Consider the following 72,089-nt stretch of genomic DNA (forward strand, 5'->3'; position numbering starts at 1 on the left):
TAAATAACTGTAAAATTGTTAGTTAATGAAATTTGAAATTGTTAACTTTTAATATTTGGTAAAAATGATTAAAAAGTACCCGTGTGAGGTATCAAAATAAAGCTCTTTTCATAAGAAACACGTTCCAATTGTTAAAAATGCTCTAACTCGATTATTGTTAGTAAATGAAATTTGGAATTTCGAGAGCGCTGAGTGATGACTCATCGGGCGCTCGGGCTCCGTGAGGCAGGTCAGTTGCGCGCGGGGCTTGCTAGTCTACATACTATAGCGTTTACTGAACTATAGCGCTCCTTAAAAGTTATTTTCGCTTTTCCATGTTGGTCACTATTATTTCGAATAATAAATTTTATTTTTTAAGCGGGAATTTTAAATATATTTTCTTTATGTTACAGATACTGTGACGTGACATTTCTGCCCCGCCACTCGTACGCTCTGTGTCGATCAGTGGACCGGGTTTACGGTCCATTTTTGGGACGCCCCTCGAGACTCACTGGCAATGTTCGGAACAAGACTCAGCGTCACGTAATTTTAAGTATTAGTTTATTAACCCGTGTATTACCTTGCTAGCGAAATTTACCTGTTTTACCTTCTGTTACCTCCGCGTGCAGAGAAGAGGGAGAGAGAATTTTAGTTCGCCTGTTTTAAGTTCTAATGACGTGTATTTTGACAGCTTCGAACGATATTGGAGCGATTTGGCGTTGCCACCCGCCGGGGCCCCCTCTCCCCCCATCAGTATTATTTTGGGTAAGGCTCTCCGATTGTTTGAGCCGATCTCGCTTATAAGGATCACCCCTCTCACACCGTCACCGAGCATCGAATAACACTCTCGACTTGCGGGCGGCCGAAGGAGCACGCTGGCATAGGCCATAGTTTGAACGCCGCCCGTGTCTTTCCCGCTGTAGCAACCCAGAGTTGCACCGCCCGCACTACCGTGGATTCGGGTGTCACAGTCCGTGTGAACCGGCGCCTCGTCAGGTGGGATCTGGGGGAGTTTTTCTGGAGGCGAGGTGCTGTTGTACCTGGTGGTTTATTTTGTGGGCCCACCACGTCTCCGAGACGTCCGGAGTCGTGAGGGAGGCCTCCCCTCGTCCTTCCGGAGCTGCCCGCCGGATCCCCAAGAGGAAAGACACCCGGATCACGCCTATCAAGTCGAGAGGAGTGTTCCGAGTGAGCGGGGAAGGTGAGGACAAGAGGTGAGTTGTTATTAATCCGTTCAGGCAAAAGGCGTAACCACAATTACGTTCATTGCGCGCTCCTCATTTGAAAATCCCGCGCGAAAGCGCGAGCCAAGAGTCCGCGCTCGGGCTCGCGCCCAGCGTGAGAGCGCTGCCGTACCGGGGCCCGGTGGTGGGGACAACGCCGAATCGCGAGGACCTCTCGCACGCACAATTAGTCGAGTTCCGAACATCATTCCGGTGAGTCAGAGTCCAGTCGAGTCCAACGACCACCCCTTTGTGCAGCGAGCGTTCCTCGGTAAGTCCAACTCGTTATCTCCACCGAATTCACTGATCTAGTCGAGCCCTTTTCTTTTCTCTTATTGTTTCGGAATATAGTTCCGGTTTTTATAGTTTCTGTTGCGTTTTAGTGGGGCATGAGGGCGAGGTATCGAGCGAGATTGCGGCCGATACTTCCCGTGTTTCCCCGTCTTTTGATATTGTCGTTTTGAAGGGCTCAGCTTGATCAGTTTTTCGTCATTAATTTGGTCTCAGTCATTTCTTTAAAGTTTCGCGCTAAAGTAGAGTCAATCATAGAATTCGAGTCTTTGTGAAATTGCGTCGTACGCGCTGGAATATTCCACGCGGCGACGCCTCTCTATCTCTCTCTCCCTGCACGCGCCGAGGCTCTAGCGAGCACGTTACCTCGCGTTTGTTTGCGCTCTGTCTCTCTCGCTCGCGCTGGCGAGCATCGTTTATACGGCGTTATATGTTGTCTTTCGTATCGAATCTTTTTCAACCGTTATTTTTACCTTCGCCTATATTGTTCTTTCTCTATTTCGTGTGACGCTTACCGTCTTTTCTGTTACCTTTTTCTGCGAGCATTATTACCTTGTATTATTGCATCATCTCTGTTATCTTCGCCAATATTAATCCGACGCTCATTATCCCTATTTTATCGCATTCTTTATTCGTGTCAGCTCGTATTACCTCCACTGAACGCGCGGGAACTTCGGCGTTACCTCGCGCTTGGCCGAAGTTCGTCCCGTTGTTACCTTCGGTTACCTTTCGTCGCGTATCGCCGGATTCCTCGTGATCGAACGGGTGCCAATTACCTTTTACCTTGGATTACCTAGGGCGCCGGCGGTGCTGGCGTTGCTTACCTTTTACCTTTTACCTAGAGCATCCGCCTGGCGGACGGCTGATTACCTGTTACCTGCACGCCAGAGCATCGGTTGTCGATTACCTACGGCACCCGGGAGACCACGAGACGAATCGTTAATCACGTTATTACTCGATGAATTCGGGCGCGCCCCGCGCGAAGTCCCTCGTTACTGCGCGAGCGGTCAAAGTTTTGCGACCTGATGCCCCCCCGAATTAATTTCACTCAAACTTTATTTTGTATCGAGTCCAACCCGGTTATAATTTATCTCTGTTGCTGTATTCGAACTTATTCGGTCACTTTGAATAAAGCCTGAAATGTCCAGAATTCTGCTTTGTCTTGGCTTATTTTTTTTGCGTTGCGAATTGCTACCTTTTCCCCAAGGATCCCCCCCTCTACCTTTCAGTATCTCAGATGAGCTGAGTAGCCGGACCGTCCTCAGTCACGCGTGTCTCTCGTTCCCTCTGTGTCGTACATTATATTATTTGACGTTACCATCGTTGAGAGTGAATGAATCAAAAGTCGAGTAATCGGCGGTACTTCGTACCTGGCGCCCAATTCACTCTCATGGCCGGAGAGTGGTGCGAGAGGACGAGACGGGTGAGCTGAGAAGGGACGTGATCGTACCCCTCGCGGGGAAAGTTGCGTTACAATACATACCAGCCAACACGATGGTGGAGACCCTAGGACGTAACACCTCCCCGGAGAAGTTCGAAGCCGATGGTTTACTTAGGCTGAGAACCGGCTGTAAGACGACCCAAAAGTACAGGGTCTACGCCAGAAAGTCTTCTTTTCGATGGAGACGGTTTAGGCTCCTATGAGACGACCTCCGAAAGTTCTGTTTCACGCGGGATCTCATATGAATTTTCCCGTTGGCTGTTTTTCTTGTAGTGACGAGTGATTAAAAGATAAGTTATAGAATTCCAAATTGCGCCAATTAATGCGACGCTCCAACCGTAGAGAGAATGAAGGGTGTAACCCTGTATGATGATGTCTATTGCTGCTTTTACGATGCTGAAGATAAACGCTATGGCGAAGAACCCGGAACTTACTATTCCGAATTTTTCCAAACCATGCCAAATTTTGTTAATTGTACCTTCCGCGAGTTGTTCGATTGCTTCGGTACTTAATAAATTTTGTATTGCAATTGTTCCTCCTGCCACTGGGTAACCGGCAGAACCGCGAGCGATAGTGTTGAGGAGAGCGGCTCTTTCCGCTGGAAACATGATGCGATCTCTTAATTGATTGATTTCTTCTACTGTGTATATTCCAGAAACTGCTAAGTCTCCGATCGGATTGTAATTCCACGATGGGTGTGCAGTCGGATGAAGTTCTTGAGGGGTTTGAGCTGGGACTCCTTGCGGGCTGAACCGATACCAGTTATTATCGATGTTGTACAATGCTGGAAGAAGTGGATCGCACTCGATTTGGGTCCCTGCTTTGAGAAGAACCTTCGAAATTGGCGACAAATAACGGGACTCGTTCCGATACGTTACTGGAAGTTCGTTGTAACATTCCTTGGTCCGGCGGATGCTACAGTCGACAGGTGTACATTTTATAATGTGGGCAACTTCTCCCAATACTACGGCCATATATCCGTGAGCCTTCATTATTGTTGTGGCAAATTTTTCCGGGAACAAAGGAGCTGTGTTTAATGCGTTTTGGAATACCTGACGCTCGAGATTACACCTCTGTAGTACGACGTCTCTGTAAAGATTTTGTATCTGTGTACGGATGTGTTTTTCAACGTAAATAAATTTTGAATTCATGTATGAAAAAATATCGAGATTGTTGACGGGAATTTGTTTTTTCTGCGCGAACGTCCTTCCCTTTTGTGTTTCCAGAATGTAAAGTTTTGGGTGCTCCGTACGGACGAGATTGTAACCGCAGATATGCTTCATTGATTTGGCTGCTAACGCGAACGTCGTTTCATGCGTTGTTAGTGAGAATACGTCAGGATTGTTGGTCGCTGAGTCTGGATTTTGTTGTTTATGGGCGATGCCTTCGAAGAGGACACCGTATCGGTTGAACTGACATGAGTCTGCTGGTTCGGTTATCCAAAAGGCTGAATTCCCTTCGACGTCCAAACAAGTACCATCGGAAAGATAGCACTGCGTTCCTGACTGAAGGATAATTATATTACTGACCAGGTTCACTTCGGCCATGTAGTTTGTCAGCGTGATTTTTACTGTTGCTTGGATTACGACCCCGTTCCAGTTCCCAAACGCGTCGCTGTACTGCGTCCCTTAGCAGCTTCCACTGTTGGTGAGGGAACCGCCTAATAAAATAGCGCGATCGGTCGTGCTGTTCTTCCTTAACCCGGTTATGATGCTGGATGGGCTGAGTTGTAGTATCCCAGTTTCTTGGAGTTTTCGACACCCACGTTCGTCGAGTTCGTGGAGGTAAATTTGGCGTCCGTTCTGAACCACCGAAACGTGCGAACTCATCCCACAGTAGTAAATGGTGCGGTCTATTTCCACGCGGCACTGCACGACTTCGGCGTGCGAGAAGTCTGATAATTGGAGGAGTTGAATATATGTCTCCTTGGGAATAGGCGCGTTGATCGGAACATTGCATTCTCCTACGTTGTTAAGCGAAATGGTTGTAATGTTGAGGTTTGGCCCCGCACAGTCGTATCCCAACAGCGCGGAAGCCTCTTGCAAGAGAAGGAAGCCAAGTAGTAATCGTACCATGGTCTTCCTGAAAGTGAGAGGATACCCGATTATTAATCAAGTGGGAGGCGGGTACCTCTAAGTTTATTCGCGTGAACGATTCGCGATTTCCCTTTATACAAGATTTTTAAATTTCCCCCGGAAAGAATTTCAATAATTTCACAGGGTTCCGTGTACTGGTCACTGAATTTCCCTTTACTCGGTTCCTTCAGCATTAGAACGACGTCACCAACGTCAAACTGTTGTGGGTTGATTTTTCGATCGTAATATTGTTTTGATCTCTCTTTCGCCGCGATTAGATTTTCGCGGGCAAGGTTTTGAAGCTGATCGATCGTGATAAACAGATTTTCGAGGTATTCCGCGTACGTCGGATCCAGGTCCTCTTCGATGTGTTGATGAGCCGATGGGAGCCTAGCCAGGTGTCCGTAAACTAATTCGAAGGGGGTGTATTTCGTCCCCTCGTGTTGGCTAGTATTATATGAAAACATACATCTACGGAGTAACTTGTCCCATTCATTATTTTTGTCGATATATTGTTTTATATATACCGCTAATACGTGATGCGATCGCTCGATCGATCCGTTACTTTGCGGATGGAAGGCGGTTGTCTGGTATAATTTGATCCGCCAGATTTTTGCGATTGCCCTTATTAAACTCGAGAGAAAATTTCGCCCCTGATCTGTGAGAATTGCCTTCGGAGCACTAAATTGACAGACAAAATGTTCTATAAACGCGTCGGCGATGTCGACGGCCGTCGTCCTAGCCAGCGGGACAGCGATTGACCACTTTGTTAATAGGTCTTGCATAGTCAAGATATACGAATTTCCGCTACTGGTGGTAGGAAGGGGGCCGACGACGTCCATCGAAATCTTGTCGAAAGATCGCCCTGGCGTGTCGGTTATAACCATGGGCTGCTTAGTCTTGACCCGAACTAATTTTTTTAATTGGCAATTTCTGCATCTCGCTATATAATCTTGAATGTGGGTCTTCATATTTTCCCAGAAAAAATGTTCTCTGATCCGCTTGTAAGTTTTATTTACGCCCTTATGGCCACCGACCGCGGAGGCGTGCTTCTCGGCAATAATTTCGAGGCGCTCTTGCTCCGTCGGGAAACGAATCAGCTGTTGACAGATGGTGAGAGCGATCATTTGATCCTTCAGAATTTGTATTAAAAGGTTTTTAATTTCGGCCCAATTCAGACCTCCGATTGAATTTGTCTTAGCGATACTAATTGAGGTGATATTTTCCTCACGAATAACATCTCTTAACGACTCGAACGTGTCCCCTAGATCGTCCAAGGAAATATTCTCTCTCAGATGAAAAACGACTGGTAGTGCTATCATTGCACATCCCTTTTCCCTGGCAACTTTGGCCCTAAAAATATAAATATTCTCATATTGAGGCATCCTTTTGAGAGTATCTAGTTCCTTGGCTCCGTCGTCGAGGGGTAGCCCTTGTCTTGTAATAAAAATAATTTTCGCTCCCTTTTGCATTGACAAATTATCGCGAACTTCTCGTATCGATAAAGCACCTTCGATTGAATAAGCTGGATCGTTTGAGGGACCTCTACCGCGTTCCCCAGGGTCCAACAAAAGATCCGTTTCCTCTTCAGACTCGTTTTCGTCCGACAATGTAGTTTCCTCCAACAAATTATTTTCTTCCATATTCGCCTCGTAGCCCTCAAAGAAATCGTCGAATTCGAGGGGCGGGTTATCATTTAAGATATCGATTGGCAGATCTGGCTCAACGCTGATGTCTTCGGGTCTTTCACCGTATATGTTGACATCAACGCGATTACCAGGAGCATTAATTTCGACCCGTGATCCCTGTGGTTCAACTAAATTTTCACAAAATAATCGTCCGTCACTCGGAACGTTTATTCGCCGGGGGCCCCAGGGTCGAAGGGCAAACTTCCCAACATCGACTCGTCGATAGGGTCGTCTTGTGACCCTTCTTCGCCTGGAGAAATTCCGGTCTTTCTTTTCCTTTTACGAGTTTGTGTCTCCTCGTTTATGTTACTTGAGCCTTTTTGCTCTATATTTTTCATTTTAAAGTGGGCTGGCGGACTAAAAATATTTTCTGTGGAGTCGGATTCTGTCCGTGAATCGGGTGTATTTGGTGCCGTCACTGGAACAGGAGCTGAAGTAGGATTAGGATTTTCGGTGCGTCTCCTGTATTGGCTAGCAGGACTAAAAATTCGTTCGTTAGGCGTTGTATCGGATGATGGCTCTTCATCAGATTCGTCGGAATGATCGTCGTTGGATTGGCCAGGTAAGTTCAATTTTCTTTTCTTTTTTGGATTATGCGTTAGTATAAGGATGTTTTTACTTTCAGGTGGATTTCGCGAGAGAGCGTCAGCGTTATTGTTCGCGCTCCCAGGTTTATACTGGATTTTATATTCATAATTAGATAGACTCAAACGCCAGTGTACCAGACGATAAGCGGGGTCTTTTACGGAATTCAGCCACACTAATGGCTGATGATCGGTAAGGAGATTGAACTTCCTGCCATAGATATAGGGTCTGAAATGGTTCACGCAATAAATTATGGCGAGGCATTCTTTCTCTATGACGGAGTAGTTTAACTCGTGTTTATTTAGTATTCTAGATGCATACGCGATTGGCTTATCTTTGCCTATGTCGCCTTGAGAAAGAACGCCCCCAATCGCATAATTTGATGCGTCGGTTGTGATGTTAAACGGTTGTGTAATGTCGGGATATTGTAGAACAGGTTCTTTACACAGGGCCTCCCTCAATATATCGAACGCTTGCTGTTGAGAGTCGGTCCACTTGAATGGGATTTTTCAGCAAATTCGTGAGGGGTTTTGATATGCCCGAAAAATTTTCTATAAAACGCCGATAATACCCGGCTAGTCCGAGAAACTGCTTGATTTTTTTCTGATTTGTAGGAGCAGGGTAGTTCTGTAGGGCCTCGATCTTCTTCGGGTCTGGTTTTACTCCCGGGTCACTAATTACGTGTCCTAAATAACCTACTTCGCGGCGAAGGAACTCGCACTTGTCTGGTTGTAGGTGCATATTGGCTCTTCGTAACCGAGAGGCCAATTTGTCGAACTTAATTTTGTGCTCGTGTAAAGATTTGGCGTAAATCACGATATCGTCTAAGTAGACGAAGAGCTCGACCCCTTGAAGTCCCACTAGTACTCGGTCCATAAGCCTTTGGAAAGTAGCGGGTGCGTTTTTCAACCCGAAGGGCATGCGATTAAACTCATAATGACCGAAAGGGGTGGAAAACGCGGTTTTATGTTTATCCTTCGGATCTACTTTGATTTGGTGGAAACCGCTGGCAAGGTCGAATACGGAGAAATATTTCGCGCTTCCAAGCTGGTCCAAAATTTCGTTAATCTGGGGGAGAGGATAAGCATCTCCGATAGTCTTCTCGTTGAGATTGCGGTAATCGATAACCATTCTCCAACGTTTATTGCCCTGGGAGTCCGCTTTCTTCGGCACAATCCACAGGTGTGAGCTATACGGGGAGAGAGAAGGCGAGATGATATTATTTTTTAACCTTTTAAGCGGCAATGACGCCATATGGCGCACATTTTTTCTGGGCCCAAAGCGGCAATGACGCCATATGGCGCACATCGATTATCTCGTGATTAAGTCAATCAATTATCACCAAATTTGATACTCGGGGGTTTCTGGGGACGCTGATTACGAATCCGCTCTCAAAATTTCGAAATTCGAAATGGCGGATCCAATATGGCGGCCGAAAATGCAAAAATTCATTCGAATCGGATAAAAATTGGTACTCGGGGGTTTTCGGGGTCGCTGATTACGAATCCGCTCTCAAAATTTTGAAATTCAAAATGGCGGATCCAATATGGCGGCCGAAAATTAAAAATTCATTTTAATCGGATAAAAATTGATACTCGGGGGTTTTTAGGGTCGCTGATTACGAATCCGCCCTCAAAATTTCGAAATTCAAAATGGCGGATCCAATATGGCAGCCGAAAATGCAAAAATTCATTCAAATCGGATAGGCATTGGCATTCAGGGGTTTTCGGGATCGCTGATTACGAATCCGCCTACGAAATTTCGAAATTCAAAATGGCGGATCCAATATGGTGGTCAAAAATCCGAAAATTTATTTGAATCGGTCGAAATTTAGTATTCTTCGGGGTCGCTGATTACGGAGTATATAAATTGAAAATAGAAGATTCTCTATGACACATATGAATTGATCATGTAAAATTTTTGCAATGGCACCTTTCTCTTCATATTGATTTTATATTAACCCTGAGTTTTTCAAGTTTTATATGTGAATAAATGTAACACAAATACTATTCAAAATTGCCCCGTGCATGGTCGGCATATGAGATATTGTTTTCGAATTATAAATTTTGAGGACGGATTCGTAATCAGTGACCCCGAAAACCCCCCGAGTACCAATTTTTATCCGATTCAAATGAATTTTTCATTTTCGTCCGCCATATTGGATCCGCCATTTTGAATTTTGAAATTTCGAGGGCGGATTCGTAATCGATGACCCCAAAAACCCCCGAGTACCAATTTTTATCCGATTCAAACGAATTTTTTATTTTCGGCCGCCATATTGAATCCGCCATTTTGAATTTCGAAATTTTGAGAGCGGATTCGTAATCAGCGACCCCAAAAACCTCCGAGTACTAAATTTCGTAACAATCTGAATACTTTTTTTTTCCCGCATTTTGGGCACTATGAGGCGAATTGGTTCTGCCGCTTAAAAGGTTAATAACTCCCCGACCTGTTTTGTAATTTCATCCTTATGGATCGGAGGGAATCTATATTGTCGAGTGAACACCGGTTGGTCGTCTACTGTTTCAATTTTATGATAAAAATCCGGTACAAAATCTAAGTTTTCGTTAGGAAGTTGAAAAAGGTCGGCATTATCCCGAATAATTGACTCAATACTGTCTTTTTCTTCTTGGTTAAGGTGGTCAAGTCGTAATAAGTCCTTTACCTTTCCGATTCTGTCGTCCTTCTGGATTCTTAGAACGTGTTTGATATATTCGCCGGGTTCTAACCTCCCGTCGCACAATTCTTCACACGTGTGACTGACGATTGCCTTCGGCTCGTACCCGTCCGGAAAAGCTTCATCGAAATCGGTTGCTTTGACAAGATATGCCTCGTCGACATCCTCGTACTCCTCGATTTCTATGGTCGGGACCTTTACGAGGACGTCTTCGAGGGTTGAATTGTGTATCACCAATTTAGTGATCCCGAATTCGGTTTGAGCTACTATTTGGCCGCAATAAATCCCGGCCCCGAGATCGAGGCGCGGAATGTAACCGCGTTTTACTTCGGGGTTTTTCACCCGACCGAAACCGATTGTCTTACTTCTCTTGGCGAGGAATATTGTGTCACAATCCATGAAAGGAAAAGCTTGCTCGTTCCAAGAGAGGAGCCGCTTTGACCAATCTAAAGATGCCTTGTTCTGGGAAAGAAATTCCGCTCCCAGAAGTGCATGCTGAGGAGTCGGGAAATCATCCCCTACAACGTGAAAGATGGTCGGCGTACCACAAACAAGGGCTGTTATCCAACCAAAGGTATCAACCGTTTTCCCAGCTATCCCGTTTAACTGAATTCTTTCTCGTTTATCGATTACCACGGAGCTAGAAACCATGTTTATTTTTGCGATGTTGACCTCCGCCCCGGAATCTATTAAAAATTCAGTAAGCCCGCCTAATTGAGGGCAATGGAGGGTGACGGAGGGAGAGCGCTGAAGCTCGTTCAGGCAGAGGTTGACGGCGCGGAGGGCACTGCCTCCGCTAGATTGACAGGGTGCGTCCGCGGGTCTCCCAACGAGCCCTGTTCCGTTGGGCGCGGAACCGCGTTTTTTGTACTATCATTTTGCTTGCGGAAGCATTTTTCTTCCGTATGACCGATTTTGTTGCAATCCGTGCAATGAGGTTTGTGACCGTTATTATAGTTATTATTATTACCGTTATTATAGTTATTATTGCCGTTACCGCGATTATAATGGCCGTTATTCCGATTATTGTCCCTTTTTGGCCTTTTTTCGGGGTATTTCAGCCAACAATTTTCTAGGTCATGCCCACCCCTGTTGCAGTGGGTGCACGGTGAATTATTCGTGAAAGCGACCTGAACATTCCGCGAAGGTTGCGGTTGGCTGTTTATTTTTGAAAATTTTTGATCCACCGCGACTTCCTTTTCGACCTTGATGGCCTTCGCGAAAAGCTCTTCCAAGGTTTGATAATATTCCAATCGTACGCGCATTCTAAGATCGGGCGGCAGGCCCTTGACGAAACTATCCATTGTATCGTTTTCACATTGCGCGCGATGTTCGCGAGAAAGAGGACCCCATGTTTCGGTGTCCATTTCGATAATCTCGAAGTGCAGATAATTGACGCGGCTGATATACTGAATCATATTTTCGGACGGCATTTTTGTTATCGTACCTAACTCGCCGCGGTATTCGTTGACCGATTTAGATGATCCAAACAATAATTTTAACCGTTCCACGAGTTCTTTGATAGTTCGAGAGTTATCGTCCTCGAAGGCGGTCTGTGCATGACTTTTTAATTTATTTTTAAGGAGCAGAACCAACGTGGGCTCGTGCTGAGGACTAAATAAACTTCGCACCTTTTGACAGGCACGAATGAATCGAAGGACTGGGAAATTATACCCAGTAAAAATCGGTACGGATTCGAGCGCGTCTTTGTATTTGACGCTCGGGAGGTTGATCGTACCCGGGGAATTTTGCGCGTGTCGGACATCGTTTTCGCGAGGGGTACTTGTTTTCGCCTGATTGTTGATCGAGTGATTCCCCACGTCGGGTTCACCCCAAACGTCGGTCGTGAACATAGCGGCCCGAGAGCTCGGCCTCTCGGTCTTTAAGCCTTTTATCTCACTCATTATTCTGTCGAGATTATTCTGTAAAGATTTGCTTGCATTTTGTTGATCATTAATTATATCAATTAAATGTTTTAACCGATCGTTTGATGATTTCTCTTGTTTATTGGCTTCACTCTTATCCGTTGCAGATTGGAGGGTTTCGAATTGTTTTGCAACCTCCAATCGCTCTTCGTCAAGAACTTCCTCCTGATGTTGTAACCTACGTTCTTTCTCTACCAATTCACGCTCTTTTAACAATAACTGATCGCGGAGCACTTGCAGCTCCTCTGACGTAAGGTCCTTCATTTTGATTTTGTTTGAAATTTACTACAGAACGAATAATACACGAAAACTTGTCCAAAAGTCGAGAAATGGGAACGTATAAAATTTTGTCCAAAATTGAAAATTTGAATTTTATTGAAAAGTTTTATTTAAAACGATTGGAAATTAATTGTATTTTGTATATAGTGGTATAGTAACGTTTGTTGTCTGGAAATCTGCAAGTAGGGGGAGTTTTCAAAAATTTGTCCAATTACGAAAATTGTATTTTATTGAAAAATATTGATGAAAAGTTTTTGAAATTGATCGTACTTTAAATGTAACGGCTTGGTTGCGTTTGTTATATGAAAATTGAGAACAGGGAAATTTTCGAAAAATTTGTCCAATTCCAAAAAAATATTAAAAATGGCAAAATTGAATGTTCAAACGATTGGAAACGAACTGTTCTCTGCTGTTTTCAATTCGGTATAGTTTGTCATTTGAATTGAACTCCGAAAAATTCAAATAAAAATGTTTAAGTCGAGAAAGTTGTCCAATTTTTCAAATACGATTTATTTCGAAAATCCCGAGTGTAGGCGTTTGGAACTTAATATTTTCCGAATATTAATACTTCTTGAAGTTAAAAATTGATTGTTAGCGTATAGAAGAGATGATATTTTGAAATTGCAAAATTTGTCCATTTTTACAAAATTTTTATATTACGGAAATGTTGCGTTAAATCGTTTGGAATATGATTTTTCTCCGTTTATTTATGTTCGGTACGGTTTGTTACTGAGATTTGGTAAGTAGAAATTCAAGAAATATTGATGAAGGAAAATTTGTCCAATTTTTAAATTGACGAGAAATGCTTTGGTATTCGAGTAACGAAGTCGATAATGGTTTGTTATACGAATAAATTTGAGAAATAACCAAATTTAGCTATCGTTAATTCGATTTTAATTTGAAATTCGACAGAATAGTGACGATAATCTCTGAAATTTGAATGAATTTATCACAATTGAGGTCACGAGTTTCCTCGCTTTAGTCGATTGCGAAAATTAAACAATGATAATTACAAAAAAAAAATTAAAAAGAAAGGTCACCAGTAATTTATTTCACGACGGTATCCCACCGCTGCCACCAAAAAATATATAAACCTGTTACGTCGTGTGGTTTAATGCCCGGATTTTTAGAGAGAGACAAATTATCTAACGAAATACTGACAATACGATTCACGGCTACGGACGGTAAGAGAGAAACTTTTTAGAGCAGCCCGCTTGGTATGACAGGGATTTACCCTGGTCGCGGTTGGTTAATTTACCGACTGCTGGAAATGTGGAACTCCACTTGACCGATTGAATTGATACAGATTGAATTACCGTCGGCAGTATGCTCGATAGTCGGTAACCGGAAGAATTTATTTGTCCAGAAAAATGATACACGGGGTACGACGCGTAGACTTATTTTAGATCTCGTATTTGAGAAGGTGAGATTTTCCCCCTCCGGACCGAAACCTATGCTCGTGAGATATTTGCCGGATGACCTTTTCAGAATAAAAATAAAATAAAACTCACTTACCGTTTAGTTATTCTTCGACGGATGAGTTAATCGATTGTTATTACTTCGATGTCGATTGGTGTTGATGGTCGGGAAACGGTCGATGCCTCCGAGATGTTTTCACAATCGGGATTGTACTCCTCTCGTTGAGTGAAGATCGATGAACCGACCAAACGTCCCAATGAGTATGGCGAATTAGCGTCGATAATGAAGATGGTCTTCCGAATGATAACGTCGGAAACGACGCGAATTTTACTCGGGCCCGATTTTAACACCAAATTATAAATAATATCGTTCGGATATTCGACACCAGGGTTTTCAGATAGCTGTGAGTGTTGAGTGGCTTTGCACAATGTTTTCACCCACGACTTATTATTACCGCGATTTAGAGCGGGTCTGTTACAGGCACGTGCGATAGCCCGGCGGATTTGAAATTTAACGCCTCCTCGACGTCTAGGCATAATAAGAGAATTTCATAATTGAATTTAAATTTCGATAATTAATTCAAGTTTATTTAGAGGACAGAAATGAGGAAGAAATCTCGTTGACGTGCCAAATTCTCCAGCACAGAACAATGAGAAGGAGAGAGAGAGATAGGAATCTCGTTGGCGTGCCAAATTCTCCAGCACAGAGCAACGAGAAAGAGAGAGAGATAGAAATATGTATCGGCGTGCCAAATTCTCCAGCACCGAACGATACAAATGAAGGAATTTAAAATACGATCTAACGTGCCTGAGTCTAGCACAAAAAGAATCGTATGGAAAAACTTGAATTAATTATTCAACTGCGAGATTGAATAAAAGAAATATGCCAGATTATAAAAGAAATTAATCCGCAGGTTTATCGCTGAATTAAAGCACGAGAATGAAATTAAATAATGCCACGTTTTAAAGAATTTACGATGTTAGATAAAAGAGAGAATGAAATTAATAAATTCGTTCAGTAATGAACACGAGTTTTGAAAAACATAAAATTGAGATTCTATATAATCTTGATGAAAATAACTCGTAAAAATTTATAATTCGAGAAAAATAATTAGACTCGATTTTATTGAATTAAGAAATATTAATTCTCGAGGAAAAATCACTCGAAGAAAATTGATGATAATAATTCGCGAGTTTCGGTGAAAAATACTCGAACGAAAGAAATGATTTCGAATTATCGCGAGTTTCGGTGGAAATTACTCAACGGAAATAAATTGTTAATTAATCGCGAGATTCGGTGGAAATTACTCAACTAGGGTTTTAAGGATGAGTTAAATAATTATTTTAAACACTTTTCACCCTTTTTACACTTATGTATTGTTACAAACTTTTAAGTTGCGATGTTACATAATTAAGATAAACTTGTACGATTAACTTGTACGAAAAAGAACTTTAAAAACTTATTAAAACTTTTCGATTTTCAGCTGCTCTGCGGGAGTATCCGTGCTCGCTCTCGGCCGGAGTTCGACTGGCTAACTGTGGAGAGATTCGAGAACTGATGAGTGCGGCGCGCCTGCGCTCTTAAATAGCAGCGTCCCGTTGAAGTATCGGTGAGGCCGGGCGTCTTGGTGTTGGTTGGCGCACACAAATAAAGTGAGTATCCGTGACTCTTATATACCGTTCTTATATACTTTACAATTTCGATTAACTCGTAATTATTGATTATTTAAAACCAGTTTAATTAATCATTAATTTTACATTTATTTTCAGCTATATTTTAAGGTGAGTACATTTTCATTATATTTTATTTATCAATAATTAATTAACTTCGGTTAAGTAATTATTGATTTTACATTATTATTTGCTACTTATTGTAAGATTGTTATCTCCTTATTCTTTTTAGGTTTTCTCTGGACACAACGGATGGGTAAGTATATTTATCCTTGTATAATATCCTTGTATAACAATTAATTAGTCGTTTATTAATTAATTACGAATCGACGTTTATTTTATTAATTAATTTCCGTTTTCCATTTTCAGGTTTTTCTGGATTCGACGGTGATAACATTTCGGGTTTGGTAAGTACAATTATTGTTTATTTAATTAATTATTTTATTATTTTATAAATATTATTTTGCTCGCAGGATCTCTACGGGTGTTTACGATGATTTGGACGAAGCGCAGCGAAGTTTTATCGGTAAGTGTACGTTTTCTACATACTTTCTTTTATTGTTTAACATTTAACAATTAATTTTTCTGTGCGTTTTTCAGGAAGTTTTGCACAGCGTTTCGACGAGGACTGTCACATCTGGCACGTGCGTGACTTCGCCTAAGAGACTCTTGAGAAGTTTTTTCTACAGTCCTTTCTTTTCGCTGGGAAAAACCCTTGAAAAAATTGGAAAGAAAGGGTCGTAAAAAAGGACTCGAGTGAAGGGTCAGGGCTGACCAGTGTCGACGTATGAATTTTGGTAAGTTTGGAAAGAATAATTATTTAGTTTTGTTTGTGCGTGAATCCGCGTAATTAATTCTTTTGGTAGGCTGTACTGTCGCGCTACGCCGGATGAAGATATCGGGTTTCACCTCGCGGATTTTCTGATGACAATAATCAATACGAGATTTATCCTCTGCGAGTGGGTGAGTTATTATTATTTTATTTGTGTAAAAATATACTTTCAGACCGGATATGCATTTGCAGTTTCTTTGTAAATAAGTGTTCCAGAGATTCGCCTATGTGAATTTATTTGTTAGCCTAAGCATTATATAAGGAGCGTTTTAGCGAGTCTACGTACATACACATCCTTACGTATCTACATATATTTTAACTTATGTATAAAGCTTATATACTCATATACCTCGATAGAAATAGCGAAATAAGCGTTTCTGTTCCCCATACACATATATTTGTGTTTCTTGATTGAAAATAAAGGTAATTTATTTGTAACGAAATTTGTTTATTTATTAACAATTGTTGTTTATATGCTTAAAAATGTGTGAATCGCTTTCGAACTGTGTCCTATGTCGCTTTGCTATGAAATCCCATTGATTTTCTGAGTTTTTGATGCATTTTGGGTGATCCGCGGTTTTCCGCTGTTTTTCGCGGTTAACCCGCGAATTGATATATCAGTGAAATATTTGTGAAAAGTGGTCGAGTTTGTAATCATTTTGAAGGGCGTTGAATTCCCTATCATTTGAGAGTAACAGAGACAATTTATCCACATAAGTGTTAATTAATGAAATTAAATATTGTTAAATTTTTATGTTTTGGAAAAGTTGTAAAAACCACTCAAGTTACTTGTTATAGTCTTTGCTACTGATTCTGATAGTTTGGAACTTGATTTTCGACGTTTTTGGACGATTTGCAGTAATTCGCGGTTTTTCGCGGTTTTTCCGCGAATTGATAACTCACAGAAGAATTATTGCAAAATGGTCGTGCGAGTATGCATTCGAAAGGGATTTTGATCCAGAACACGCTCGTAGCGTTAAAATTTAAATAACTGTAAAATTGTTAGTTAATGAAATTTGAAATTGTTAACTTTTAATATTTGGTAAAAATGATTAAAAAGTACCCGTGTGAGGTATCAAAATAAAGCTCTTTTCATAAGAAACACGTTCCAATTGTTAAAAATGCTCTAACTCGATTATTGTTAGTAAATGAAATTTGGAATTTCGAGAGCGCTGAGTGATGACTCATCGGGCGCTCGGGCTCCGTGAGGCAGGTCAGTTGCGCGCGGGGCTTGCTAGTCTGTAGACTAGCAAGCCCCGCGTTCGGAAACGACATCACTCGATTGTAAGGTATGATCTCGAATCGCACGTCAGAAAGCTGTTCAGTTCGAAATGTCAGTAAATCTTGTTAATTTTTATCGATTTACACAAAAGTTTATCGGTGATCACCAATTTTTACGTTTATCATGGTTCGTAAATGACATCACTCGATTGTAAGGTATGATCTTGAATCGCACGTCGGAAAGCTGTTCAGTTCGAAATGTCAGTGAAACTGGTTAATTTGTGTCGATCCACACAAAAGTTTATCGGTGATCACCAATTTTCACGTTTATGAACGTTCGGAAACGACATCACTCGATTGTAAGGTATGATCTCGAATCGCACGTCGGAAAGCTGTTCTGTTCGAAATGTCAGTGAATGTTGTTAAATTGTATCGATTCACACAAAAGTGTATCGGTGATCACGAATTTTCACGTTTATGAACGTTCGGAAACGACATCACTCGATTGTAACTTATGATCTCGAATCGCACGTTGGAAAGCTGTTCTGTTCGAAATATCAGCGAATGTTGATAAATTGTACCCTAGGAAAAAAAAGGTTGGGACAAGTACATTGATGGTCCCTCGTTTGCTGATAATTCCATCCATGAAAAAAACTTTAAAAATATTTTTTTTTTAAATTGTCAAAAAAATAATTTTATAAAAAAAAATACAGAACAATTCGAAACAATTTTCACAAATCTTGAAAAAACATTATCTGTAAAAAAAACTAATCTGTATCTATTTTTTAAAGTGTCAAAAGAATCAAATAACAAGTAAAAAATAAAAAACCGAAAAATCGGTCTTGAAATCATTTTGGAAACCGATGCCTCATTCTTCTTATTTGATTCGAACAGCTAAATCAATTGAAAAAAATTCCATCTAATTTACGTGCAGCATTAAAATTTATTATATCAATTCGAGGCCAAGTATTTTCTAATGAATTGAAAAAGTTACCAATTGAGTTACGTGCAGCACTAAAATTTATGATATCAATCGAAGGACAAGTAATTTATGAGTAACTCCAAATTTCAACATTATGGAATTGTTCTAAGAAGCTTTTAAATCCAAAAAAATCACATGCAAGCTAGTCATTTCTTACTTTATGGTGGCAAAGACTTATAAGAATATCGATTCTTTTCAGTCTTTCAGGAGCTTCTGAAATTATTCACAATATTCGACGTCGATTGGATCGATACAAATTATGTTTAAATATGAGTTAAAAGTACTTGTCCGGCCCATCACTATTCATTCAAATAAAAATCAATCATAAAAAAACGAAATTGTACGGCAGAATCCGGTTAAAAATTTATTGACATGCGATTTATTATTAGTTTAATGTTCTTAATAATAGTATAGGTTAGTTATACCGAATGAAATTCGTTCGCTGGAAAAAGTGAGAAGTAAAAATTGCCGTCATTCCAATACCAACTGGGGAGTTATTTTTGGAAGCTTGAACATATTTAATGTGCAAAATGTTTTTTATTTATCGATGCACAATAACACCCCTTGTATAGTACAGGACAATTCGTTTCCATTCCTATTCAATTAGTGCAATTAAGGGAATATTACTTGAAGATAACTCTCTAAATACGCTCTGCATGAATATTTGTGCTCGATCAGTTCTAGAGAAGCCCTGATTTTTATTTGAATTAACAATTTTAATGGAAAGTGATGAGCCGGACAAGTACTTTTAACTCATATTTAAACATAATTTGTATCGATCCAATCGACGTCGAATATTGTGAATAATTTCAGAAGCTCCTGAAAGACTGAAAAGAATCGATATTCTTATAAGTCTTTGCCACCATAAAGTAAGAAATGACTAGCTTGCATGTGATTTTTTTGGATTTAAAAGCTTCTTAGAACAATTCCATAATGTTGAAATTTGGAGTTACTCATAAATTACTTGTCCTTCGATTGATATCATAAATTTTAGTGCTGCACGTAACTCAATTGGTAACTTTTTCAATTCATTAGAAAATACTTGGCCTCGAATTGATATAATAAATTTTAATGCTGCACGTAAATTAGATGGAATTTTTTTCAATTGATTTAGCTGTTCGAATCAAATAAGAAGAATGAGGCATCGGTTTCCAAAATGATTTCAAGACCGATTTTTCGGTTTTTTATTTTTTACTTGTTATTTGATTCTTTTGACACTTTAAAAAATAGATACAGATTAGTTTTTTTTACAGATAATGTTTTTTCAAGATTTGTGAAAATTGTTTCGAATTGTTCTGTATTTTTTTTTATAAAATTATTTTTTTGACAATTTAAAAAAAAAATATTTTCAAAGTTTTTTTCATGGATGGAATTATCAGCAAACGAGGGACCATCAATGTACTTGTCCCAACCTTTTTTTTCCTAGAGGAAGTTTATGGTTTGATATCACATCTTTTTTCTGAAAAGTTCCTTATTTATGTTCAGTTGACTATAGGATTTTAGTTTAAATTTCTATGAATTATTTATGATTTTCGTCTTATAACGTTGGTTTTCACGAAAAAAGACCTATTTTTCGTCAAAATTGTACTGGACATATTTCGTCACAGGTCTGTCCTCGGACTTCGGCGATTTTTTCCCTTGTACTCTAATATGTTTTGTCAATTTGGAACCCAAGAGCACGGCCGCAAGCGGGTTGGAGGCCGGGATATGAATTTCGGTTTATAGCGTAGGTTTCCACGAAAAAAGACCTATTTTTCGTAAAAATTGAACTGGAAATATTTCGTCACAGGTCTGTTCTTGGACTTTGGCGATTTTTGTCCTTGTACTCTAATATGCTTTGTCAATTTGGAACCCAAGAGCACGGCCGCAAGCGGGTTGGAGGCCGGGATATGATTTTCGGCTTATAACGTAGGTTTCCACGAAAAAAGACCTATTTTTCGTAAAAATTGAACTGGAAATATTTCGTCACAGGTCTGTTCTTGGACTTTGGCGATTTTTTTCCTTGTACTCTAATATATTTTGTCAATCAGGAATACAAGAGGACGGCCGAAAGCGGGTTGGAGGCCGGGATATGATTTTCGGCTTATAACGTTGGGTTCCACTAAAAAAGACTTATTTTTCGTAAAAATTGAACTGGAAATATTTCGTCACAGGTTTGTTCTTGGACTTTGGCGATTTTTTTCCTTGTACCTTAATATGTTTTGTCAATTAGGAACCAAAGAGCACGATGAAAAGCGGGTTGGAGGCCGAGATATGATTTTCTGCTTATAACGTTGGTTTCTACGAAAAAAGACCTATTTTTCATCCAAATTGTACTGAAAATATTTCGTTACAGGTCTCTCCATGGACTTTGGCGATTTTTTTCCTTGTACTCTAACATGTTTTGTCAATTAGGAACCAAAGAGCACGGTGAAAAGCAGGTTGTAGGTCGTGATATGATTTTCGGCTTATAACGTTGGTTTCCACGAAAAAAGACCTAAATTTCGTCAAAATTGTACTGGAAATATTTCGATAGAGGTTTGTTCTTGGACTTTGGTGATTTTTCTCCTTATCTTCTAATATGTTTTGTCCATTGGGAACTCAAGAGCATGGAGCAATGCGTGTTGCGGGCCCAGATATGATTTTCGGCTGATAACGTTAGAAAAAAAAAGGAAAAGAGGAAAGATAGATCAAATTCAAGACATAACAAATCCAACAGAATTGGCCCTTTTTAAATGTTGCTTTTGCATTTTGAATCTAGACATTTTCGTGTCATCCAAAACATGCCCCCGATGAAATATATTTCCAAAGTTTGCAAGTGGCCGCGGAGATCCAATTATCTACAGTTTGATAGTTGCAGAAAAAAGGCACCCGGAAACATTTATTATGTCAGAATTCAAAGAAGTAAAAAAAACTGAGCGTACTTGATTCAACAGAGCAACGGAATTCAAAGACGTTTAAGGTACCTGCATTGCTTGTGGAGGAAAACAATTTCATTTCAGGATAATTTAGAAATAAATTAGGAAATTCGGAAATTTAGCATAGAATTTAGAAAAAGGAAAATTAAGATAATTAGTAAAGCTGAAAACTTTTGTGATGAATTTTTGAAATTACATGTTACGGTTGGAGTAAGAAATTTAAATAATTGGCACACATGCTGCGACACAAAAATATCAAAGTTTGAAGGTATTCGCTCCATACCGCAGTAATTCAAACTTTAATACTATTTGAAAAGAAATACTTTAAAACTTGCTGAACAAAGTTCCATTACATATTACCATAAAGATAGGGGGTGATACTTAGCACATATACTTATCCACAGAAATTTCCAAGTTCGCAGGTATCTGCTGCAATTCAATGTATCTGCGCAATGAGTTTGGAAAACAGCAATTTCAAATCCGTCCATAAATGAGCAACTGAAGACTTTTGTAATGAATTTTTCACTTCATATTTATGTTACGGTGCGAGTCAAAAAATAAAATGAATGGCACAGTACATAAATTTTATAGTTTGCAGATTTTTGCTGTATTTCAATGATCCAAATCTATAGCATTAGAGTGGAAAGTTGTTAGAAGTCGTGATGTTACATTAAAATGACATAGCGCACATAACATTCAGAAATTCTGTAGGTTTCCATGATGTTGGCAGGTATTATACTTAATCGCATCGAAAACTGAGCAACTGTACACTTATCGTAATGAATGTTTTCACCAATATAATTCCACATTTGCAGTTTGCAAAGTGGAAATACTCAACATACCTGTCATTCTATAAGTATTGTTGTCAATATTTGTGTTTGCCTACCGCATTCCGAAGATTCAACTTTTCATATTATCAGCAAAAAAAGCATCCAAAGACTTTTTGGAACAAGTTTCAAAATTTATTACTCGACAGACCAGGTGGAAAAAGAATAACTACACTTATATCAAGACCAGAAACTGTTTTGAGAATCTGTTGTACAAAATGTGCGATTGATGATCATAATTGGAAACCTCTTGAATCACGTTACCACAATCAGCATGAAGAAATAGTAGAAAATCATAGGACACATATTAGGCAACCAATTAATAATATGCATCGATCCGCTGCAAACCGATGGAGTCAAAACAAGGATCGGAAAGAGCAGAGCCATAGTTGAAAAGAAAAAAGACAGCGCAATTGAAAGAGAACAGAAATCAAAATTGTTTCATGTATCTGTGCATTAGTTTCTGAAAACAGTAATTTCAGATCTATTCAGATATAAGTAGGTGAAGACTTTAGTAATGAATATCTTCGTTAATATATTCCAGTCGGAACCAAAAAGCTAAAAGATTGGCATACCTGCTATTTCACAGAAATATCAAAGTTCATAGGTACTTGCTACGTACCAGTTATACAGACTTTGGTGCTATAGGGAAAAACACTTCAAAATTACATGAACCACATTTTTGAAACTTATTATGACACATTCAAAAAAAAAGTGACAGATACGATGCATGTTGAAGCAAGCAAAATGCTGTAATTTTGTATGTCTCCGTGGTTATCCGCAGACAAAATATTTGATCACATTCAAAAATGATCAGGTGTAGACTAACAGACATGAATTTTTCAACCCACAATGCCAATCGTAAACATGGTTTGGAAATATTCAATATACATGTCACGTCATCACTTTGTCGAACCTTAGAGGTGTTCATTGCATTTCGAAGATACAAATTTTGATATCATGAAAATTAAGCACCCAATGACTTATTGAAATAAATTTCCAAATTTATCATGTAACAACTCAAGTGAATGTATCTATGCATTTACATGGCCCAAAGATTTTTCAAAACTTGGGTGTATGAACAAGCAATCATGAAGGCTCTTTGTTATAAATATTTCAAATTATCTTGTTGAAATTAATATAAGAAAATTGAAATATGAATATCTCTCGTATTGTCTGGAGAACAAATAGAAATTGGTATGACAATACACTGTAAGCCGAGGAGGTGGAAAAAAGGGACCGGTGAACACAGCCAAACTAAATGAAAGAAATTATGACAACAATACATTGAATTACTTGACCAAAGTTTTTTAAAATTTATTTGAATTCGTTTACACACAACCATCCACCTCTTTCTTTAATGTAATTACACAACATAGAATTTCTGTTTGGAAAGAACGTTTTAGAGGTTATAATGAACGAACGTTTTTTTTCTCATTGTTATTATTATTATTATTCAACACTAATTAGTCACGTCATTAATAATATCGATTCCTTCCACTTTTCAATAACCACTTTTATTTTTCTACACTCTGCACGCAACAACACTCCGGCGGTCATAACCCCAAACGTCAGCATGACGCGAAAACTCGCAAATTTGCTATCTATGTATATATTACGATATCGAAGTAGAACAGATAATTCTTAATTTTCACAACACATATTATTCACGTTTTCACTTCTCAATATTTTACTCACTCTCAGTACACTGTATGAGATCAATTAATCCACTTTTGAGGTTTTATTTATTATAGATATTATTGTCGTGAATTGGGCTCGAAACTTATTGAAACTTCTTTTATGAAAAAAATAAAATTGATTATATCCACTGCTATTTCCAATAATGTTTTATTTATTTAAACGAAATTTGCAAATCTTGCACCGTTGATCCACGGGGCTACGATCGCAATCACTTTATAATAACAGAACAGACGATAACAGACGGTATACAAGAAAACATTGAGGACTATCAGAAACTTTCTCATCGGCGATTGGTCGAGACGGATAGATTCTCACCGGTGATTGGTTATGATGGGCATCAAGAAGCCCTTGTATGTATCGGTCTGAACCTATATACGGATACGTCAGCTGCGTAAATGTATTGGTACTTTTTGCATAATCTTGAGCCCGTGCAAAGTTTTTTCTCAGCAATTATGCCACCGATCATGCTGATTTTGGGCGCAATCGAAAGAGAATTTCTTAATTAGCTGAAAGTTCAATTTTCAAAGCCGTACATAACTCATGAGCTTCGCTATTAAAGAAAATCACATGCCAATTTTACCCCCACCACCGCGAATCGTTTTATTCAGAGATAATATAGTCTCAGCGAGAGCCTCGGGCCAGCAGACGACAGGGCTGTCAATGTACTTGTCCCGAGACTCTGCCGAGTCTCTTGATCGATTCACACAAAAGTGTATCGGTGATCACCAATTTTCACGTTTATGAACGTTCGGAAATGACATCACTCGATTGTAAGTTATGATCTCGGATCGCACGTCGGAAATCTGTTCTGTTCGAAATGTCAGTGAATCTTCTTGATTTGTTGCGATTCTCACAAAAGTGTATCGGTGAGCACCAAGTTTCTCGTTTATGAACGTTCGGAAATGACATCACTCGATGTAAGGTATGATCTCGATTCGCACATCGGAAAGCGATTCAGAACGAAATGTCACTGAATCTTGTTAATTTTTATCGATTTACACAAAAGTGTATCGGTGATCACCAATTTTCACGTTTATGGTGGTTCGGAAACGACATCACTCGATTGTAGTGTATGATCTCGAATCGCACGTCGGAAAGCTGTTCAGTTCGAAATGTCAGTGAATCTGGTTAATTTGTGTCGATCCACACAAAAGTTTATCGGTGATCACCAATTTTCACGTTTATGAACGTTCGGAAACGACATCACTCGATTGTAAGGTATGATCTCGAATCGCACGTCGGAAAGCTGTTCTGTTCGAAATGTCAGTGAATGTTGTTAAATTGTATCGATTCACACAAAAGTGTATCGGTGATCACCAATGTTCATGTTTATGAACGTTCGGAAATGACATCAATCGATTGTAATTTATGATCTCGAATCGAAATGTCATTGAATATTGTTAATTTGTCATGAATTGAACAAAAATTTTATTGGTGATCAACAATCTTCATGTTTATGAACGTTCGGAAACGTTTTCATCGCTCGATTGTCAGTTCAGATCTCAAATGGCCCTTCGGATTGCGATACTAAATGTCTGTAAAATTGTTGATATGTGACGTTTATCGGTGAACGTTTCCAATCTTTCATAAACATGAAAATCCACCATAAAAAAAATTATCCCACGAAAAAACTATTCAAAAAATTATAAAAAAATTATTCCACAAAACGAATTACCCATAAAAAAAATATGAAAAATATTATTAAAAAATCATAAAAATATCCATAAAGCAAATTAAAAACCTCCCGGAAAATTATTTCAACACAACAATTGAGAAAAAAATTCACAAATCAGGAAAAAACATTTATTATTTATTTAGATAAAAATCTAACCACCATAAAAAAAATTATCTCACAAAAAACTATTCAAAAAATTATAAAAAAATTATTCCACAAAATGAATTACCCATAAAAAAAATTATTAAAAAATCATAAAAATATCCATAAAATAAATTATAAACCTCCCGGAAAATTATTTCAACACAACAATTGAGAAAAAAATCCACAAATCAGGAAAAAACATTTATTATTTATTTAGATAAAAATCTAATCATTAAAAGGTAAAAATAATGCTATAAAAAAAAATATATAAACACTTCTCACACAACAATTGAGATATAGAAAAATTCAAATGGAACGTGAGAAAGTTTTAAATACGCAACTCAAAAACGTGATAAATTAAAAAAAAAAATTCTTTCTTGAAAACATTTCAAACACTGATCTCACATTAATCCCATCGTATTCTAAAAAAGGAACAACTAAATGAATTGAATAGGTCTCCATCTAAGTTACGTGCAGCATTAAAATTCATTATATCATTTCGAGGCCAAGTATTTATTGGTAATTCAGAATACTAATTCCTACGGAACACATCAGGAACGTATGAAAAATTTCGTGAGCAAAAAACTTTACGATCTAAGTTATGTACAGTTGTAAAATTTATGATATCAATGAGTGGACAAGTATTTCATTAGTAATTCGTAATTTAACGTTATAGTTAATATTCTAATTGTGTTTTGTAAGTGATAAGAATACTCGTCCAGCTCAAGATGTTTTATGGAAATGAGGAGAAAATGAGCAACTATAAAAAATCTCAAAATCCTGCTTTCTAACAATTAAAACGATGCTAACCCACTTTTTTTATGATCAGAACATATAAAAAATCAGAACATTATGAAATTGTGTTTGAATGTGAGTTGAGAATACTTTTCCAGCCCAAGCAACGGTGAAGTTAGAAGTTACTTTTCGACAGCAGAAACTTATAAAGAAACCGGAACCTTCATGCCCATGACTTTTTGGTAAAATCCAAAAAAATCACATCAAAGGTAAAGATATTTATTACTCTTTGGCAGTAGAGACTTCTAAGAAAACCGATTCTTCTCTGACTTTCAGGACCCCCTGGTATTATTCACAACATTTGACGTCGATTGGATCGGTACAAATTATGTTTAAATACATGTTAAAAGTACTTATCCGGCCCATCACTTTTCATTCAAATTGCTCATTCAAATAAAAATCAAAGAAGAGCAAAAACGCTGGAGTTGTGAGCTCGCTTCAGTTAAGACATATATCAGGTGCTCGATGGCAACGATTGACGGCAACGGGTAGAGGCTTCACATTTCGATTCATTGAAGTGTCTTTTCCAAGGAAGGATACTATGCACTTAAAATTCACTTTTCTCAAAGTTCTAGGGAATCCTTGTGGCGTACTTATCTTTTGACGTTAATTTTAACGAGTTAGAATTGTGTACGTGATAAGAAAATGAAATCTTATCACCCAATCCGCTTGAATATTTATTAAAATGCGATTTATTATCAGCGCTTTGTTCTCGGCTCTGGGTATAGGATAGTTCTTATACCGAATAGAATTTGATCGCTAAAAGGAAGGAGAAGTAAAAATTGTCGTCATTTCAAAATTAATTATTGGGGGGTTATCCTAGATATTCGAAAACTTTTGTTGTACAAAATGTATGATGAACACTAAATTTCCTTGAATATTACAGGAATTCCGTTTCCTTTACCTTTTAAATTAATGCTTTCAAGTTAAAATTATCTGAAGGTAATGTCATTTCTCTTTGAATGCATACTTGTGATCCATAATTTTTAGAGAAGCCCTGATTTTTATTTGAATGAGCAATTTGAATGAAAAGTGATGGGCCGGACAAGTACTTTTAACATGTATTTAAACATAATTTGTACCGATCCAATCGACGTCAAATGTTGTGAATAATACCGGGGGGTCCTGAAAGTCAGAGAAGAATCGGTTTTCTTAGAAGTCTCTACTGCCAAAGAGTAATAAATATCTTTACCTTTGATGTGATTTTTTTGGATTTTACCAAAAAGTCATGGGCATGAAGGTTCCGGTTTCCTTATAAGTTTCTGCTGTCGAAAAGTAACTTCTAACTTCACCGTTGCTTGGGCTGGAAGAGTATTCTCAACTCGCATTCAAACAGAATTTTATATGTTCTGATTATTAAAAAAAAAAATGGGTTGGCATCGTTCTAATTGTTAGAAAGCAGGATTTTGAGATTTAAATTTCTGCTGTTGGAAAATAACTTCTGACTTCACCGTTGCTTGGGCTGGAAAAGTATTCTCAACTCACATTCAAACACAATTTCATAATGTTCTGATTTTTTATATGTTCTGATCATAAAAAAAGTGGGTTAGCATCGTTTTAATTGTTAGAAAGCAGGATTTTGAGATTTTTTATAGTTGCTCATTTTCTCCTCATTTCCATAAAACATCTTGAGCTGGACGAGTATTCTTATCACTTACAAAACACAATTAGAATATTAACTATAACGTTAAATTACGAATTACTAATGAAATACTTGTCCACTCATTGATATCATAAATTTTACAACTGTACATAACTTAGATCGTAAAGTTTTTTGCTCACGAAATTTTTCATACGTTCCTGATGTGTTCCGTAGGAATTAGTATTCTGAATTACCAATAAATACTTGGCCTCGAAATGATATAATGAATTTTAATGCTGCACGTAACTTAGATGGAGACCTATTCAATTCATTTAGTTATTCCTTTTTTAGAATACGATGGGATTAATGTGAGATCAGTGTTTGAAATGTTTTCAAGAAAGAATTTTTTTTTTTAATTTATCACGTTTTTGAGTTGCGTATTTAAGACTTTCTCACGTTCCATTTGAATTTTTCTATATCTCAATTGTTGTGTGAGAAGTGTTTATATATTTTTTTTTATAGCATTATTTTTACCTTTTAATGATTAGATTTTTATCTAAATAAATAATAAATGTTTTTTCCTGATTTGTGGATTTTTTTCTCAATTGTTGTGTTGAAATAATTTTCCGGGAGGTTTATAATTTATTTTATGGATATTTTTATGATTTTTTAATAATTTTTTTTATGGGTAATTCATTTTGTGGAATAATTTTTTTATAATTTTTTGAATAGTTTTTTGTGGGATAATTTTTTTTATGGTGGTTAGATTTTTATCTAAATAAATAATAAATGTTTTTTCCTGATTTGTGAATTTTTTTCTCAATTGTTGTGTTGAAATAATTTTCCGGGAGGTTTTTAATTTGCTTTATGGATATTTTTATGATTTTTTAATAATATTTTTCATATTTTTTTTATGGGTAATTCGTTTTGTGGAATAATTTTTTTATAATTTTTTGAATAGTTTTTTCGTGGGATAATTTTTTTTATGGTGGAATTATCCGCAAAGAAGGAACCATCAATGTACTTGTCCCAACCTTTTTTTCCCTAGGGGAAGTTTATGGTTTGATATCATGTCTTTTTTTTCAAACGTTCCTCATTTATGTTCTGATGGCTATAGGATTTTAGTTTAAGTTTTTATGAATTATTTTCTTAAAATATTTTTCAAGATTCCATGCTCATACAAACAGGAGCATCGTTAAAATTTTATTCTGCGAACTCTTTTCCGCACCACCACAGGGGTAGAGTTCCTGGCGCGTTTTTTTTAAAGTGGTTTCCCCGAGAGGCCTAATCCACATCTCATCGCTTGTAAACTCGTTGCCTGTTCTACCGTAGTTGGACCATTTCTGCAAGTTGATACGAGTAACGACTATAGTTTTTGATAAAATTCGAGTTCACATGCTACAAAAAACAATGAAAACTTAAAATGATTTTTGATAGTGGCTTAAGTATCAAGGGTTTTCAAAAATCATATTTACCTAGCTACCACAGCTGTAATTGTATTTCATCATATGAGTGAGATGGTGAACTTTAAGCACAATTTATCATCCAACGAGAAACGTGGCTCTGCTATTCAAGGCTGAATTGGTCGGTGTCTTTTTTTTTTATCTCTGTACCAATCACTACATGTGATAAGTGTTCTAGTGAACTGAAAATATAAAAAAGAAACCCTGCGGAGTTCGAGGTGGTTATGCGATTTACAATGAAAATGTTGAACTTATATTTGTACGTAACATAAAAATAAAATTAAAACGTAATAGCGATTATTTTCCGAACAATATGTTCAATTTACTCTCTCAACAGAAAAAATATATAAGAATCTTTGGCATTAACAGGCCATGTTCTCTTTTCAATTATTGCATCATCAACGTTCATCCAAGATGAACGACCATGTCGGATCATGCAGGTATAATGGCCTGTGGTGACATATTCACCATAATGAAATATCGCGCTCGTAACTTTAAATATATGTCCGCATAGTTTTATCTTAGAGCTAGGCACAGCCTTGATTTTACACTGTTTTTTTCTTATTTTACCCGTTTTTTCATTAACTACCGGCAATGCTAATACGATTACCAATATCTTTGATACTGAGCTCAAAGTGTATCGTACATTCCTTGTCATTGCCGAACAATTATTGCAAGGAATATCAGCTGATTTCCATTTTGCTAAATTTCGATCAATTACTTCCTGGAGAGTTAATGTTGTTTTCGAATCAATAACGTCCATAGTTAAAAAATTTCTATATTCCTCCGTTAGAGTTGTCGTATATCTGCAGGCTTTGAAAAGAATTTTTCTCAAAAGTTTACATTGTACAAGGTTTTTGATCGATGGTACGACTTCACATACAGCATCAAAAAAATCTGATGCATCTTGTTGAATGGGTTGAACGAATTTATCGCCAATGAACTTTCGAACTTCATTTAAAGCAAATGGAGGGTTGTTCTTTGTTTTATTGATCTCCAATGCAATTGACAGAGGTCGACAATCGTTCGCTTTCTGAACCGATTTAACAATGGGGTCACAGCTAAAAATACATTGAATTACAGTATTAGCATAACAAGATATGCCATCAGAGTTCAAAAATCCGGTGATAGAAGAATTTTCCTGCCGATGATATGTTTCGCTGTCTTGTATTTGCACATCGGTCATTCCTTTAGGCACAGCCCAAATGACATCGCGTATTTTAGGTCCCCGAGTGTCTGGAATTTTTAGATCGCCAAGATCGGGTCGATACAAATTTCTTAATCTATTGTACTCATCAATACATAAACGATTAGCATGAACCGAATATGGGTCGAAATTTATTAAATGCAAGCCATTAAGAGACGTAACTCGCGACAAACCGACATAAATTTGGCCACAGCTAAATATGGTGTTCCCACAATCCATGACAACACATTTTAAACTCAATCCTTGACTTTTGTGGAACGAAATGGCATAACTAACACACAAAGGAAATTGTCTCCTGGTTACGTACACACCGTCAATAACTTCAAATTTAACGCTCACACGCTCTATATCGTACTGCGCACCATTTGCGAGTTTTATTGTGATTCTATCAATTGAACTTTTATCCAAAGATTCGGAGACTGAAACTACCTCGCCGATCGTTCCATTTACGAGCCCTATTGTGATATCGATATTCCGCCGAAGCATAACTTTGGCACCGATTTTTACGGGGATCATCCTAGCGAGTCCTGCAGTTTGACTTATGTCATCTTCCCACCGTTGTAAAATTTTTGTAACCCTAGTCTTGACTGACGGTTTATCAATTAAATCTTCAGCTATTAAGTGAATTTCTGTTGACGGAATCCGATCTAACATTGCCTCATTCAACACATCACACATTCGATTTGTAGGCATCAAGCAAACTACATCGGTTGCTAATGTATTTATACAGTCACACAATTTTCTAACTCTATCAGGAATATTTGAAGATAGTAATTCAATTTTTCTAGACTCCAACATTTGTATACTTTCGGTATCAATATAACCCAAACGTATTTTTGAGAGCGTTTCTCGATAAGATGAATCATTTTTTTGACGCATGTTGATTGATAGTTCGTCATATTTGAATAAATTACCCCACAAATTTGTGCTGCACAATGAACCAATTAATTTTTCAACTTTTTCTTCCGAAAGTTTCATGAACCCTGGTTCTTCTCGAACAGGTGGTAATTGTAAAAGATCGCCAAAAACTATGATATGTTTTTTACCGAACCAACCATCTTCAACATCAGTGGTGTTAAAAATTTCTGTTAGTCTAAGATGAATGTACATTAAAGTGATATTTGAGACCATGGATATTTCGTCAATAATTATAAGATCAACGTTCTTTAAATTAACTCTAATGACCTCTAAAGCTGCATCGGACAGCTCCTTATATTTTGGCGTTTTATTATGTTCAACGGGCAATTGAAACAACCTATGTAAAGTTAATCCATCTATGTTGAAAGCAGCAATCCCAGTGGGAGCGGTAACAACCGAATCCTTACCTTTTATTTGCTTGAGCCAACAAGTTATGGTTTTTATTAAGAAACTTTTCCCCGTTTCACCCTCTCCGCTCACGTACAAACGTAATATTTCATCAGAATCCATTGTGCTTGTAACCTTATCAAACACACGCTTCTGATCTCCATTTAATTCTGTAATCATTTCTGTAATATTGCGATCTTTATGAGCTTCATTCGCGCCTAAATTGACGAAATCTTTCATCGCTTCATCTGCTTCGATGGGATCACATCCTCGTGGAATATTATCTGAAACGGGATGATTTTCTTGGTCTTTTTCCATTTCATCAATTTTTTGCTGAATTAATTCTTTCATTTCTTTCGTGTCTTTGGCAATTTCCGCTAAACGCTCGTGATATTCTGCGGCCATTGGCAATTTAGCATGCACTAAACAATACGATGCAGTATATGTCTCTTCACCATTCTTAAGCTCGGTTACACATCGCCATGGCTGGAATAATACTAGCAACGAGTAAAAGTAATTTTCAGGCTTTGTTAAGGGATCATAATGATAATGATTAATCAAATATCCGCGTTCGCGTTTCCGTAGATACGAGCCTGGTTTAAGTTTATAAAATACAACGTCTTTTCGTTGAGGCATGACTTTTACAATGTCATACCACTTTGCATAATCGTAAAGACATACGTCGTTCAATTCAACTGGTCTCTTTGGATAACTTTCAATCAAGCCTTCGTAAAAAATATCCGTAGATTCTGCGTCCATTGTCTCTATTACTTTGCGGGGTTTCACCCGCCTACTTCTGACAATGTTAATATCAACCCACCTTATAACAGTTTCTCGATCCGTCATGAACAACGGATACCCCAATAATCTATCGGCTGCTTCGAGTGCACCACATTCTCGATGGTTCAATGCACGTATTCCAATATTCCATAGTCTACTGGCTACAGATTTTGTACTGTTAATTTGTTCAAAAGTTTCCCCGACATGCGTTCTTTCTGATTTCGCCATATACTTGGTAATATACCAAGCCAAAGACGATGATTTTTCTCCAACGAATGAGATGTCCATATTACCCTCCCATGCTGTCAATACAGCAGGATTGTAATTATTTATGTTTACTTCGTCAAGATTACGAGGATTATCATATAATTGACATTTTGATTTTAAATTTCGTCTTCCGGCAATAGAGGTTTGAACATCTCTGATGATCCATTCGGTTGTAACCGGTTTTGGAAATGCAAAACGGCAAACCTTACGAGTACCACCCTTACCTTTTACTCCTACCGATTTGCTACGCATACAGTAGGAATTGTGATGATGACATTGATGGGTAGTAACTCTACGATACAACATAGGTGAAACATCAGGATTCGGTATTTTACAAGTCACATACGTTTTGATGAAGTCAGCGACTTCTTCTTTCGAGTTTTTTCCGAGAACAGGGGCACCCTCTATCCATATAAGAAAATGAAAATGTATCATGCCTCTTCCCTGATATTCTCTCCTTATAACAAAATGTATAATTTTTCCGATAGGATGGTCACCTGATTCAAGGAATTTTACCATTGCTTTGAATTCATTATCAATGAATATTGCAGCTGATATGGGATCGGCAGCTATGAGTTCGCTCATGGATTTTACGCTTCCAACCAAGGGGTTCCTTTCTCGTAAAAATTCGGAAAGTCTATCCCATTGCCATTCACTCGGACTCAATGTAAAAAACCATGTTGGAGGTCCATAATAAAATAGCATGCAATTCAAATCACTACGCGGTTTTTTCCAATACTGTTCGGTATTCGGAAGTTTAGAAAATATTGTTGACAAATTTCCTTCTAGTTCTCCTTTTTTCAATTGATCCAAGTAAGAAGCAGTAGTATATCGCACGCGTCCATCGATAACGTTAAGTTTATGATATATGCCACTCGATAATTGTCTAATAGTTTGAGCATTCAAAAGGTAAAACAAGTATTGTTGATTCAACCGAAATTGATTGTTTCGTGACAAAATTCGGACTTTAGCATATTCAAATGAGGAAAGATGGACAGGCCTTTCTTCATATTCTCCATTAACACCATCAGGATATTCGCACGGGAAACATAATAAATCCAACAACTTATATCGGTTATCTAATGGTTCAGCGTGAACCTTCAACATCTGATAAAGTTCTGTGGCAGTTTTATTCTCCTTTGGAGCGTGCATTCTCTGAATAGTGTACTGTTCATAATAACAATCAGATGGTGTCATTTGCGTTAACAAAGCCGCTGTGCGGCCATCAATCTGCTTGTTTACACCTACTTTTTGAATACCGTCCCCTTGTTCGTTTTGTTTTTCTCGTCCAGCAAGCTTTATATCTGGGTCATCAACATCTTCGTCACTATCACATTCTTGAGATATTTGGAATTCAATTTCACGTAAATCCGTGTCCAGTAAATCCGAATATCGCTCTGGTAACTTTATTTCGCTGTATAGGATATTGCGTTCTTTCAAAGTCAAAAGGGCGCGAAATACTTTCTGTTTGTTCACAATTGATTCCCAAACTTTTTTACTTTTAGTTGGAACGCCACGTACTAACATATATAGTTCATGATCTGAATGAATTGCTTTTGTCGGAGGACAAATTTTTTCCAATGTTCTTTCTAACGGTAAAGGCAAGTGGAAAGCTCGCCCCTGAGCTTTAACTAACATTTTTCGGTGTGGTATATTTTTTTATGTACTGTACCCATCTTCACTACTGTTTGAAATACTTTTGCTCTCTGTATCAAAATTTTTTCAAATTCATTCAAATCTTTAAGTGGAGCAGGTGTAGGTCGAACGTATAAATTATTAAGAACGCAAGTGGGAGGTATAACACCAGAGCGGAGCTTGGTTAAACAATACTGACAAATATAATCTGAATCACAGTCTTTATGACTAGCAATGAAGAGTTTCAAATCTTCCCAAATCTTTCCAGCTGGAACGATGCGTAATTTATCAAGTTTCCTGACATCTGTCAAACAACAAAGCTTTTGACACGAAAGGCAAGGAAAACGTGGCAGTTTAAAAGCTTTTTCCTGAAAAGATTTGAATGCATTTGCATACTTGTGAAGTATGGCATCTTCGTCTAATAGTATTTCATCGATATGTTGGAAATGTGTTGCATTTCCTTTTGCTTCTTCTGCAAATTTTTGCAATTTTCTAACATCCGTCACATTCAAAGCAATATCAATTTCCACCACTTTTTGGAGCAATGCCGATACGGTATAAAATAATCGCTTCATCAGCCTTACTTGTGGAAAATGTGGTGCTAAGTATTCTAAAGATAACAACAATGATTCACAGAGAGAAGGCTGCATATAGCATGCTTGGCTATGACCCAACATATTATCGGTGTGTTTCATTGTACACTTGCGAATTTTAGGCAGGACTGTTTTCAATCTACGCATAGGAATATCACGCATGATGATCAGAAACTTCTCAAGCTTATTCAAAATAATATCGTCCGGAACTCTGCAATGCTCGGAACAATCCCATGCCTGATACCTACGGCGGGTCTTCTTTGTAACGATCAGCGGGAGCACATTTGTTGCTTTAGATTCGATATTCAAAGCAATAGGCTCGGTGAATTTTCGGGGATAAACGTAAGCGGTTTCCTCGTAGTAAGGTTCAGACCGTGCTGTATGCTTCCTGATCGAACCGCATAGAGCAACTATTCGACTATTAATATCAGAGTTTGATACGGCTGATTGAAGCGTTAAACAAATTTCAGTTCTACGTTTTAACTTTTGCAGCGCTAGCCTGAGAGCGAAAATCTTTTTACCTCTAAATCTTAAATTCCATTTAATGATACGCTCAGCTTCGAAAAGAGATTCATGGACCGAATGGGAACGTAATTTTTCCAACAATCGATTAACGTACTCTCTTCTATTATTCGACATTTTTATGGTATTATTGGTTTCACGAATTCGGTAATACTTCCGGGATAATTGTTTGGCTTTCTGTAATTTTATTTTAATATCGGTGCGATGTTGAATTACTCGGAGATATTCCTTATTTGCATGATACTTACATGAGACGAGTTTAGGGCGTTTTGGAATATACTTAAACGCCGCATCATTGCACATTGAAATTTTTCGTTTCTTACATTGATCTGTCAAAATATCTTGACGGTTCTCAACCACGACATTAATCGAAATCGGATTCTTATGCTCTTCCCTATCACCACAATCATTAGTAATCAATGAAAGAGCAGTGTTTTTTCCTACATTGATGATTGGACCTTTTTTGCGTCTCGTTTGATCAACGTTTCCATTTTTTCTTTTTTTTATATTTAGCGGAACGAATATGGCCTTTTCATTCGTATTATCACAAGAAATTACGTTATTTTTGGTCTTAACGAGAGTAATGACTTTAGGGGGTACACATTTTTCCTTGATTTGAATTTCTGTCACGACGGGAGTTTTAAAATTAGGTAATATAGCTGGTACATTTGACTCTGATATAGCGAGAACCGGAAGACTGTGATTGAAAGGCACTATTTCCGCCAACGCATTATGATAACTGGATACTGTGCAGTTTTTCACTATTTGCGAAGGATTAAGTTCGTGAGGAAGGTTATTTACGTCTATAACAGTCGGTTCTTGTTTTATTGCATTCCCGTTACCACAATTATGAGCTTTGGCTGTTTTAATGTCTAGAGAGTGTTTGTCGTTTTGACGCCGAAAATTCGTTCTCGATACCTTCTGTCTTCGAATTTTCAATTGCTGCAATGAGCATATTTTGATAGAATCTCCATCCTGAACTATCCGTGGGAAATGTCTAATAATCCCCGTGTCAAATATTTCCAATAAATGTTGACGCATATTCCTTACATCATAAACAACTTTTTCCGGCTTAACACTATAAAAAAGTGATACTGCAAAAGCAATAGCAAATACTCCGCAGTCACTCGAATTTGGTTGATTCGTCACCACTGGAAATTTAACGGGACGCTCATCGAATGAGTATGTTGGAAACAAACGTTGGAGATACAATTTGTGGTGTGGATGCAATTTTTTTAAGTTTAAAGAGTCAAATATGAAAATGGAGCGGGTGTCGTAATAAGCGCACACCCAATGCCCCCCTCTATTGTTGATTCCCTCTGAACTGTGCAAAATTTGAATGAATTTACGATCAGCTCTCTCTTTAGTAATATTATGGGGCAATTGTACCTTCCATGTTTCTTGCATCACAAATTCAGAATCAGAATGATCTGCTAAAAGCCGACCAAAGGCGTCAATGTGATCTCCAGTAAGCCACTCGCCTCTAGATATAATCATTCGATCTTCGTTTTTTAATTTCTTCGGATTCATATTTGGAATCATTGTTAATAGCTAATAGCTAAGAGAATCGTTGTTAATAGCTAATAACAAATTTCAATACAACACGAGTAAAAACTTTCGTTAGAGCGGACGGAGTAGCTTTTCTTATAGCGCACGAAGCAGCTTTAGTTGAAGTGCACAGAGCAGCTTATGATATAGCGCACGCAGCAGCTCTAGTTGTAGCGCACGTAGCAGCTTTTGATATATAGCGCACAGAGCAGCAATAAAAAAAAGTGGAGTGACAGGAAAGAGGAAAGGGAAAAGAAGAGAAAAAATCTCTCCAAGAAATGTCTCCAGACGCAGGGAAAACCTGTAAAGAAAAAAATCAAAGCTGTCAACAAAACGTAGAACACAGTGTTGTATTCTTGTTTTTGTTGAACTAAAATCGTGTCGTTTCACTACCACTATCTGTAAAAAATAAGCTAACTTGTCTCTGAGTCGTTTTCCTGGCACTATTTTAGCCGTAGTATACTCAAACGATTTTATAACTTCATTTGAAAGGAAGGAATTCTATTTTGATTTATTCATTGTTATACCATGATTCTTCATCATTATATAAAGTACTTTTAACTTAACCTTAAGTGGACCCGTAAAAACTTTTATAAAGTACTTTTAACTTAACCTTAAGTGGACCCGTAAAAACTTTATTGTGATATTTCAACAACACGTGAAGGTTTATTGTTCTTCATATAATTATCATGTAATTATATTTTTTTTAATACGCTTTCATTAGCTCCACCTGTATGTATATTAGAATGGCGCAAAAAAAATAGATATTTTTTCTCGGATCTCCAACGGAAATCGTTAGTACATCAAAAAAAAAGTAATTTTTCCAAAATTTCAGATTTTTCTCAAAAATCGCGGAGCATAATTTTTTTTTGCTCTCATAATAGAAATTAGTCCTTCATGGAATCATAAATCTAATAAAATTTTGTCAGTCTCAAAAAAATTTTAAGGCTACCTCGCATAATTTATTTCTTTTTTGCTTCCTCATAGAGGAAGCTATGTGATGACGAAATTTTTTTTTTCAGTTTTCAATGTCAATGTGCTCAAAATCTAGAAAAAATATCGGGATGTGTGTGCGCGCGCGCGCGTGTGTGTGTGTGTGTGTGTATGTGTCATGGCACTGCAAAATTCAAACGCTTATAACTCGAAAACGATTTGAGATACAGGGCTACCGTTTTGCACAGATGTTAATCTATACAAGCTCTTCATTCTCTGATAATTTTGTTAGAATTTGAAGAAAAATATGAATCCTACGACGTTTTGAAATTTTCAAAAAAAGGGTGTCGACGCTTTATCTTCCGAAAATTTTAAGATTTATTACTAATTTTTTTTTCATAAATAAATTATCATAATAGGCAGGTTGGTATTGAATTTGGGAAATATCGGTTGAGCGGTTTAAATTTTATGATTTTTAGAATTTTACGAAAATTCGAGTTTTTCGAAAAATCGTCTAACCACTTACGTTTTTTGAAATTTTGTAAGATATTATGTATAAGTCTATTGTGTTTAAGTAAAAAAAATGAAAAATATAGCACTTCATAGAGTAAGCTTTGAGCACCGTGCATCTTGACCATCTTGAGGAAACAATTTGGAAATTTTATTTTTCAGCATTGTTTCTGTATATTTAGCTATAAATTATAAGATTCAAAGACGTATGGCTACAAATAGCAGCTTTTGTCGTCCTTTCAAGAGTAAAGGTGAATGTACTTTACAAAAACATGGTTTTTCAAAATTACATGTTATAATAATGATTTTTGCGTTTTCTCAAGCGATTGATTTCAATTTTTCTGTATTTTTCATAGAGATAAATTTTTTTATACACGAACACTTGCTAGGGCATCGTACAAAAATCACAATGTGCCAAATAAAGCTGTGTTTTGCCAAATTCAAATTCTTTCTTTAAGGGGATGGATCAGTCGCTTCGAAATTTTGATTGCGAAATTCGTCCACACCGCTCATCTGATTTCGATAAAAATTGAACTGCGTATGCAGTGGAATAGTACAAATCTGCTGACAGAGCGATTTTTTGAATCCAAAAAAAATTTTTTTTTGTTACCATCGGAGTAATCTTACAATTACTCTGAAAATAATTGACATATCGAAAATCCGGCTAGTCAGCGGAAGCGCAAAATCAAAACGAATAGTTTGAGCCTTGTTGCATCGAAATCGATGCAAAATTGACAACGAATTTTGATTTTGAAATTGTCGTAAACAGAAGTTATCGTCAAGATATCGACCTCGTGAAATTTCAACTCCCCGAAATTCCGTCTGGCGCGATCATCGATTTCCAAACAACAGATTATTTTGTTTGTGTGAACTATAGGTCCCCGTGTCGGGATCATAAAAAATTCCGACAAACTGTCTCGGTTTTGTGAATTGTCAGTCTTTCTGAATTTTTATTCGAATTAAAAAAAATGTTAATAAATAGTTTTCACGTGTGACCCGTGAGTAAACACAAAAACTACTGCATGAAAAATAATGAAGACATCAACCGTATATTCAATGAGTCTTCGCACTACTACCATCGTTGAATACAGGGATTGACTGATTTTTCCGAATTTTTTTTTTTTTTAGAAAATAATAATGGTAAAAATTTTTAAAGTTCAAAATTTTTAAAGTTTCGAATAGTTTTCACATTATACTTCGAAAGGTATCGATAGTATTTCAGTGATGTTTCGTGCTTTCATGCTGCATACATCTAACCTCAATCTGTGATATCACCGAGAGGTTAGAGACGAGGTTACAGATGAAATGAAGTTTTCAATATTGTCATGATATCATTTCAGAAGTTTTTCGGTGATAATACTGAAGTTATACCTTACATATAACTTCAATCAGCAATGTGTGTGAGCGTTCAACCTTTGCCGTTAGTGCTGTTAGTATGCTCCGTTTTACCTGATATATGCTGTCAAGGACTCACTACTAAAGAGTTGGACAGCAGATCAAAGACAAATGTGAGTATCAAAAAACTTCTATCACTTTTATATAGTTTTGTCTTTTCACGAACATAAGTGCTGTTTCTATACCTGAAACTTTAATTGCTACTTGAAACCGTCAATGTAAATTTTGAGAAATTTGATATGAAACAGTGCTTATGTTGATGAAAAACTAAACAGCGACAGAGCTTTCTAACTTTTGAAGTAGCTGCGAAAATACTTGCAACATGGATTTTAGTACTCACACAGCAACACCAAAAGTTACAAAGCGATACAAAATTTCGAGAATCATTTCCAAGATACTGATCAGCCTCAAAGAATTGAGATGTTGCAACACTGTGTTTTTTATACTGTTGTTACAAAGCTCCTTTGCTTTCTCATAGTTACTAACCGGTGTCGCTCCAATATCAGTCAGAAAAATCATCAAACCATAACTCTACAGCAGCATTTTATAAATTATTCAATGCAACTGTGTAAGTAATGAAGTTTATATCAAAAGCGCTGCAAAGGCACTGTTATTTAGATGAGAAGTGCTTACGCAGCAGTATCAGAAGTTTCATAACTCTACTCGCTTTATGGTTTTGATGATTTTTCAAATCAATGATAAAACATCAGACTGTAACAAAGCAAGCGGTTTCTGTGACAACATTATATAAAAAGTGTTGTCTGACCTCAATTCTTTACCGCTAACTGGTACTTTAGGGAGAAGTTCTGAAAATAATTATGTCGCTTGATAATTTTCCATGTCACTGGATAAGCACTGATATTTAATTACAAGAGCTTTCGCAATACTATCAAATATTCCAAGGTGGCATTGTTGTGTAACTTTTCATAAACACGAATACTATCTCTGGACCTGAAATCTAAATGCTACTTGACAATGTCGCTGTGAATTCTGAAAAATTTTTCATGAAATAATGCTCATGATGAAAAATTAGACAGCGACAGAGTTATATAATGTTTGGAGTAGCTACGAAAGCACTTGCAATGTGGTTTTCAATACCCACACAGCAACACCTAAAGTTACAAAGCGATACACAATTTCCAGAATTATTTCAAACATACTGATCAGCCTCAAAGAATTGAGATGTTGTGATGGTATACAAAAGTATACTGTTGTTACAAAGTCCCTTTGCTTTCTCATAGTTACTAACCGGTGTCGCTTCAGCATCAATCAGAAAAATCAGCAAAACCATAACTTTGCAGCAGCGTTTTAAAAATTTTTCAATACGACTGTATAAGTACTGAAGTTCATATCAAAAGCGCTGCAAAGGCACTGTTATTTATATAAGAAATACTTACGCAGCAGCGCTAGAAGTTTTATAACTCTACTCACTTTATGGTTTTGATAATTTTTCAAATCGACGATAAAACACCATTGCTTGATAACTATAACAAAGCACTACTTTTCTATGACAACACTATATAAAAAGTGTTGTCTGCCCCCTCAATTCTTTACTACTACCTGGTATTTCAGGAAAAAAATCTGAACATTATTATGTTGTTTGGTAAATTTCAGTGTGACTGAATGAGCACTGATGTTTAATTATAAAAACTTTCGCAATGACATCGAAAATTCTGAGGTGTCATTGTATTTAATATGAAAAGTTTATGTAATAATAATTTTCTGTTCTTTTAATTTTTACAGAAGCCGTTAGCGCGAGGAGGATCATATCTTTTCATCGAAGGAAGTAATAAACGACCGGGAAATCAAGTCATAATTGGGAAATCGAAGAAAGAAATGCAGAGGCCGTACGATTCCAATTCTACAGTTCGATTTCAAATCAAAATCTTTAATGATGGATATCGTTTGGGACGAATGGAAAAACAATGGTTTTGTTTATAACTAAATTAAATTGTTTATTTATTTTGACCGCTTACCGAAGCGAGAACCCAGTGGTGGTTTTTCTACCGCTGGAGAGTTTGATTTCAAATCAAAATAGTTCATAATCAAAATTGTTGTAAATAATTAGAAAAACAATTTTTTTTCTTACAAATGGAGAAAATTGTTTGTACATGCTTATTTCTTGGACTCTATTTTTTATTAAGTATTCATTAATGGAGAGTGGTCGCACATAAAATGAAATACGATCAAGAATAGGGTTTTTGCATTTAAATATAACAACGTTTAAAAATAAACAACTGCTATCATTCACGATAATATTCGTTTTAAATAATCTAACTCTATGCATAAATAAAGAAATTTATTTCAACAAGTAACTTAAAAGCAATAAAATCTACTCTTTCATGAGATTGTTTACAAGAGGTCCCAAATCTCCACATGAAAACAATATTGTACTAATATGTCGTAGTCAAGAATGAGTTAGTGGATAACATTTGCATTATTAGAAAATGTATTAAGAGTATGGATCAGTCGACTAACCTCACTTGGAATTTTTGAAATTGAAATTCTCTGACACGGTTTGACCGATTAAAAAAAGGCTCTGTCAGCCTATGCAGAACGATGGCAAAAATCGACTGACAGAGGCTTTTTTTAATCGGTCAAACTGTGTCAAAGAATTTTGATTTCGAAATTTGCAGCTATCTCTCGCACTCACGGTTGCGATATACCGACTGATCCATCCTCTTAAAAAAAGTAAATTATTGCTCCCATTATTTCTATTTAATGCTTCTTCATTTAGTCTTCGTTTATGCAGGGTGATAATATGAATTGAACACATTTCTATATGAGAAAGATAAAATATTTGCATTTTTGATTGACAGAAAAAAGTAGTAATAGTATGATTTATGTATAGTGATAGAAATCCATTCCAACTAGTAACTTAAATGCAATATTCTACATTTTGATGAGATTGACAGAAGGTCACAAATCACCATATAAAAATAATTGTGTACTCATGTTTCGTAGTCACAAATGAGTTGAATAAATTGAATAAAATTTGCATTGTTGGAACATTAGTTAAAATTTTTCGAGCAATAATGTACAATGCTTTATTCCTCCCATTCTTTCTATATTAATGTTTTTTCATTCAGTCCTTATTATTAATAGAGGTTGATAATATAAATCAAACTCCGTTTAATATAAAGAAGTGTCGAATTTTTTTATTCATTGTTAAAAGTTTCTCTACATAAATCGATGAAAACTTTTATCAAAAAAGATTATAGAAACCAGCCCCATCACCGATAGATTAATGATGAAAGAGTTTGCAGCGAAATGCTTCATATCACTCCTGCTGCATATACTCATTTATTCTGTATCAATGGTCATTGACAACATTTATCTATAAATATAGATATACATTACAAATATTTCGTAATGTTGTGCATTTATTGATAAGATTTTTGATCCCAGTAAATTATGAAGGTAATGTGGAAAAACTTTTGTATAGTTCTCATGGATTAATGAGGTTTTTATCGGAATGCTTCGCTCCTTGTGTTCTAACTCCTTGTGTCCTAGTTTTTATCAAGTATTTAATAATGAACGATGGTCACACACATTAAGTAGAATATGATCAAAAATAGGGCTTTTGCATTTGAATATAACCACGTTAAAAAATCGACAACTGTTATCATTCACTATATAGAATTGCGTCCAGATTTTATAAACAGTGAACCAAAACCCATATCAATAAAAAATTGAATAATCTGACAGTATTAAAAGGATAATTTCAATCAGTAACTCAAAGGCAATAATCCACATTTTTATTAGGTTGACTACAGGGGTCCCAAATAACTTACTAAAAACAGACATGTTGAAATATTCAGACCATTCAACTGGCAGAAGCTTTATAAGATCAATAATATTACAGGGACTCTCTTGATAAGAAATAGTTTTGAGTTGACGAGTTCATCAATAAGAATCAGGTCCGAAGAAAAAATTTAGAAGGATTTTTAGATTACCTTTGATCGATGCAGGGGTTTATTGAATCACAAAGTATTCCGCTCCTTTATTTATTACTGTAAAAGTATAAATGGAGTTAGATTTCCTTCAGAGAATATCACATATGAAAGAACAACCTCGATGAATTCCATAAAGTACTTCAGCTTCATGCATGAACGAATATAAATCAGAGATAGTATAGTCTCGATATGAGCCTCGGGTCAGTAAACAACAGGACTGTCAATATACTTATCCCGAGATTCTACCGAGTCTCGGGATGATGATATGAAAGTCGTAGTAATAATAAAAAGTAAGAAAACGTTCGAATCACTCATCATTCATTGTTGAAACAACGAAACTACGTTATTCTCTCTTTGAAATGACAAAAAATCAGTTTTGCATACCAAATAAAATGCGGAAACCGCTCGATTTAGAAATAGGGCATGCAAAAATAACGATAACTGAACACTCATGAATTATACAAACGAACATCGTGCACAACCTCGAATGCACAGTTATATATAAAACGAATAATGGAAGCTATAATATATACACACCTAGGAAACAAACTCGATTAATAACTTATAACTTATTCGCTCACTTGGTGCGTCTATATATAAATTAAAGAATTTCAAGAAATGAATTAAATAATTTTTAATCACGATAACGATCGGAAAATGTCCACACGAGATATTAACACGAGCCGTCAACACGAGTTATTATATATCAAAAAAATTAGTCATGACATGAATAAAACTATAGGGATGGTGCAGGTAGATTACCGCGCCGCTAGTGATGAAAAGTGAAAGTTTTTGAGGATCTATTATCATTATTATTTTATTATTATATATAAATAAAAAATAAATATAATAAATAAATATATGAAAAATCACCGATATATATATATTAAATTATTATAATTCGATTTTAATCAAAGTATTGAAAGTAACCCCAAAAACTTATAATTTATGACACTAGAGCCGCCACGAGTACTTTCGACCTGCCCTCTATCGAATCTGCACCATCCCTATTCGCGGCTTCGGGGACACTTCATATATTAGTTTGGAGTTTTCCCGATAGAGCGCTATCTATCGAAAATGTACATGTAACATTGGATTGAAAAGAGTGTAAACTTTAATGCGTAAACAATTTTTCTATGGTTTTTTCTATGGTAATCCATAAACTATCTAAAACAGGATATTTCTGATCGTCTCTGTGTGGTCTCGCCGAATTATGGTTATGATTTAGCGTTTATTTCAACCCGGGCACGCCCTTATTTTTGAATTTTCAATTTCTTTTTAACCCCATTTCCTTTAAAAATATTTTAAATTTAAGCATGAAAAATTTAAAAACATGTTCAATATCTAGGAACTCAAAATGTCGTGTAAACGCGTAGTCATTCACAATAGAAAGCAAATATGTTTTATCGTTTTTGTTCGTGTTATGGTTCAGATGGGAAGAATGTCAAAGAATGGAAGAGTGCAAGCGAGTGTAGGAGGAAGCGAGAAAGTAACACAGTGCAAATAAGCGCGAGGTGTGCGAAAGAGTGTGAGAGAACCCTCAAGCATTTTTCCGTACTCTACCACACATGCTTTTTGAAGTAATTGAAGTAAAACTTCTATAGGCGCGCTGGGCTTGAGGGGTAAACTGGTGAAAATCTTGTTACGGAAGTGGGTAACGGAAGTGCTACGAAAAGTGTGAATGCGCATGCGCATGTACATTTTCGTTCTCTCTCACGCTCATTGCCATGGGCTCGTGTGATTGGGCGAGGCGAACGATAATTGAGAGAGAGATATACGTTGGTAGAGATAGAAATACCTAATACACAGTGTAGGCCCATCGTCCCCACTCTTACATTTATAGTCTTGAGCCCTGACTTGGAAGTATTGTACGAGCAAGAGAGAGAGAGAGAGAGAGTGATGCGCACGCACATTTTCTTTCTCTCTTTCTCTCATTTACGCAGTGTTAGTGCGTTAGCCTACTTTACACGACCATTGATAGAAGCCCTATAGGAGCAAGTAACAGAAATTTCGCGCGTATCAAGAGACTCGGTAGAGTCTCGGGACAAGTACATTGACAGCCCTGTCGTCTGCTGGCCTGAGGCTCTCGCCGAGACTATATTATCTCTGAATAAAGTAAATTTCGGTAGTGGGGGTAAAATTGACATGTTATTTTCTTGAATTACGAAGCTCAGGAGCGATGTCACGACTCAAAAATTGAACTTTCAGCTAATTAAAAAATTTTCTTTCGAATGAGCCCGAAACCAACACGATCAGTAGCGTAAATGCTGAGAAAAAACTTTGCACAGGCTCAAGATTATGCAAAAGTTACTAACACATTTATGGATTTACCGTGTCTATATAGAACACCATCAAAGGCCTCTTGAGGCCAGCTATAACCCATTTCTATGGAAGCTCGGGTCCCGGGATCCAGGGGACAGAAAGAATGATTTGCGATTGGTCAGGACACTCGCTGTACCGTTCCAGCGGAATAAATTTCATGAATCTATATATATATATTGTAGCGAAACACACGCGCGACGGCCCGAGCCCGTCGAAACGAACGAAACTCCGCGATCTTTAGATCGCGGACAAAACATCGCGGCGACCACGCTCGTCGCTGTTGACAGGTGGCGGCCATCTTAGGCCGGTAGGCATGAGCCCGAGCGGGGCTACCGGCGCCGCTCTGAACTTCGCCGCGCTATATTTTCAAGGGTTATTACTTTTTGTATTTTTTTTATTTTAAGTCGCCCGAGCACGTGAATATGATCAAAATCATCAGAAAAATAGTACGAGTTTAAGAAAAATGATCCGAAGTCAAATCAATGTAACAGAATTAACGTAATAATGAAAAATGTAAAAAGCGACTACGACGCATGCGCGGGCAGAGCGTTGATGGGCTATAGGACGCGTACGTGACTTTTAGCGATTATAATTTTACGAATCATATTAAAACAAATAAAAATGCCAAATTGAAGAAGAAATTAAGTAATATTTGATCAGATTGAAGTTTTTACTGTTTAACATCGTAATAAGCTGTAAATCATAAAAAGCGGTAGTCTGCGCATCGTATGCTAGCCTGCTCGACCAACGGGCGATCGCGGATCATGGCAACGGGCCAATCGGAGAGGGCGTAACAAGTTGATGCGCAGAACCGAGCGAAAACGGAGATTCTCGGCGCTCGAGAATTTTATGGTGGGGACACGGGTATAAGAAGCGCTGCGCGACTCATTCGGCATTCAGTTCCCCCTGCCTCAAGGATCAACTCGGACCTCTCTGACAACACTGACCAAGCACTCTGCTTTTAAATTCATAAATTCCTTTCCAAATTTTCCTGGATGCCTGGAATCTCGGAGCGATTCGGTGACGTTTCAATCCCAGAGTCCAGGGTCCGCACCTAACCTTTAAAATTTCCAAATTTTCCTGGATGCCTGGAATCTCGGAGCGATTCGGTGACGTTTCAATCCCAGAGTCCAGGGTCCACTCTTAGTTTTTCCAAATTTCTGTTGCACGGGATCTCGGAGCGATTCGGCGACGTTTCAATCCCAGAGCCCGTGGACGGTGAATTACCTAACCTAGTGGATGCACAGGATCTCGGAGCGATTCGGTGACGTTTCAATCCCAGAGCCTGTGGTCTACGCTATCCTGTCATATTCCATAGTAGATTCTATTTTGTCATTTTATGATCGTTAAAAGCAGAGTTGTAAAATTATTTTTTTTTGGGTTAATTAAAATTTTAAATTCAAAATTGATAAAAATCTTGTCCGAGTTGGCCGGGTATGGAGACCTAACGCAAATTAGAGAATTAACAAAAATCCAAGAGGCAATAGATCGAGTTAAAAATTATATCGAGTCAAAACAAAATTGAAAAATTGTAAAAGCGAAGAGATCCTCTTGGATTCATTTATATTTTTTTTTAGAAAACAAGCGTGACAGGACATCGGAAAAACCGCGTCAAACGAATTATAGCTCGAAGCATTGAATTGAGAGGTTTTTAAGCTCGAGGCGTGTCGAGAGACTAGAACGAACGCAACCATTAAATTTAAAATTGTTTTATTTCTAATTATTATTTTTGTACAATTAAAATTCGGAAATTGAGAAATTAAAAATTATCTCAGACAGAGAATTTGCAACGTTTTCGGGTCTTTCGGGTCTTTTTCTCGCCAGATCCGGTAAAACAACGCAAGACAATAAAAAAAAAAAAAAAAACCAAACTGTTTTAATCATCAAAAGCAATCGCGAAGCTTTTTATTTTGTCAAAATTCAATCAGTTATTTGAATAAATTTGATTATTTCAATTTTCAACAAGAATTCTTGGTTTCCGCGTTTTCCTTCATACCTGCTCCTTATTATTTAGGTTGCTCGAACCGACGCGTGGCGGCGTTCAGGCCAGGTCGGCAAGAGCGTTTCGTTACAACTGGCGCCCAACGTGGGGCAGGTATTGCAGGGGGACGCGGATATTTTACTTTGCTTAAATTACTTTTAAATTTGAATGAAAATTATCGGTTGTACAAAAATGGCGGAAAAGACCGAAAGAAACGAAACAGCGAGAGATTCCGGGTTTCAGAATCCCGAGGACGATGGTGCAGGTGTTCAAAATATCGATTTAACTACCTCTATTCCTCCTCCAGGAGCCGGGGATATTTTTAACGAATCTCGGGGTAATTTTGGATTACAGTTAGAAAAAATTGACGAGAATCCCGGGGATATTAAATTAGAGGAATTTGGCACTCCCAGATCAAATAGGGGAAAAATAGAGTTTAGTGAATTAAATCACGAACTATTAATGAATTTAACTGAAGCAATGAAAGAAATGAAAACGCAGGTCCAGAGCATGGCCAACGAGATTGCTCGAAATAATCAGGCAAACATTGATTTGAGGGCCGAATTTACTGAAAAATTCAAGACTTTGCAAGCCACAATCGCTAGTGACGTTCACCAAATATACGAACCGATTAAACGACATGTCACGGGCTTGACAAAAATCGTCCAGGACAACGAGTCGAAAAGTGCTGTAACCGAAGTAAGTGTGGCGCAAATGCAACTGGATGTGAACGCAATCAAAAAAAGGGTCGAAAACCTTGAACAGAAGGACAAAATTGAAAGTCCAAACACGGAAAGTACGCGGATTGTCCAGAAACCGAACAAAGAAGTTTCTGACGACGAATCCGATGATGAACAAGAAGAGGAAAGAAGAGAACGGATTCGGACGATGCTGCCGATGGACATGCATCCGAATAAAATCAAAATCAAACCTCCCACATATGATGGATCAGAGAAAAAGAGACCGATGAAATTCATCAAGGAATTTCGGAGGTATTGTGAGGTCACCAATCCGACCGTCACGGAGATGAAATATTTGCTGGGGCAATGCCTGGAGAAAGCGGCCAAGGAATGGTGGGTACTCATCGAGGACCGCGTTGAAGATTTTGATGAAGTAGAGAAGAAATTCGTGGAGCGCTTCTGGAGTATGGATGTGCAGAGAAAAGTAAGAAAGGACCTCGAGTTCGGACATTACTCGGACAAGGATAATAAAATATCCAAAGTGGAATATACAATCCACATTTTTGGAGCCGCAAAGGATCTCATCCCTCCTCCCAGTGATGAAGATATAATCGCATCACTTTCGCAACACTACACGGACGAAATCCAAGCAACAATTATCAGCCGGGGATTCAAGACGCTCGAACAATTAATTGAATTCCTGGGGAAAATGGATCGGCATGGACCAATCAACTTAAAAAAAGAAAAGGAAGCTGCTCAACCCTCTCCAAACCAGAATCAAAATAAAAACGAACAGAGACCGTTCCGTATGCCACAGCAAAATAATTGGAATAACCAAGGAGGCTATCAAAATAATTTCAACCGTGGCAATCAGAATTGGAATCAAAACAATCGACCAAACAACGGTGGATTTAATAACGGTTGGAACAACGGCTGGAATAATCAACAGAACCGCAATTACCAGCAAAACTACAATCAAAGGCCCAACAACAATTATCAACAAAATTACAACCAGCGGCAAAACAACGGATATCCTCAGCAAAATCGCAATAATGGAAACAACAATCAACAAAACGGATATAACCGACAAAATCAGAATCCGAATTGGAGACCGCAACAGAACAATGGAGGATACAGGCCGCCGAATAATCCAAATGACCATCGTCAAACTAACGAACGACAACAACCAGAAATTCAAGCAATAGAGGTCCATCAAGAACCACAACCCTCAACTTCAGCGGCGGGAAACGAATAAACGTTGTACCCGTGCTCGAAAATATTAATCAACGAAAAACGAAAAACGAACGAGGTACAACGGCAGAAGATGAGAAGAAAGACAATTCGCAGGATGGTTTATCGGAGGACCTCCAACAAATAAGCGAAGTAAACAAAACAGAGGAGATTAAACTGGCCATCAACACGATTTTTACGGACACAAGAGAATTTTTAATGAAAGAAGAAACAAGTGAAGAAGCCGTGCCGATTATAGAATGTCCAGAAATTTATGCTAAGATAGAGGGTATCACAGTTACTGCGTTAATAGATTCAGGTTCGAGAGTTACCACAATTTCAGAAGAATTTTATTTAGAGAACAAAGAGATTTTGAAAAATTGTCCACTTTTACCTGTCACGGGAGTGACGGTAAAAGGAGTGATAAAGGGAAAAATGACAAAAGTCAAAAATCAGATTATGGCAAAAATAGAGATTGGAAAAGTAAAAACGTACGTTAAATTTTTAATAATTCCTGGTCTGATTAGAGACGTTTTGCTCGGTATTGATTCCTTGCAACCGCTCAAAAGTTTGATTAATTTGGAGGAGATGTCTTTACGAGTTAAGTATAACGAAGTTGTTGATGTTGTGCCCACTAAAGGGTCATTTGAAAAAGAAAAAGTTGTTGGAGTATTTGAAGAAGAAGTTGAAATAGTTTTTGAAAAAGGAGAATTTGAGGGTGATGAAGAAAGTGAAGACATTAAAGATAAAGTTAGTGGGAATTTGAATAAAATTGAAGATGTAGAGGACAATAAATTCATGGAGACATTTTACCAGAGTGAAGAAAACATTTCTGAGCCAGAGCAAGAGATGAATTTTAAAATAGAAAATATTGAAGAAAAATTTGAGCCAATACAAAATTTGATTTTTGACGATACAAACAGTGAGGAGATAACTTTTGAGGAAATAGATGAAATTGTAGGACAGACTGAACTCTCTGAAAAGGAAAAAGAAATTCACAAACGAGTAATATGGAATAGGAAGGAAGTTTTTCGTAAAACCACAGGAAGAATTTCGGTTTACGAACATCGATTAGACATTACGACGGATACGCCGATCGTTGCACACGCTTATGAGGTACCTTTAATGCATAGGGAAAAAGTAGACAGGGAGATAGAAAAATTGTTAGAGTACGGAATAATTCAGAGATCAAATAGTCCGTGGATAAATCCAATAATTCCTGTTATAAAGAAAGACGGCACAGTTAGACTTTGTTTAGACGCGCGAAAATTAAATCAGGTGATGGCTAATGATCACGAATCAGTTCCAAACATGGAAGAAATTTTTCAGAAATGCCATTCGGCGAAAGTAATGACCACTCTAGATTTAACAAATAGTTTTTGGCAGATTCCTCTTCATCCAGATTCGATGAAGTACACGGCATTCAGATACAGGGGAAAAGTCTACGAATTCAAAGTAACGCCATTTGGGCTAAAAACAAGTACCGCCGCATTATTGCGAGCTCTTGATATCATTCTTCATGGTCTAGGGGATCACGTAATAAATTTTGTCGATGACCTTTTGTGTATTTCCTCGAATTTCGATGAACACATGGCACATTTAGACGAGCTCTTAGAGAGATTACAGCAACATGGGATGACGATAAAATTGAATAAAGCAAAATTTTTCAGGCAAGAGGTAGAATTTCTAGGGCACATTTTGACAATTAAGGGCATAAAGCCACAACCAGAAAAGATACAAGCAATTCATGAGTTTCCGCCACCCAGAAATTTAAAGCAGTTAAGGGGTTTCTTGGGATTAATTAATTATTACACTAAATTTACAAAGAAACATGCTGAGGAAACAATTCCACTCTTAAAATTGCTTAAAAAAGAAACAAAATGGCGATGGGGGGAAGATGAAAAAATCGCTTTTCAGAAGATTAAAGATTTATTTGTCGATAACGTTCTTCTAACGCATCCTGATCCAGAAAGGGAATTTATTTTGCAAACGGACGCAAGTAGCTATGCTTTGGGGGGCACCTTGGCCCAAAAAGATAAAAACGGTGATTTGGGGGTGATAATGTTTGCGAGCCGTACGCTCAAGGGCCCTGAACTAGCATACACCACTACGGAAAAAGAATTGCTCGCGATTGTTTGGTCCTTGAAAAAATTTAGAACTTATTTGCTCGGAGCAAAAATTAAAGTAATTACTGATCATCGAGCCATTACTTTCTTAAAGAATTGTCAATTATTAAATGAGAGATTAACGAGATGGATTCTCGCTATTCAAGATTACGATATTGAATTCGAGTTTGGTCCGGGAAATAGAAATGTTGTCGCGGATGTTTTGAGTCGATTAAATCCACCAGATGCTGGGGGGCGGAAAGGAAAAGAATTGGTGATTAGCACAATGTTAGCAATCAAACCGTCGCAGGAACTAGAACAGATGATTCGGCAGGTAGGACTTTGGCAAGAAAGAGAAGATAAGATCAGGGAAATTAGGGAGAGGATACAAAATGAACAAGACGATAAATATCGAATTCAAAATAACATTTTATTGAAAAAAATAAATCCCGATTCCTGGAGAATTGTTTTGCCATGAGAGATCCTCCATCTTCTCGTATCTGAAACACACAAAATGTACGGTCATGTAGGCGCGAAAAAAGTTTGGAAAATAATAAAAGAAGATTTCACTTACCCGAGATTATACCGCGTAATCAGACAAATTCTTGGTTCGTGCGATTCTTGTCAAAGAAATAAAGTTCCTAACCAGCATTCTTATGCGGCACAACAAAATATCATTCCGGAGGGACCGGGAGATATTGTGTCGATCGATTTTTTCGGTCCCTTACCAGTTACGAAAGGTGGAATGAAACACATTCTCGTAACAATAGATGCTTTCTCTAAATTTGTAGTTTTGTACCCTCTCAAAGCGGCGACAGCGCCGGCAACAATCAATAAAATTTTTAACCATTACATTCCGGAGTTCGGCAAACCAAAAAAATTGCAATTTGACCACGGCACACAATTCACTTCACGATTATGGTTAGAGAAATTAGCCAGTGAAGGAATTCAGCCAGTTTTCTCGTCTATTCGTCATCCTCAAGGGAACATAGTCGAAAGGGTAAATAGAGAGATCGGTAGATTTTTCCGAACGTTTTTGACTGACAAGCATACTGATTGGTTAAAGTGGGTTCGAGTAATAGAGGATTGTATGAACGAGACTCATCACGAAATAACAGAAATGACGCCAGTCGAGATTAAGAGAAACATACAACCACAAAGAATTTGGAAAAACTGGATTCAGGTAGAAAAAGACGAACAATTCGATGAGGAAGAAGGGATTGAAGCTAAATTAATGCTGGCCAGGGATAGAATAGTGAGAAAAGGCAGGGAAAGAGCTCAAAAATTTGATCAGAAGCATAAATTAATTAATTTCAATGAGGGCGACCTAGTTCTGGCAAAAGCGTGTAATGTAAGCGATCCAGTTAACAAAAAAATGGCGAAATTCTTTTCAATTTACGAGGGACCATACAGAATTAAAAAACGGATAGCTACTGCAACATTTATCCTCGAAAATCCAGAGACAGAAGTAGAAAGAGGGATGTACCATGCCGCGAATCTCAAGAAATACAAAAATTGATGAAATTTGCTGATTCCGAGTAAAATTACCAGGATGTATTTTAATTAACTATATAACAAATCTTTTCATATTGTTTCCAAACGATTCCAATGCAAAAAATTGCCAAATTACAATAAAAATTTCAAAATCTCACGTCAAGCATCATACAAAACCGTTACGCACTCTCCATCCGTATTTCTTCTTCGGGACCTTCTAAAAATCAGAAAAACGCACAAAAACCCGAAAAAATTTAATAATAATGAAAAGAAAAGAAAGACAAACAATATTGAAGCATTTTGTTAGCAACAATAGCAATAAACAATGACAAAACTCATTTCTATTATAAATTTCAAAGATATTACGAAAAAGGGTAAAAGGTGCATTAGAGAGCTATAATCACTCGATTGTTCAAGTTAATTAACAATAGAATTCATTTAAACAACCGAAGAACAATTTGAGAAGTGTGCGACTGCGTCATGCTCTCGGCACGACCGGAAGTTCATGAAAACGAAGTATTAGGCATTAGTTCCCGAAGTATCCACGATCGGCGAGTGGCGCTGTTAGCAGCCGAACTCACGAGCGTTAGCGAGGTCCGGCCGCCATGTTAAGTTGTCATTCTACGAGCGACACTTGGCCGAGACGGACCGTGCGGATCAAAATTACAGGAGCTCAAAGGACTTAGGGGTATTTCAGGCGATATTAAAGGAGAAAAACAGGTAAAAATTACAGATTTAGACACACTAAGCATGAGGAATGACAAAATGATGAAAAAGTAAGTAGAGGCTAGGAAGGACAAACAAAAACAGGAAAAATGAGCGGGAGGATTTTCTGGACGGGTATAGGCACAAAGATGGACGCAAGCACGCAGACGATTGAAGTTGTGCGAAAGAACTTCGCGCAACAGACGGACGGAGGAAAGGGAGAATGGGTAAAAGAAGAGGACGAAGTGGAGATTTTGGAGGAAGTACAGGGAAGGAAGGAAGAGGAAGACGTGACGATAATTGCGGTAATCCGCCCGCACACGTCAAGGAGGAGGATGCAGAGCGTCAAAACGCAGACCTCGTTTCCGACGAAAGAGAAGGGGATCCAAACGGATCGGATCATCCATCGAATCGAGATCGAGGAGTCTCAAAAATCCGATCGAGATTTCCTTCTCCGCTTTATCTCGCGCCAGTGGTTCCTGATTAGGCTAAAGGACGAGTTTAAGGTGCCGGACATGCTTTCCCCGATGAGGGATGTAGAGGATAGGGCGGAAGAATGGAAAGGATGGAGAGCAGGAGAATTTGTGTGGGTCAAGGACGAAAAAGAGAACACGCAGAACAGCGACAACATAGATAACAATGGGATCAAGGAAAATAGAGGAAAAGGGACTCACGACGAAGAGGAAAAGAAACAAACAAAGAGAATAAAAGAGGAGACAAAAAAGGAAAACACTGAAAATAAAAACATTAACGGAAACAGTAATAACAAAGAAAATAAAAGGAAGAGCATTGACGACAATGAGGAAAAACAAACAAAGAAGATAAAAAAGGAGATTAACGAAGATGAAAAGGGAAAATGTAAAAAGAGAAAGAGAAATCACGATGGCGAACCACTCAAAACAAAAAGGATAATGGTTAAGCAACAAGACCTCGAAACCCTGAGTGGGACAAATTGGCTGAACGACGAGGTAATAAACAATTATCTTGAGTTGCTCAGCAACAAGAACATATACGCAATGAGCTCCTTTTTCTTTCCGAGGCTCCAAATCAACGGACACAGCGCCGTTAAACGCTGGACGAAAAAAATAAACATTTTTTCATTTCGTAAAGTGATTGTCCCTATTCACTTGGGCAATCACTGGTGCCTTGCGGTGATCGACATCCTTTTTGGACAAATCAGCTACTATGACAGCTTCGGGGGTAGTCAACCCAGGTACTTGGACACCCTTTTGGGGTATTTGGAAAAGGAAGCAGAGGAGAAAGGCATGAAGCCGATAAGAAGAGAAGAGTGGTCCTTGGAAACCAAAATGGATATTCCCCGTCAAGAAAATGGGTATGATTGCGGTGTTTTTACCTGCATGTTTGCCCGTTACGAAGCTGAGAGTAAAGAGATTGATTTCACCCAACGGGATATGCCTCAAATGAGGATAAAAATGGTTCGCGAATTACGAGCGGGATGCCTCGAGAATTAAGAGAGGATTTTTTTTTGTTTTATCAACGTTTTTGTTTTATTTTTTCACGGATCTCAAATATCCACATTTTTTGTTATTTATTACATTTTATTTTTTTTGTTAACACGTCTCCAATCAGTCAAAACGCAATAAAAAGACGTCACTTTTGCAGCATTCTAACCAAGTGTCTTGTTTTTTTTTATGAACCTGAAAATAAGCATCCTATCTTTGTCCTCTGGATTCTCTGTACCTGAAAAACATGAAAAATACTTACCTGGATCTCTGCACCTGAAAAAGAAAAATAAAATTGAAAAACAGCATTAAAATTTAAGTTAGAAAACGCGAAAATTACTTACCGTAGAGAAATCAATGTCCTGGAACGCGCTGGCCTGTAAAAGAAAAAAAAGAAAAATTTTTGAATTTGGCAATAAATGCGAATACTTACTCGTCTAGATCCGATGTCCTGAAAAGAAAAGAAAAAGATTAGAAATAATTGTAAAAATTAGAAATGTTAGAAATTAAGTACTTACCTGTAACACTGAAAAATAAGGAAAAACGAATCGGAAAGGAAGGGAAGGGAGTGAAAACAAAACAAGGACTGAACTGATAAAAGTGAAGGGGGGATGGACTATTAGAGACTGTAAAAGTGGGAAAAGTGACTTGAAACTGCAATAAGAGACTGTAAAAGTGAAGAGGGGGTAATATGAACTGAAAATGAAAAGAGTGGGGAGTGTGAAAAGAGTGGGGAGTGTGAAAAGAGTGGGGATTGAAGTTGGATATAAGAGTTGGAGCAGCGGGCTCCGGAGCGTCATTCCAGCTCCGGTCCAGCTACTAGCAACATCGGCAAGTCTACCTGATCGTCAACAACGACATCGGCAACAAGAAAGTTTCAACATTGAGAAATCAGCTAGTTCATCCTGAGCAACATCGAAATATCTTTCAAAATGAGGATCCACAACATTCCTGGAGTACCAACGCCTTCTCCGTGGCCTGGTACGTGGGAAGGGACCATGGAGTGCATCATCTTGGATTTCAAAAATCCAACGAACTTCACATTTACAACCAAAACGAAATATTGGGAGCTGTGCGACTTCGAATACGAGCTTGGGGCGCACGTCAACCGAATGGGGCATATGCAAAGGCCAGGTTATCAGATTGGAAATCACTACGCTTTGGAAATCGGCAGTGTAGCCCATCGCGTGGAATTGATGGGATACGAGGACAGTGAAGCCACATTGAGATTCATCGATCGAGGGACAACGCTTATGCATCCAGTTTTTGATTTGAGTGCCCTTCCGCATGCGTTCCTTGTGGCTCCACCTTTTTCATCGAGAGGTTACCTATCGGGAATTAAACCATTTTTGGGAGAACGATGGGAGGAAACTGTGTGCCTTTACTACCAACGGGCCTTGGAAGAGAAAAGAGTCAAAATCAAGATTGTTTCTGAACACCCTACCAAGGAGGCACATGAGGTTCGGTTATTCACACTGCCGCGCAACGATAACTTGGGGGATCGACTCGTTCTTGAAGAGTTTGCGAGAGAAGGGACATACGAGTGCTGTTTAAACGATGACATCGGGATGATTTCTCCAGAGGAGATGCAGGACCTGATAGAGGAAGAAAAAGCAGCTGGTAATTGGTATGCCTATCGACGAGAACGTGTCCTCGGCGATCCACCAAATCAGTGAAAACGTCGAGACCATCGAAAACATCGAAAACATCGAAAAACGTCGAGAACATCGAGAACATCGAGATCATCAAATCCAGCCATTCCCAGGGTCAAGGCGTCAGCTTTTCCTTTCAAAAACTCCATTTCCGATTTCCGAACGCTCAAATTTTTAAGCATTTTAAATTGTTATCTTATTAAACTAAGATTGGAGAACAAAAATCTCTAATTCTTAGATTTTTTTGTTCTGGGGGGCATTTGTAGCGAAACACACGCGCGACGGCCCGAGCCCGTCGAAACGAACGAAACTCCGCGATCTTTAGATCGCCGACAAAACATCGCGGCGACCACGCTCGTCGCTGTTGACAGGTGGCGGCCATCTTAGGCCGGTAGGCATGAGCCCGAGCGGGGCTACCGGCGCCGCTCTGAACTTCGCCGCGCTATATTTTCAAGGGTTATTTCTTTTTGTATTTTTTTTATTTTAAGTCGCCCGAGCACGTGAATATGATCAAAATCATCAGAAAAATAGTACGAGTTTAAGAAAAATGATCCGAAGTCAAATCAATGTAACAGAATTAACGTAATAATGAAAAATGTAAAAAGCGACTACGACGCATGCGCGGGCAGAGCGTTGATGGGCTATAGGACGCGTACGTGACTTTTAGCGATTATAATTTTACGAATCATATTAAAACAAATAAAAATGCCAAATTGAAGAAGAAATTAAGTAATATTTGATCAGATTGAAGTTTTTACTGTTTAACATCGTAATAAGCTGTAAATCATAAAAAGCGGTAGTCTGCGCATCGTATGCTAGCCTGCTCGACCAACGGGCGATCGCGGATCATGGCAACGGGCCAATCGGAGAGGGCGTAACAAGTTGATGCGCAGAACCGAGCTGTTGTGCCCGCGAAAACCGTCTCGGAGGGACGAGTGATCGTGGACGAGGTATTTAAGGTTTATTGCCAATAAATGAGTTGAACTCCAGCTCAATACTTTAAAACAAGTTAACAATAGGTTTATTAGGTAGAGTTTTACAAAGTCGAGGTTTATTTGCCTCGAGACCAAATGATTGACGTGTTATTGGAATTAGGGCTGACTCTCGCAGACTGCCTGGTTCGGGCAGTGTCAAGTGTTTTTGTACAATCGTAGATTTCCCCTAAAATGGTATCAATTTACCCCTACTATTGATTATTCGTTCTCGATCGTTCTCGAGCGATCGGTGGCGTGATGCTCTGTCAGCATTCTTCGGGTGTGCACTTCTTGGGGTCGATAGACTCCAAGCGTGAGTTTTGAGACTCGCGGATTTGCGGTTCTGCTGAATTAGCTTAGTTGCTGAATCTTTATGTACTGCCAATTTTGGTGTTACCATGGGCACAACAATCCTCCCCCCTTAAAGAGACGAAACTGCGTATTCGGCTATTATAAAAATTGGCTATAGTTTGATATCATAATGGTCTCTTGGCTTACAATTTTGTTTACATGTGTATTTTTATTCCGAGTCCGTGTTCGTTTTCCTGGGTGTTGGTTGGTATTGGATGCTCAGTTCAGGTGTCTTTTCTCTCCGTGAAGGCTTTGGTGCCTCCGAAGGTCGTTCCACGTCATTGACCTGGGTGGTTCGTTGTAGGAGTTGGTTCAGCTTTTTTTTATATATAAAGTATGAGATTGTGCATAGCATTATCAGTATAATCAGAGTTATTGAACTTAGAGAGTAGTTTCCGATTATGAGATGCCGGTGAGCCCAGTTCACCTCGTTATTTTTTCCTTCATTCAATTTCTTTTTCAACACGTTTACTCTTTCGCCCAATTTATTTATCTCTAATGGGTCTAGTATCATTTTGTGTGGTATACTGTAATCGAAAGCTGGATGATTTGGTTCTATTTTTCCTAACTCGTTCGTTAGATTATACGACGGGTAGAATTTTGTAAACTTATTTTGAGTTATTTCATTTAATGTTATTAGTTGGTAATCGGCGGTGGTGACGGAACATTTTCCGTCCAAAGCCAGTATTCCGTTATCGTATATAGTTGTATATATGATGTTTTCATTTTCGCATTCTACTCTGATTTTTTCTAGTTTTGGTGCCGTGAATAACCATCTTCCTTCTTGTTCTAAGGCAATGATTAGTGTTTTTTCTAGTTTTACTATCCTTTGGGTACATCCTTTTTGTGGTTCGTTTAAATATAGTTTTATTTCGCATGGTGTTGCTTCTGTGACTATCTGAATGGCTTGTTTTGGTTTGTAGTAATAAACAGAATCTACTATTTTGCTTTTGTTCAATTCTTCTTCCGTTAGTGTTAGATAGTTTCTTGTTTTTCCATTCACTATTATAAGTCTGTATTCCGTTTCTATAAATTGAAACTTGCTTGAATCGGTTCTCACAGGAAATGGGTATACTCTGTTTACTTTTAGTAAAATATTCTCGACCAACGGAAATTTGATTACTAACACCACTCGTGCCATGCTTGTATACGTGGTGATTTCCGCTGTCTTCAATAAGTTGGAGATTTCGCCGCTTTTTATGCCTGTGACGAAATTCAATCCCTTTGGTATATAGGGTGTCGCTTTTGTAAGATATTCTGATATTTGCTGTGGTGCTATTACTGTTGGGTTTATTAGTCCCTTTCTAGCCTGTATTAGAAAATTAGCTAGTTGATCTATATCTGTTATGAAATCTTCTATTATTGTGCTTATTGTGTTTATGTTCCCGTCCAAAATTTGTCTCTGTGCAACTTCCGAAAGCTCGTTCTTAAATTCATTTTGGATTTTGTTTATTGCAAATTCTAATTCGTTTATGCTAGATTCTACCTTGTTTGTTGTTTTATTATAGATGCCTATTGAGGACTCTAGAATCTGTAGGTTTTCTTTTAGTACATCTTCATTCGTTTTCTGCTTTTCTATTATTTCGTTAATTCTTTCATCTATTCTTTTTGCATCTTCTTGGTCTAAGTTTCCGGTAATCGATTTTATTATCGTTCCTAATCCGTTTATTAATCCTCGTTTCCCCCTTTTATTGTCTTTTCCTACGAAATCGTAGATTGATTGAATTTTTCCCTGTAATTTTTTCATCATGGGTTCCACAGTGTTTGCTATAGTAGAACATAGAATGTCACTAGATGTATTGTTGCATATTTCCTCTAAAGTGTTCAGGACTTTCCTGAGTGGTTTTTCCTTTTCCCTTATATCGTTGAGGTCCATGTGAATCGCTGTTTTCCAAATTCCTTTTACCAATCTCAATGATCCTATTTCTTCATAGTAGATTCCTGGTGTGTTTTTTAGTGTCTCCACGTGGAATTTTTTGTTTTCTTTTTGGCCATTTCCGTGTGCTGCTCCACCGAGGATAATGCACCTGTAATTTTTCGTCTTCTGGTAAATTTGTTTATTTGTTTGATTTATCGTTTATTCTGTGGGCTTTACTGTATTTTATTCTCGTTTTCTCACGCGTCGTGGGCGCGTTTCGCTGATGCGTTATTTACCCGGGTGCACGATTTTTATTTTCTTTCTTTATTTTGCTTGCTTCTATTCTATATGCTATGTGCTTTTTCGCTTTTGGCTTTTGATTGTTATATGTGGTTCGAGCTGTGTCTGCGCGTCTTTTCCTTTTCTTATCCCCTCTTTTGTCGCTCTATATATTCGCGTGTTCTGTGGCGTTTTTTTATCATTCGACGAAAGTTTTCTGTGAAACGACGTTATTATGGCTGGACGAAAACGATCACCAGCGTTTGCTGGGTTATCCGAGGGTCTTCATTATTGGGGCGCCGGCCCTTTTATTTATATGGTAAGTTGGCTAATATACTCATATATATATATATGAATAATATTTATTTATATTTTTATTTTATTTTATTCTATTTTAAATTTTTTTTTTTTTTTTTTTTTCTAATTCTTTAGGTCTTTGCTTTAAATGTTGTGTCGTTTCTTTTCAGAAATTGCGGAAAGTTTATCACCGTGGACCATTCAACGAGGTCTGGAGGGTGCCTTTCGTAGCTCATGCACAGGCTGTCCGGCAGTCCCGGCAAATTTGTCGGATGGCGAGGGACCGAATGTGGCGGGAAGATCCGCTTTCCATGGAATTTGATGATTGGAGTCCCGAGGACTCTCCTGGCGATATACTAAATCTCCGACGTCTTTTTTGCATGGAGCCGTATCCAGGTCCGGTTCAGGATAAAGTTTGGGACGATATTTGGAAAATGTTCGGTCCTAAGTGGTGGCGAAGTGTCGTTTAGTGGGGATAGACATTTCCCCCTTTTTTTGTAACAATATATGTGAATTTTTGATTTAGACTTTGTTGTTAAAATTTTTTTTTTTTTTTTTTTTTTTTTTTTTTGTGTAATCTCCTTTCCTTCTTCCTTCGTCTCAGCTGTTCATCGTTTTCCCTTCTGTGGTCGTGGTCGAAGTCGTCGATTCCATTTCGTTTGCCAACGTTGTTTCTTTTCCACTTGTACACTTTTGTTGTGGGTATTTCGTAGATTCTTTCGGTGGATTTCTTCTGCGTTCATCTAGTGGTGGGTATACTTTATTTATTTACTTCGGCGAAACGTCCTTTTTTTTTTCCTTTTTTTTTTTTTTTTTTGACGTTTAAAATTTCTTTTTTTGATTCTGTTCGGTTCTTTTTAAATCTGATTTTATTTTCTTTTATGCCCTTTTTCACTATTAGTTGAAATACTTTTGTTTCGTTTCATATACGATATTCTTATTATTATTATATCATTATAACGATATCATTACTCGATATTCTTGGTTAGTGAGTGACGTAGAGCTTCAGGCGGTCTACGTGTACGCGTATTATGCGTCGTCCACGGCCGATGCTATAGTTCACTATCGAGTCTTGGCTCCGCACCGTGTAGGGCCCTGTCCACTTAGGGGTTAGCTTGGCCGATCTTCCTCGGCGCACGGTGGGGTCGAGCAACAAGACTTGATCACCGATGTCGTATTTAATATGGCTGGCGGCCGTGTCCCTTTCCTCTTTTATTTTTTCTTTTCCTTGGACGAGTTTTTCTCGTGCCACTTGTCGGGTGGCTCTCAATCGCTCCCTTAACTCGGCGACGTAATCGTCATAATTGTATGTTGTACGTGGGGGCTGTTTGAGCGCTGTCGGTAAGTCGGGTTTCTTTCCGTATACCAGTTGGAAAGGGGTATACCCCGTAGCTGAATGTGGGGTGGTGTTGTATGCGAACATTGCATATGGCAACCATTCGTCCCAGTCCTTTTGATCGTCCTGTACATAACTCTTGAGGTATTCGGCTAATGTACGATGTGACCTTTCAAGGGCACCATTTGATTGAGGGTGGTAGGCTGTAGTTTGAATCTTCTTTATTTTCAGTAATTTGCACATTTCTTTGAAAATATTGCTCAAGAAATTAGTTCCTTGGTCTGAAAGAATTATTTGTGGTGTTCCGTATTTGCAGATAATTTCCGTGACCAATCCTTTTGCTACTTCCTTTGCTTCTTGGTTTTTTAATGGTACGGCTGCACTGTATTTTGTTAGAGTGTCCTGGAATGTGAGAATATATTTGTTTCCTTGTTCTGTTTCTGGCAATGGTCCGACTATATCTACTGCGCACTTCTCGAATGCGTTTTCCGGTGTGTCGGTAATTACCATCGGCGCATTTTTTGTTCTCTTGACTTTATTTTTCTGGCATTTGTCGCATGATGCTACGTATTCTTTGATTTCTTTTACCATTCCGGGCCATTCGTATTTTTCTTTTATTCTTTTTGTCATTCTTTTTATGCCTGGGTGTCCGCCGAGAGGTGTGTCATGGTATTCTTTCATTATTATGTTTTTTTCTTTCTCGCTCGGACACGTTAGCTCGGAGGTAGTGTCAAGTGTCTCGTCGTCGCGCTCGCTGGCCTCTACGCTATCTCTCTCGTTTTTGTTTTCATTCTTTCTCTTTCCGACCTCTGTTTCTTTAGTGTTTTTCTTTATTGCTTTATCTTCAGTTGTTCTACTCTGATTTCCTGGTCGGCCATCATGAATGGGGCTGGACCGTTGATCCTGTGAGGCGGGGTCTGTAACGGGCAATGGAGTTTGTCTTGGTGTTGCCTTACGTGGTCTTCCCCGTCCTCCCTTTTTTTTTGAGTCGTTGCTCCTTTTCTGAGTCAGCATGACTGAGTAGATTCTGCTTAATGCGTCCGCATTTGTGTTTTTCTTACCTGCCTTGTACTCTATTTTGTAGGTGTATTCTTCTAACTTTATTCTCCACCTCATTAGTCTTGAGCCTGGGTCTTTGACATTAAAAAGCCAGGTCAGGGGTTTGTGGTCAGTTACGATTATGAATTCCGTACCGTAAATGTATGGTCGAAATTGTGTTACTGCCCACACGATCGCCAACATTTCTCTTTCTGTAGTGGAGTAGTTTGTTTCCGCTCTGTTTAGAGTTCGGCTGGCATAGCAAATAGGCAAGTCTTCGCCTATTTTTCCTTGTGATAGAATAGCTCCAATAGCTTTATCCGATGCGTCCGTCGTTATTATGAATGGCTTCGTGAAATCGGGGTATTGCAAAATTGGTGCCGTACTCAGTGTTTCTTTTAATTTTTCAAAAGCTTGTTGCGTTTGTTTTGTCCACTCGAACTTTTTCTCTTTCTTAATTAGTTCGGACAGGGGTTTAGCGAGTTTCGAAAAATTGTGAATGAACTTCCGATAATATCCGGCTAGTCCTAGAAATGATTGGATTTCTTTAACGTTTTTTGGAACAGGGAAATTTTGGACTGCTTTTATTTTTTCGGGGTCGGGTTTCACACCGATCTCCGTGATGATGTGGCCCAAATATTGGGTTTCCTTCCTAAGGAAATGACATTTTCTTGGTTGTACCTTTAGGTTTGCTTCTCTGAGTCTGTCGAAGACTTCTTTTAATCTTTCATTATGTTCTTTGAAGGATGATCCGTGCACGACGATATCATCTAGATAAACATAGCATTTCAAACCTTGCAACCCTGTTAGCACTGCGTCCATCAATCTTTGGAAGGTTGGTGGTGCGTTTTTCAGTCCGAAGGGCATTCGGTTAAATTCGTAGTGTCCCATTGGAGTTGAGAAGGCTGTTTTTTCCTTATCTTCTTCCGCCATCGGAATTTGGTGGAAACCAGAAGCAAGGTCGAGGGTGGTAAAGTATTTGGCTCGTCCCAACTGGTCCAATATCTCGGTAATATTGGGCAGTGGATATGAGTCCCCTTCTGTGACTTCGTTTAATTTACGAAAGTCCACTACTACTCGTTTTCGAACGTTGCCCTCGGCATCCGCCTTTTTTGGAACGACCAGTAGCGGTGCGTTCCATGGGCTTCTGCTTGGACGTATGATTCCGTCCCGCAACATTTCCTTTGCTTGAGTCATCACCTCTGACTTGTGAGTTTCGGGCAATCTGTACGGTCTAATGTTTACCGGTGCTGCTCCTTCTTTCACGTAAATTCGATGCCTTACAAGGTCTGTTGTACCGAGTATTTCTCCCTCGAGATGAAATACGTCCGAGTATTGCTCACTGAATTCCTTAAGGAATTTTTTTTCTTCTTCGTTTAGATGAGATTGGTCTCCCATTTCTTTCCATAATTTTTTCTGTCTTTCTCCCCTTTCGAGAGTGTGTAATTCTTTTGGTATTCCATTTGGATTTTTTTTTCCTGATTCGGATTCTGGAATTATTTCTTCTATTTCCACGGTCGGTCTGTTTATTTCGATTTCACTTTCTGATGTGTTTCTCATGATTACAGGACAAGCAAGTCCTTTTGATGCGACCATTCCGCAAATCGTTATTTCTGGCGATATTTTTTCTGTCACTACGCATCCTGTTTTCATTTCCTTGGCTTTCGCGTAGTAGATGCATTCGGAGCGAGGAGGTAGTTTGATTTTCCTCGACCCGTCTATCAATGGTTCAGCGTGTCCATAGATTTTGATGAATTGGCCGCCTAATATGTCGACCTTGTGCTTTTTTATGAAATCCATTCCCAGGATTCCGTCGGTATTTATTGAGATGGAATCATCCACCACGAAAAATCCGTGACGTACATTTACTGCTGGAGTCTCTAGTTCTAATTCAACTTTGCACAGTGCGTGAAAAGTTGTTCCTCCTACTCCTTTCAATTCAATAGTTTCTTCTATTGCTTCGGTATCTGGGAAAATAGCACTTTTCTTTATCAGGCAGCACTGAGCTCCCGTATCGCCTTTCAAGGTCAGGACCTTGTTCTTGGCCTGCCTCACTGTAATATAAAAATCGCATGCCGTGTCTTCGGGGTTGATGGTGTCTATTTTGGCAACATTTTTTGCCTTTTCTGCATTGTGTCTTCCGAGTGGGCCTCTTGTTTTCTTTTCTGCGAACCTACTGACTGTAGTTTTCTCTTCGACGACGATCGTGTTTAGGGTGAATGACCCCACGGTCTTCTTGTTGTCGCCTGCGTTTTTGTTTTCGCCTGTTTGTTCCTGGCTCCCGTTGTTATTATTATTTTGTCCGGTCTTCCCTTTAAAATTTCCTCGGTATCTGCCTCGATTATTATTATTATTATTTTGACGTTGTCCCGTATTGTTTTGACCGTTATTTTGTCGATTCAACCGGTTTCGGCAATCTTTCCATAGGTGCCCAGGTTTTTTGCAATAATTGCAGGTGAATGAACTGATGTTTTTTGATGGCGTCGGCAAGTTATTATGCCCTGGCGATGAGTTCGAGCTTCTACAATCTTTTGTTAAATGTCCCGATTTTTTACACTTGTAGCAATATTCACTACGCTTATCTCCCTGCGTTTGTTTAGCCACTGATTCATAGCCCTGTAAAATCGTTTCTTCGTTTTGAGCACCTTTTATTGCTGCTTTGAGCGAGGTGTACCCTCTGGCTTTCACGAGGACTTGGTACTCCCTTTTCAGTCCTCTTTGGAAATTTGCTAGAGCCATCTTCTTCACGTATCGTTCTACTGTCAATTTTTGTTCGATAGTACTCTCATCCTCCACGCTAACTTCAATTAATTCCATGGTAAGGGCTTGTATCCTTTTTCCAAAGTCCGTTACATTTTCATTATTTCGTTGCTTACACGTGTGCATTTCTACTTGGATTGCTTCTATTGTTCTCCGGATGCCATATTGTTCCATTAGGTGTTCTTTAAATTCTTCGAATGTTTCAATACATTGATATCGGACGCTTTCTCTGGCGTCGTCAGTTAGTTTGGTTGTTAATACTATTTTTAAAAGTTTGGCTTTGTCCGATGGTGGTATCATGCTATTTGCCATTTCGTAGGCATCAAGTAAACTCTTTGCTCTCCTATGATTTTCTCCATCAAAAACAGGTATTAATGTCCGTGCTTCTTTAAGGGACATAGTGTCAACTGGAGTTTGCCTTCTTGCATTTGGGGCTCCCCCATTTTCGCCATTTTCGACATTTCCGGTAGTATTGCCCGTAGTATCTAAATTTACTGTTTCTACCATGGTTGAGACTAGGGGATCAAGGGTGGACTCCGCGGTTGAAAAATCTCTATTTTCGGACGTGGATAAAGCGTCCGCAAAAACGTCGTCTGAACTGACGGTTCGATCTAGTGCATCGGAACCACTTTTCCTCCTAATTCGTGTTGGAATTGATAGTGAGCTTGTACGATTTTTTGAACTAACGTATTTTAGGTTTCTATTAAAGAAAGAATCAAGGGATCGCGAGATCGTGCGAACTCCCGGTAATTTCAAACGGTTCACGAGTTCTTCGTTGGACATAAAATCGTTTCTGGCTTTGGCGGATAAAATAATTTGTTCCGTCACTTACAGTACGATGATCCGTCGATGCATGCTGCTCGTTGCTGCGTTGATTTTCCGTCGGTTGCTTATCCCTGCTCCGTCCTTGAGAGTTGGGAATCTGCGATGCTGTTTTCTGCCCTTCAAGATGTTGTTCTGCTTCGCTTCTCTCCTTTCGGCCTTGTAGACGTGTTTCGGTTCTTGAGATGTGGCAATCCCACCGCTGCCACCAATGTTGTGCCCGCGAAAACCGTCTCGGAGGGACGAGTGATCGTGGACGAGGTATTTAAGGTTTATTGCCAATAAATGAGTTGAACTCCAGCTCAATACTTTAAAACAAGTTAACAATAGGTTTATTAGGTAGAGTTTTACAAAGTCGAGGTTTATTTGCCTCGAGACCAAATGATTGACGTGTTATTGGAATTAGGGCTGACTCTCGCAGACTGCCTGGTTCGGGCAGTGTCAAGTGTTTTTGTACAATCGTAGATTTCCCCTAAAATGGTATCAATTTACCCCTACTATTGATTATTCGTTCTCGATCGTTCTCGAGCGATCGGTGGCGTGATGCTCTGTCAGCATTCTTCGGGTGTGCACTTCTTGGGGTCGATAGACTCCAAGCGTGAGTTTTGAGACTCGCGGATTTGCGGTTCTGCTGAATTAGCTTAGTTGCTGAATCTTTATGTACTGCCAATTTTGGTGTTACCATGGGCACAACAGAGCGAAAACGGAGATTCTCGGCGCTCGAGAATTTTATGGTGGGGACACGGGTATAAGAAGCGCTGCGCGACTCATTCGGCATTCAGTTCTCCCTGCCTCAAGGATCAACTCGGACCTCTCTGACAACACTGACCAAGCACTCTGCTTTTAAATTCACAAATTCCTTTCCTAAATTTTCCTGGATGCCTGGAATCTCGGAGCGATTCGGTGACGTTTCAATCCCAGAGTCCAGGGTCCGCACCTAACCTTTAAAATTTCCAAATTTTCCTGGATGCCTGGAATCTCGGAGCGATTCGGTGACGTTTCAATCCCAGAGTCCAGGGTCCACTCTTAGTTTTTCCAAATTTCTGTTGCACGGGATCTCGGAGCGATTCGGCGACGTTTCAATCCCAGAGCCCGTGGACGGTGAATTACCTAACCTAGTGGATGCACAGGATCTCGGAGCGATTCGGTGACGTTTCAATCCCAGAGCCTGTGGTCTACGCTATCCTGTCATATTCCATAGTAGATTCTATTTTGTCATTTTATGATCGTTAAAAGCAGAGTTGTAAAATTATTTTTTTTTGGGTTAATTAAAATTTTAAATTCAAAATTGATAAAAATCTTGTCCGAGTTGGCCGGGTATGGAGACCTAACGCAAATTAGAGAATTAACAAAAATCCAAGAGGCAATAGATCGAGTTAAAAATTATATCGAGTCAAAACAAAATTGAAAAATTGTAAAAGCGAAGAGATCCTCTTGGATTCATTTATATTTTTTTTTAGAAAACAAGCGTGATAGGACATCGGAAAAACCGCGTCAAACGAATTATAGCTCGAAGCATTGAATTGAGAGGTTTTTAAGCTCGAGGCGTGTCGAGAGACTAGAACGAACGCAATCATTAAATTTAAAATTGTTTTATTTCTAATTATTATTTCTGTACAATTAAAATTCGGAAATTGAGAAATTAAAAATTATCTCAGACAGAGAATTTGCAACGTTTTCGGGTCTTTCGGGTCTTTTTCTCGCCAGATCCGGTAAAACAACGCAAGACAATAAAAAAAAAAAAACCAAACTGTTTTAATCATCAAAAGCAATCGCGAAGCTTTTTATTTTGTCAAAATTCAATCAGTTATTTGAATAAATTTGATTATTTCAATTTTCAACAAGAATTCTTGGTTTCCGCGTTTTCCTTCATACCTGCTCCTTATTATTTAGGTTGCTCGAACCGACGCGTGGCGGCGTTCAGGCCAGGTCGGCAAGAGCGTTTCGTTACAATATATATATATACAAAGCCCTCAGTCAGCTGTCAGTTTTTGATGGTATAAACAAACTGATTTCGACATTACGGAGTGCAGGATGAATAAACTAAATATTCATCAGCTAATAAAGTGCTCAATATCTATTTTTATTTTATTAAAAATAATGATGTGTGGTGTTAAAAATAGTGGTGTGGTGTCATATAGTAAAACCAGACGTATAGTGACTTTGACGTGGAGATTTAACGGTATGAGCGAAACTCCTTGAGTTTCTTTTCAGTAAATTTCTAAAAATTCTTCACACGGAAGGGCGATAAATATTGTACGGACTTTCGTCGCGTATAATAAACGGTAAATGCACAGATTTACCGCGTAAAATGAAGTAAAACATAACCTGTGTCTGAAATCCAATAACATGTGACAAATGGAAAACTTCCAGGACACTCCGACAATATATAAAAACAACAATTCTGCCTATGAACATTCTAAACACGCTATTGGTGTTAAGGCTTTGTTGATAAGAGAATTCAGAATTTCTCATCGAGGAAAGAATCTTTGCGTTATTCTGTCACTTTGAAATTTACAAGTTCTTCTCTTTGTAAGACGCCGGATTACTTTCAGTCATGTAATATCGCGTGGTAGGAATAAAAAAGTAATAATAATAACAGGGTTCACGAATCCTGACTGTTACTCTCAAAAATCTGCACCGAGGATGACTTCGGATCAAACATTGGAGTCACAATTAGCGAAGCGACTATTAATAACTGGATAAGTTTGAAAACTTATTTATTTAAAATTAACTATGTATGATCATCATACAGAGTCATTAATTCCAATGCAATTTCACAAACATAGATTTATATGTTCTGCAATTAGATTTTATTTATTACCATAGTTGTTCCATGATTCAGACCATATAATATAGTTCATATTTTTTTTGGGACCCAATTCAACGTAATCTTTTTCATATGTAATATAGTGAAGAGTAGATTTATTCATTGATTGTTACTTTCTTCCACAGTATGTTGTGTCGATTGCAGGGATGAGGGAGACGGTGGCCGCGCAGCCTGTAATATAAACCCAATTTGCAAAGGGTTCAGGAATGCCTGGCGATAAGGTTTTATATATTTTCAAAGACTGGTAGCACGTTTTGACAAAAGACACCGAATAGAACATAGCTCTATTTATGGAATTTCAAAACCTTGCAAAGTCAAGAATCTTGGATGCATTGATTTTAATCAAGATATAAAAAGAAAACTTAGAAAAATGGTGTTCGTACCATGTTGGTTTCACGTGAATCTAGAAACTGAGGTTTGTTTCATTCAATTAACACTTTCAATTCGTATAACTATTGTAAAATTTGTAAAACTTTTGCGAGAATTTCAATTTTTTAAATTCGAAGTGAATAAGTCACGTGATCGTTTCGTTTTTCTCTATTGGGAATGATGGTTGTGATTAGAGATTGAAACTTTATAACGGATAGTTTAAACGGTAGTATAGTTAAAACTTTAACTTTCAATTTATTTGTATTATGTTGTATTTTTATTGTATTTTAATATCATTAATTATTCATCACGTTACATGGGATAACTTGAAAAAAAAAATATACAGCTTGAAACAAATTTGAAACAATTTTTACTGTACCTAGAGTTCTAGCATCTGCCTGTGGGTGCACTTTGCACTTAGTAAATAAGTTGACTTATAAAATTACATTTTTTCCATCGAAATTAAGTTACAAAACGTACACTATACTTTTTCTCAATAATTTTTTTCAGATTCAAAAACTACCGGTTGGTGTGGAATGTACTTTGTCGATATTCCATAATGTTAATTAAAGTTTTGAATGAAATTTCAAATATTGGACACCCAAAACAAACATCCATGTTTCAAATTATTGTCAAACAATTGCAAATTCCTGAATAAATCGTCAATCAGGCACGATGTGGCAAACATATTATTGACATGGCTACACGTTATTTTCTTTTGTCGCGTTGTTGACTATAAGAGATACCAGGAAAAGCTAATAGGATAAAGTTATGTATACTCTATGGTAAGTATCGATTCTCATCAATTCATCCAATGCGGGTTCGATTGATTTATTGATTGAGTAGTTTAAATGTTATTATGATTCTAGGTTCGCTACGGTTATGAGGATAGCGGATTGTGGCTATATCAGAATGCAGTGATCCAAGAATCCAGCGAAAGCAAATAGGGCAAAGGATTGTCAAAGAGATCTAGAGTGAATTATTTCACTCAATAAAAAGCATGATTTTAGGAACAATTTGAATCTCTACAACAGCTCAAATGTCGCCATCTGTTCTCGCGAGGAGATCGGGTCTTAGAACAGAGAATCGAGCAAAGAATCGTTATAAGAACATTTTGTCATGATGGTGCAAATCGGTTGTTTCATTCGTGGTATAATTTGATGATATTATGAAACTTTAACAACCAACGTGCGATTTCTCAATTTTAGTCGATCATACGAAAGTGCGGTTGAACGATGTGGGTCTCAGGTTTACTGGAGCCGATTACATTAATCGTAATTATAAATGGTATGTTATATTAAAATGATTAAAATGATTAAAGTTATTATATATGTAATGACCACAATAATTTTCTGGTATTGTTAACCAGTTCAGGAATACAAAAAACGATTTACAAAAGTTATTGAAAAGAAACCTACAACTGTTATTTTGGATTTTAGAACGAAGAAGGGAAAGGTACGTGCACGGGTGTCAGCGTTTCTGAGGACTCCTGTATATTCAACAAATGTTACATAGCCACTC

At 38.0% G+C, this 72,089-nt stretch overlaps 1 protein-coding gene across 1 annotated transcript; it reads left to right on the forward strand.

The window, feature by feature from the left end:
- Window positions 1–15,504: 15,504 nt before the first annotated feature.
- LOC122414805 (probable cyclin-dependent serine/threonine-protein kinase DDB_G0292550) lies at window positions 15,505–50,260 on the forward strand. Its single transcript, XM_043426401.1, has 3 exons — window positions 15,505–15,508; window positions 15,622–15,659; window positions 48,908–50,260. Exons 1-3 carry the CDS (start codon window positions 15,505–15,507, stop codon window positions 50,258–50,260), a joined length of 1,395 nt encoding a protein of 464 aa, XP_043282336.1.
- Window positions 50,261–72,089: the final 21,829 nt, after the last annotated feature.

The sequence above is a fragment of the Venturia canescens genome, chromosome 8 (assembly GCF_019457755.1).
Source record: "Venturia canescens isolate UGA chromosome 8, ASM1945775v1, whole genome shotgun sequence".
Lineage (NCBI taxonomy): Eukaryota > Metazoa > Arthropoda > Insecta > Hymenoptera > Ichneumonidae > Venturia > Venturia canescens.

Bases quoted from the DNA above. Each gene is read 5' to 3' on its own strand.
- LOC122414805 (XM_043426401.1), top strand. The intron at 15,660-48,907 runs GTAAGTACAATT...GAAAAATTCAAG, and splicing joins GTGATAACATTTCGGGTTTG to ACTTTGCAAGCCACAATCGC.